Raw genomic sequence first — 55,447 nt, forward strand, 5'->3', positions numbered from 1 at the left:
GCATATTTATCAAGCAAAAACAGACGCAAGATCCGTCAGCTGGATTTTTGGGCGCGGCAGGGTCGGGGATGCGGGGCCGATGCATGTCCTGCGGCTACATCCTGGCGCAAGTGCTGGCATTATCAGCAGCCTTCATTCATGGATACCAACCGATGGCAGGATGGCGAGAAAAATGTGAGCAGGAAAGCCGAGCAGCTCCTGGCTGCCTCCTGTGTCCTTCGTTCACTTGCCGTCGGGTGCGCGACCCGAAAAGGTTTGAGAGCCACTGGAAGGGCAAACAGGGATAACTGCATTGGAAGGTCCCTAAGAGCTTAAAGCTCTGAGCCTAAGAGACAGCTGCCCACAAGTGTTTCGGCCCAAAGAGAACCGTGCAATTATGCTTTGCAGCATCTTTCTCTCACTTTCGCTCGCCTGGCATTTTCCATTTCGCTCTCATTTTCTCGCTCTGCGGGTGCCCTGTAGTTTTCGGTTTGTAAAAGCCATTTTTCATTCATACGAACTTACTTTAAATTAATTTTTTTGTGGGGTCATAAATCATTTTTGGCTCTGGACCTACGCATGCTGCGTCTGTATGGGTGCCCATCGCCCGTTTAGCGCGTTTGTGTGTCCGTGTAAACTGCTATTGGTATGGGTGTAAGCTCCAATAACGTGTATTTGGCATTGCGTGTATGAATGAATGTGTTCTCTGTATTCGCAGGACTTTCAAATTAGTTTCGATTGAATTGATGAAGGTGAAAATCGGCAGCAGTAGGTCAAGTTAGCTGGAGTGGCAGAATGTTAAAGCAATGGTATTTCGGGTGTGGGGGTGCAAATTATTGAAATTTATGTAAATAAATTTTAGGTATTTGGCTAACAGTAAATGAAACCTGTCGGAACTTTAAAAATTATATATTGTACATTTATTTATCCTCCTCACTTAATAATGTTACTTAATTTATTTATTTTTTAAAATACATAAAATATGTTTAATTTTTTATTAAGATTTTTGGTATTATACATATAAATTATATTTCCAGAATATTTCGAAACATCTTGAGTTGACCACGCACTACCACCAAAGCAATGGGCATCGACAGGAATGCCCTGCACCCTGTATAAATGAACCCGAGAGTGCCCATCTCCTGGCGCTCTCTTACAGCCTCCGAGAAAAGCTCGCCGGGAAGAGCTTGAAAGCTGCCGGAGTCGAACTCACTTGCACATAGCCAGCACTTTCCAGGCTCCGTGGAGTCACGAGTCCTGACGGCTGGCAAGGACTCGTGGCATATATGTGTGCGCCTAGGTACATGTTCCAGCCTTCACATCGGCAGCGCATCCCCAAGCAGCGCTCGGATTTCGAATTCCTGCACAAGGATGTGTCGTGGGATGCCGAGGGTCGAGCTCGTCGCTTTCGTGCTGGTTCTCGGCTCCAGCAAAGGACTCTGCTTCTGCAGCTAAAGGACTTCCAGCGCCGCCTCGCTGGCAATGCTGCACGGGCATCGGGCTCAGTTGGTGTTCCGGTTTCGGGTTGTGCTGTCAGTTGCCTTTTTGCACAGCGGCTGAGCGATTGAGCGATTGAACGATTGAACGGTTGAACGGTTGGACGGCTGAGCGCTGGAGCGGTTGAGAGTGTGCCATCGGAGCCGGAGAGTCCTAACGCGCTGCCCGTGGTCTGTGTCCGCATCCGTATCCGTATCTCGTATCTCCGTGCGTCTCTCTCCGGGTGTGTGCGTGTGTTTAAGTGTGTGCCTGTTGTCTGTCGCTAACGGTGCGCGCGCGTCTGTTTGTGTGAGTGTGTGACTCTGTGCGTGCCCCTGCCAGTGTGTGTGTGTGTGCGTGTGTGTGTGTGCACAACAATACTATATATCTTATATACTAATACCAGTGTGTGCCCACACTCGCACACGGCCTGCAAATAAAATATTAGAAACAGATATATACAACAATTCCAGCAGGTAAACCCATTGAACTATCCAGGACTTTCTATAGAATGCACTTGATATTCAGCAGCAAATGTAATTTGAAACATAACGTACTGTGAACGTCCTTTTTGCTCTCTTTGTCCGTCTCTATTTGGTCCGGAGCTCGTTTGTGCGTGTGTGCGTGTGTTTGTGAAAATTCCATCATCATCATCATCTCATCATCTGTGTATCGGTTTAACCATTATCATTCGGTTTATAGCCATACACAAATTTTCGTACATCCTTCCTGCCTCTATTTTATTTTTATGCCACCGATTTTGTCATTCCTATTACTTTCGAATTCTGGCAAGGAAGCGTAGGGGCGAATCGCTAATTGACCATCAAGCCATCAATATTCAAAAAGGAAAGTATCTTTCAGATACATGTCAAGTGCAACTCTCGCGCTCTCTTTCGTTCGCCCATGCTCGCTCTCTGTCTTTATTTTACATACCCGTATGTGTGTCTGCCTGTATAACAGGTGCCAAAAAATAAACGGCCATGGTTACTTTTATGTTCACATTGTGTGGGCGTCTGGCTGGGAAAAAGGGGTGGCACGAATGAATAAAACCGAATGATATGATATTCTGGGCCATTATCAACAAGTGAGAAACTCGTGATTATTGCTCACTGAATATTAAATGGTTAGTTTCATTAACTAAATTAAATGTTATTCCTCTCCACTTTATAGCCGTCGACACGCATGACACATGCAATGGATGCCAGAACTAATAGTGGATATCGGAATAAACAAATATAAAGCCACATACTCGTACATACAAATTTATAAGCTAAGCAATATTTAATTCGGTTGAGTGAAATTCGCAAGAAATAAATCAATTTTAAAGTTCTTCAAGCTGCGGAAACGAATACTAAACCGCGAAAACTATTCAATCGCTGAACTGAATAAACGCATAAGCCCACGACTAAAGCAATTTTGTAATTCAAACAAAGGGAAAACAAACTGAAAATATTAATTACTATTAATGGCGATGACTACTCAAAAGCAAACGACTTGAGCCAGTTGTAAATATTAAAACCGACATTAAACATAAAATGCATACACACCTAAAATTCCAAACTCACGTAAAGACAAGAGAATTATAATATCCATACACAAATTACCAACAAAGAATCCATTTAAATACGAAGTGTTCTATTATATAGAAAACTAAACTCGCAAATGATATATAAATTCTCGATAAGCAACTGAAACACGCACAAGATTGATACAAATTTTTAATAATAGTACATTAAAACATAAGGACAGTTCCACAACAGCTCAATTGGCTGATAAATCTAAGTGGGAATAATTCGGAAATTCCTTGAAAGTCTTCGATTGACGGAATTAAAAATTACGATTAACTCGATACATACATACATAATCGATTATACATAAATAATAATCATTATTGAATTAAAAATAAATTACATCAACTTCATTACTTATCAACCAAAAATTCCGGGAGACAAATTTGATAAAAAAGTTTAAAAAATATTAATACGCATACAACAAGTTTAATACACGAACCAGTAAAAGGAATAGTTCTACGAGTAATTATTCAACACAATCAACGCTATTCTTGAATGCCAATTGGAAAAAACTTTGATTGCATAACAAATGGAGAAGGGATAGTAGGTGAGTCCCTTAACAACAATCTCAATACTTGTATTTAAGTTAATTTAATGTTTCTGGTTCGTAATTTGCTGATACATTTTAACACAAGTTAGGGAAAACAACTTCAATGTCTTGTTTTGATTTAATATTGCGTACTGAATGCTTTGGAAACAGCCAAAGTATTTCAAAACCTGCCATAGCCACAGAGGGGTTCGTATACCCAACGCCATAACCGCAGGCATTATTTCAGTCTTCTCCATCGCTCCTGTGCAGGCGGTTGGAGTTGATTTGGTTTTTTGTTTCACTTCTCGGGCGAGCAATTTAAAATTGTTCCATTGACCTTTCGACGACCACAGAGCCACATTCAAATACCCAGCTCCCAGCTGGCGAGTAAGTGGGTGGGTGGGTGGCACTGCGTGGGTGGGTGTGCTGGTGGGTTGGGTGTTCCGGAGCAATGCCCAAAAGCAAACAGAGCAGCAGCCACTCGGAGGACAATAAAAAGCAGCGCACAATTGCCAAATAAATAACTTGACGCTCGCTCCGTCGTGGGTTTATTTGCTCTGGTGCCGTGGTTTTTGGGATCTGGCTTGATTTTCATTTTCATTTCGGGAGGCACACACACACACATACGCCGCTAAATACGCACACACACACACACGCTGAGGCACACAGTCAGCACGACTACTGTTGCATATTAAAATTGCTCCAGCTTCCTGTTTTGTTTTCATCTCTTGCACTCGCTGCTCATTTTGGCCAGGCTCTTTTTCATTAATAATATGACACAATTCGCGCTGCATTGTCCCGCACTGGCAGCGCCCAAGAGCACTTTCGGCTTTGCCGCCTCCTTACGCTCATTATGCCCATTTGAGGCATTGTCTTCGGCTACAGAGCTACAGCGGCACTGCCCAGACCCAGACCCATTCTTGCCGTGCTCAGGCCGCGTCTTTGGCCATTTCATTCATCATTCATTCATGCAGACTCCGTCACGCCCACCCATCGTTGCCACCCACAAAACACACTCACACTCGTCAGCAAATCCGAGGGCAAACAAGATAAAAATTGCACTATAACGCACTATGGATTATACCCTGTAAATTGTTCTAGATATAGTTCTAGAGTTAGAGTTCTATATGTTGCTATATGTTGTTATATGGAGCTAAAACAGTGCAGAGAATATGCCTGTCCAAAAGATACATGTCTCAACTCAACTTATTTGGTTATTCAAGTGTAACATTTAAATATGCAAATATAATTGTTTTGTATATTTAACATTAATTTCTGAAGTTGCATCCATAGATAACGTAGCATTTTTCCGACTTTAATACATACGTTTATTGCACAATTTAATGGGATTTCTTTGGTTTCGTACACTCGAGTATAATAATACACATTGTTTGAAAGTGAAAACCGCAGATCCATTGTCCTTGGACCAGTGCCATTTGGGTAGAGTATCCCCGAAAGTAATTCACTTCGCGCTGCCCGCCTCGCAGCCTCTCGCGTTTGCCGACGATGTCCTTAATTATGTGCCAGCAGCCCTGACTGACTGCCACACTGCCTCACTGCCACAGTGCCACAGTGACTGCTCAAAGGACATCCAAAGCCTCCAGCCTGCCTGCCCACTCGCCACCACACTAGCACGAAAACGAACACACACACACACACACACATACACTCGTGCATAGGACATAGGCGTTGTCAGGATCTCGGCTGTGGAAGTCGCAGTCGCGACTGTTACGTGGCGCTCGTGTATGATGACGATGTGTCATGTTGGACTCCGGGTCTCGGGTTTCAGAGTCCTTGTTGCGCTTGTTTTTATCGCCCTTGTTTGGCCGTTGTTGATGAGTGTCGTTGTTGTTGGCCGCTTTTGAAGAGCGCTCTTCTAGTGGGTGTCATGTCCGCTTAGTTGTTGCCCCTACTGCTCCACCTGCCCCTCCTCCAGCCCATGCTGCTGTTTGCCGCCGTTCTTTGAGGCGACGCCGCTTTGCCTACTGCTTATTTATGTATGAGGGACCTTAAACTTTGCAGCGGATGAAAATGGCCGCAGCCGAGTGAGAAGAGCAGCAGAGTAGCAGAGTAGCTGAGTTGCTGAGTAGCCCATGAAGCAAATTATATACATGCCTATCCCACCTACCACGGCATACATATACAAGTGTCACAAATGGCGTCGCTACTTTTTTAATCACAGCCGGCGACGCAGTTTTCAGTTTCACTTTTCCATTTGCAAAGTTTCCCACGTGTGTCTTCCCCAGCCTTTCCTCAGTGTCCTTTATTTTTTGTGTTTTTTGTAATAGTAGTCGGGCCAACTGGCAGCTGGCAAGTCCAACGCACAAAAGCTGACAAACAATGCTCACTTTTTGTTGGACTTCTCAGTCTCAGCTTTCTGCGCTTGTTCCATTAACCTTCGCTTCGCTTCGCGTATGAAAAAGGAATTTAAGGTTAACAATTCTCTCGCTTTTTCTTGGACCACTTAATATTAGTCGTAACTAGGCCAGTGCAGAGGTTGGTAAATATAGATATGGATAGTTGACGGAGGCAAAAGGTCAGCGCAATTCGCAGATGTTAGGTATATTTTCGCTAAGAGCAAGAAACTGATGTGGATCCTTGAACCAAACTGAAGTGGTCATAACTAGTTTACGCATGACCTGGAAAAATATTTTAAAATGGAAATAGACTTAATTAATTATTCTATTAAGTAAAGCTATTATACCGAAACACTAGAAAACTGTGTATGCAAGTTTATTTAATATATAGTTGCTTACATTTTTTGTTATAAAGCCCATTTACCTAATTGGAGCGATACAATTTTACAAAATATTTCAATCGAACTATCATTTGTGTGGCAATTTACGTAGCAGGCAGCTTTATAGGCAAAACTTCTTGGTCCTTCAAAATTTGTGAAATTTTAGTGCCCATTCGAGGATTTGTCTGCTAATCTATAATTAAAATTATTGTCGTATCATTCGGGAGCTGGAAACTTTCGTGCCACCAAAACTTTTGCCCGCAGGGAGCGGGTCGGAGAGCTGAGGTGCCGATGAAGGCCTAGCCATGAAATGCCCTAACAGACAGCCAGTTAAGCCTTCCATAGCCAGTGAATCTCGTACCTGCGAGCTCCAGGACCTTCTAGTTTAGCCCAAACTGATTCGGAGGCAGCTACGTGCCTGTGCATTTGAGCAGCAGATGTCACACGAGGTGGGCCAAAGTTTTTGGGTCCGCCAGCAACTTAGATAATTTAACAGTGCCAGGGAAGGGACGGGACGGGACTTGGACTTCCTTGAACGCTTTTCGGGAGTTTACCTCTACGTGAGATAATGCAAATTTATGGCTGGCAATTAGCAAGTCGCGAATCGCAGTCGAAACTCGGCAATAACTCAGTGGGCGGCCACGACTTTGACTAGTCCTCCGACCTAATTGCAGTCGCCGACGTGAGGAATCTCGGCGAGAAGTGAAGAGCTGGGTGGGTTCCGTTTCGCTTTTTTGGGTGCTGTGGATGTTGTGGGTGCTGTGGGATGATTCTGTGAAGACAATGAAAAACCAAAATCCAGTTAGCGAAACCCCGTAAACCATTAATTATCTCAGGCGGCGCCTCGCATATGTGATGTGGGCGGCTGGCGGCTGCAAAAGATACAAATATACGAGTACGCCGTATAGAGTAAGATACAGATACGTGCTGACTGTCAGTGGCAAGTGGCACATGCCGTTTATCTGTTATCCAACAGTTACACTTTGCACACCCAGTACAACTGGGATAACCAGCACAGCCACAGTCGCTCAAAAGAAGAACGTCGTGCCGTATCTGTATCTTTATCTGTGCGATACAGATACAGAAACAGATACAGATACATAGCCACGCACACACACAGACACACAGACACACAGACACACAAACAGGGAACAAGGCATCAGTTGCAATCTGACTTCAATTCAATTATTTTAGATTAGAATGTGACTGTGTCACACACACTTTTGTCTCTATGTCAGCTGTCATTCATCCGTTCATATGTTCCATAAAGTCAGCCCGTGGGGCGACCAAGTTGGAGCATTTTGCGGCACAGGATACGTGCCCTATACGCCGCCTGTTCCTGCATTGACACTCGCTCGCATATAGCCGCCACATCCATCTATGTATATGTGTACTCGTTTATATACACACATGCACATATGGATGTGGGTTTCGGGTTCACTGTGAATGTGCTCAACACAACATTGTCCCAGAGATCCCGACTCGAAACGAGCGTGACAAAAGTAACAAATGTGCGACTGCTACCAGCCCAATGACGTCAGGCTTCCTGGGGGCCAGAATTTATTCAAGTGCCTCAAACATTTATGAATTTCATCCTGCCAAATTGATTTGCGTTTCGGTAAAGCGCATTAAGCTCAGCTTGCCAATGAGTGACCTCTTAAATGCTTGGGGATCATGTTTCAATTGAGATAATTGCTTGACCGACCTCTCTGGAAACTCAATCAAAAAGCATATTAGGCATACTGGCTGTAAAATTTGATTTGAAAATGGACAAACAACAGAATCACATTTCACTACACCAGTGTTACATTATCATTTTTGATGCTTAATAACAGACTTTTCATTTTATTCTCCCCAGCATTTCAGTCAGAGAATTATAGTCTCAGTTTTCAAAACGTGGTCCAAAAACCTAATGGTCAAATCATGTTACCCAAAATTACCATACGGAAACTATTTCTGTCAATTAAATTGGATACAAAAACCTTGCCTGTAGGGAAAATGTATAATTTTTCGTTTCTACTAGAAGAAAACAGGTAAAATTCCGAAAAAGCAGGTACCGAAAAGGACCAGTTGATAAGAGTAAAGTGGAAAAAATCCTAGGATCAAACTGTTTGGACATGAGGTATACTTTTCACCCATAAAAAATCAGGCGCATTTTTAAAGAACGCAGTAGTGTAAAGTGATTATAATTTTCTATTAGATGCGGAGGAAGTCGTGAAGTAAAAATATATCAATGTAAGCCGATCAGTTCCGCTCTATGTGAGTCATATCGGCAACGATTCTCAATGGAAAACAATTGCATCTTTATGTTGTATGTTATTTTCAAACTTATCGCCGTCTTTATGCGGGCAATTTATAAAGCGGGTTTTATGATAATAACAGAAAGGGACATCCATAGATAGTACACTGTGATAAAGAGAGGGAGGTTCAAAGTCAGAGAGATCAGAAATCCGAGGGTGACCTTTGGCAGCGGCACAGATATGCTGCAACCCTCCGAGATCACAGCACTGCACGAAATTATGACGAGTTTTTTGAATTAAAAAGTGTAAATGAATGGTATTCATTTATGTTAAACATTCTAGTCTCTAATTATTCCAATGCTACATCCTAGGGCAGTTAGCTAAATATTTGCAACACTCGGCGTAGCGCTACATTCCCATCGATAGTTGTTTTCAGTGTAGAGAGCGATTGTATCTAGCTGCGGATGTTGTTGAGTCCTATCTGGTGGCCTGCCTGCGCTCTCCGCCGATCCTCCCCGCTGTCGACTGCCTGAGTGGCCAGCTTAGCTGTTGTCCGCACTTCTTGTTCTGGGAAAATTCAGTTGTGTACCGACTGCAGTTGCGAGCGGACAAGTCAAACTGCAAAATGAAATACATTTGGGCCCTGATTCTGGTGCTCGGATCCGTTGCAGCGAACGATAGGCGTGGTAATTACTGTGAAAGGAACGAGACGATTCGAGCCACAGTACCAGTGACCAAGCAGCGGGTCATCGTGAAGCAGCCCTCCAAGTGGAAGATCTGGAAGAAGACGGAGAAGATCACCGAGGACTACGTTTCCGAGGAGGAACAAGTCACCCACCGGCTGGTCAGGGAGTGCTGCCCCGGCTACTTGGAGGTGGAATCCGGCCTGTGTGAGCCCATCTGCACTAGGGGCTGTCCCGCTCACGCCAGTTGTGCCGCTCCAGATCGCTGTGAGTGCATTTCCGGCTACGTGTCGGCCAGAAATCACCAGGATGGCAGCCACTACTGCGAACCCATCTGCCAGACCCCGTGTCCTACGGGAGCTCAGTGCGTGGCTCCCAACACCTGCGCCTGCGGCGACGGGTACACCCAACTGCAGCCAACTGACGATGGGGTGAGCGGTGGATGTGCCCCAGTTTGCCGGGTGGGCGATGGCTGTGCCAATGGCAAGTGCATCGATGTGGACCGCTGTTCCTGCAACTCCGGATATCGGTGGGATAAGGCCGAGGAGCGGTGCACCGAGCTGAGTGCAGAGTCAATCTCTGAGGAACTGGACACCACCGAGGACAACACTGAGGTCCTGAGCACCAGTTCAACAGCCGCTTTCACGGCCACTCACTGTCCCGATGATTTCGTCCTTTTCCGCGGCGAATGCCGCGAGAAGCAATTCGACAGCAATGAAGTGGGATGCCTAAAATCCGGCTGTGGCCCTCATCAAACATGTGTGGACTCCGGCGTATGTCAATGCTCGGATGGTTATGTGCCGGAGGAGAGTGGGGATGCAACTGGGGTGCTCAGCTGCCGGCGCACTTTGCTCGACCAGATTCTTGGGCTGAACGAGGCCACCGACGATGAGGATGAGCTGAATCCCTGGACCATTCCCATCATTGGTGTTGCCAGTGGATTCCTTTTCGTTCTGCTCATTGTGGGTCTCCTGGGAGGTAGACGATATCGCCAGGAGCGGGCTGCGTTGGCCAACAAGGAGATGGAGTGCCAATACTCGCAGAAGACCGTGGATGTGGACGAATGGGTGCCATGATGGGGTCAGGTGCATCCCTTGGCTTTGGGCTGTGTTAGATCAACATTGATTGTTAATTTTAAACCATTTTTATTAGAGAATAAAGCGTATCAACATTATCATACCTTATAATGCTTATGTTTTAAATGGCAGATATTAAATTGGACATGTGGAAAGCAACCCATCAATATATAATATAAGCCCTACAAATATTATGTAGGGCATTTGGATCTCTTATCCTCTTTCCTCTTATCGAAAATTGTGCGGATTTAATCTTTATTCAAGCCATTGGCTGTTTCATCTATTTATCAGGATTTTAGAACCACGCTTAGATAAGAATAAAAATAATTTGGCCGTGTTCTATGTAGTGCTGGTTCCTAAGTTTTACAGAAAAGACAGATAGGATAAGCCATCGTCATTGTGACTAAAAATCAAATTTAGGAGATTAGGAGGACTAAGCTATCTGACAAACTATTAGATACTACCACCGTTCGCTTCATAGCTGGTAGCTGATAAATTTAAAACGTTTAATAAACATTTTACCCATCATATCTCGCTTACGGATTGTGAGTCCCTTAGCAGCAATATGGACTCATATGCTGATTACTGGCTTACGTAAATAAAATATTCATAAACATTCGAGGCAAGAGTGCTCATGCTCAGCACATCAGCAAACAAGCCAACTTGAAAATGGCTAAAAATACTCAGACGAATTAACAGACATACTTGAAATGTTATGTTTTCACTCAGAACTAAAGACTATTAAGTTATTGAGACTGAGTGTGAGTCTCATATTTAACGTTATCTGGATTGAAAATTCATTATTTAAGAAGTTAAAATCCGTCTAGATACGAGTATATGAACACATTGGTGGGCGCACTACCTTTGAACTTATTTCAAAAACATAAAAGTGCTATTATATAAGCGAATGGCTTGTAAAGTTATAAAAAAATTAATTCAATATAATCCAGAACAGCTAAACGCAATTACTTTCTAGGCTAAATGTTGATTCTGATTAAATGCTGATATTTTGAATTAGAATTAAAAGGCTTTATTTCTATGCCTAAGTAGAGGCATTATTTATGTTATATCTTAAGCCCAAGCATCTGCTTCAAAAGTCGAGCGCTTTTGTGTATCTGTATTTGTATCTTTGCGAAGTGTATAAGTGTATCTGGCAGCGGCACACGGATCTTTTTAGCCATAATCGCTGCACATTTATATGTGTTTTGCACAAAGGAGCGTGGAGCGTGGAGCAAAGCTTTGGGGTAAACAGGGAGAGCAGAGCCGGAAAAGAGCCGAGAAAATCCGCCGCAGAGAAAGTGCGAGCGAAGAGAGTGCGTGAGAGCGAATAAACATCGAAAGCGTGCAAATTCTAAGAAAAGGGGCGATTTGTTGCAAGTGGATGGAGCTCGCAACCACTATCTGCCCCCTCGGCAGCAAAAACAACGGGAATACTTAAAGCTTCTTTAATTTTTATGTTGTTTTCTTCTCTCTTTGCCGCTGTGTTGAGTATCTGTGTTTCGGCTCGTATCTGTTTCTGTTTCTGTGTATGTGTATGTGTGTTTATTTCCGCCATTCACTTTGATTGCTTTCACTCGTATCTGTGTGCGTGCGCGCACGTGTGTGTGTGTGTGTGTGTGTTTGCGTTGGGGTAACCTTTGCTGGTGAATATTTTTGCGTGGGAAGTCGCCCAAGGACATGGCCTGGCTCAACTCAACTTGACTCGACTGGACTCGGATGCCTTTGCCTTTGCCTTTGCCTTTGCCATTGCCTTTCGTTCCGCCTTATCTTTCGCCCGCTCTTGATTTTTACACGTACTTTTTGCCCTCACTTTTTGCACAGTCTGCTCTTTTGCTGCTTAGTTATTTATTTATTATATTTTGCTATCAAAAATTGTTTTAGCTTTGCAACTGGAGAGCGTTCTGCAACAGTTGAGCTAAAGCCTTGGGCAACTAGCGCACGGAAAATAAGCTTTTCAAATGCATAAACGAATTATATAAATAGTTACCTCAAAAATTCCACACGGAATCCACGGGGGAAAATGTTCAGTTTAAAGCAGAGCATTTTCATGGTTCGTTTGTTTTGGAATAGAGACTGTTAAAACTGTAAAAGGGCTAGGGAAAAGTGGTGCTGATGAAAAATGAGTGAAAACAGATTGTATTTTCCAAAGTTCCCAGATATGCAATTTAAAACGAAAACTATAAAATATTGGCTAGAGCTTCAGATACCATATTCTTCTAGTAATTGAATAAATAAGTGTTTTCGGAAGAATTTAACTTTTCCTTCGGCAATTGCAATTTTATGGCTTTCTGTAGGGGATAGTTTCATTTCCCTTGGCTGAAGACATTCGTCAAAACCAACAGCCAGAACTCTTACTCATTTCCCATCGCATCCTAGCGGGAGTCCTGCAAATTATTCAGTGTGTACTTGTTGATGCAGCCCTCGAACAACACTTACCACCCCAGATTCCTGCCCACCACCCCCAAAAAGCCAATCCACCCACAAATCCCCCTTCGCTCGGCATCTCCTCTGCAGAAATGCATTGTCGGAAAGTAGGTCGCTGCAGTTTAGCTCGGATGCAGTTCGCTGTTGCTGCAACTCGGGAAAACGCAAACAGCAGCCATCAAATATTAACCACTAGTTGATCCTCTGCAATTTATGTGTGCGGGTGTATGTCCCTGCCACGCCCACCGCCAGTCCAATTAGGAGTGGTGGGAGGGTGGGCGTTAGCGAATGAGAAATATGCGATACGTGGCTGAATTTTAGGGCTAGCTACTTTATGTTCCATAAGCTTTCGGGCGGAATATTCAGTTGGGGACGCAGCAGGAGCCATAGGGAGCCATAGGGATCCGAAGGGGCGTGGCGCATGCAACTTCAGCTCGCCACTTTTGCCGTCACGCCCAGTTTAACGGTAGCAACACTGTTGACCTATTTTTTCGGCGGTACGCAGGCTTTGAAATTATTTACAGCACCGAAGCACCGAAGTACCGAAGAGAGAGAGAGATGGCCAGAGAGCGAGCGAGAGAGACGGTGCGACCGGGGCAGAAAGAGAAAGAGAACGAGTGCATGTGAGTGACGAGGAGGGGGCCGTGTTTCAATAATCACAAAATGTTTGCCCCCGCAGCAGCTGCATTCCATGATTTGTGCTGGCGCTGCTTCACAATTTTTGCAAGCCAAGTTTGCAGGCTGCTTATTGTCAAGCCGTGGCAAGGCCACGTTTTTGTGGATGCAACATTTGTGGATGCTGCAATTAGAGAAACCAACGGTGGCAGCGCCACTCGCACTCCTAATGCACATCCTGAAGTACGTTAATAAGTTTCGCATTTGAGAAGCTGGCAACTTGCAAAGGGAAATTCCCATAAACCCCACTGCAAACTGGAGAGCGTCTGACTTCTACAAACTAAGGCCAAAGAAATAAGTTATGTGCACCTGGGCCACACACAATTTGATATTTGCCTGTACATTCGTATTTTTATTTTTTTATGATAAAATATTCGTGCGCTCTTGGCTGACCTAAAAAATCGTTAAATGTTTGAAAAAGCATTTTTATCCAGCTCCTTTTGCCTACTGCACAGCTCTCGCCACTGTGGACCGCCTTCTTCTGCTGCTTTTTACCAAGCTTTTTATTTTTTTTTTATTTTATTTCAGTTCTACCTTTTAGAACGCAAAGTGCCCATCCCGCAAAGCATTTAAGTTAATGCACATGGAATCACTTGCACCATGTTTAGTTGTAGCTACACAAACTGCAGGTGCGTACACGTGTGTATATGGGCGCTTGCAAGCATATTTTCCAAGAACTACAAGCATTTTTAGTTGCTGGTTTAAAAGGAGGAGAAAAAGCAATGGTTCAAGAGAGAGACCAACCTCGCAACAAAACATATCACTTACGAGGTTTTCAACCAGTTCTTGCAGCTACAAAGTTAAAAATCGGGTCAAATTCCCTTGAAAGATAGAAAAAGTCAGAAGCGTTTGAAAGGAAAATACTTAAATCTGAAAAAATATTTAGTTATACTCGTTATGAATGTAAGAAGTGAGTTTTGTTCCTTCCTTTCAGTTAACTGAACTTTGGCAGTGTCTCTACGATTAAAATTGAATTATGAGATGCTCATCCAATATACATAGTTTGTTAACGTTGCTTATTAATTTCAAGACACAATACTTACAGCTCTAAGGAAAATATATGCTTGCAGCAACATTTCATGGCAAGGGTTGACTTTGGCCAACAGCTGCGCTTCAAATAACTTTACTGCCAAAGCAAACTTTCATCCGAGGGGCATGTAAATGTTGGGTGGGTGGGTGGCTGACTTGGCTGTGGCTGCTCACTGGGCTGGGAGGTCAAGGAGGTGGGGTCGGTGGGTTGGTGGGTTGGTGGGTCGCCTGTCGTCGCACTCACTCCTCCACTGGCAGCGCAGCCCGCCTGCTTATTGGAGCAAAAATTAATTGAAAATGTTGGTCAATTGCCTCGCTGGCAGCTCAGCTCGAATGGAGCCTGGGGGACAGGAGGTGGGGTTTGCTGGTGGTACGCAATCTGCTTTGCCTGTGCGCTGAATTACCGCCCGTGGTGGTGTTGCTGTCGGTGGTGCAAGCCGTGGCCCAGACTATAATCACCGCCTGGCTGCATCCACGGTATTAGTAATTATTATTTACTTCTACTTTACTGGTAGAGCAGATATTGCAGCAGCCAAGCATCCGCGACCCACCTCAGCTCCCTATCCTGCAACTATTTCAAACGCCGCAACATTAATTATTTTTAATGGAGTTTCAGTCCGGACGAGCAGAAGGCAGCAGGAATATCGGCGAAAAATCAGCACACAAAAGGCCACATTTAAAATGCACTTAAGTCGCGGACGGTTCGATCAGAGCACAAAAGCCCAGCTGTAAAGTGTTTTTCGTTCTTTACACAATTAGTTGGTTAAGCGGAGTACAAAGAGTTGCTAATCAAATTGCCGAAACATTGACTTATTCAATTTTAAAGTGTTTGCATTAAGGACACAAAAAATCCCTATAGCTAAAAACGATATGTACTCGTCTTTCCTTTTATATATTACTATTTCTTGCCATCAACATTTGATAGATAAACAATATCACTGTGCAACAATTTTTATGCAACAATTTTTAGGCTTGATAACGTTTTAGTGGAAAATGCTAATATGTAATGTTAATAAATTTAACTTTGCGAGAAATGTGATTATGTGAAATAAAAATCCGAGAAATTGTTTCAGCTTCCGACACAAAAAGCTGTCGTTTAAAGTAACATCATTTTGGTACCTAATAACCGGATATACCACAACTTAAAAACCAAAATGAACTCTAGCATAATCGGAAAACACGAAATAAAGTGCTGTGGCAGACAGTAAACAATTTGCGAGTGTAATTGCCCCAAATTGATGTTGGCCACGATGTCGTTGCTGCATTTCAGCAGCCCGACATTATTGCAATGCAGCAGTAATAACATGCAATATAGTCGAGTTATCTTTGAAATGCCATGCTAATGCAGTTTGCCGCTCATCGTGCGACAAAGCAATGAAAATCAAAATTAAATTGCGTGCAGTATCGCTGGGATAGCTCCTTTCTTCGCCGTCGCCTCCTCGCTTTTCCGCAGGGCTTTTCCCATTTTTCTGCTGGCACGAGGCTAACATTAAAATTTCTATGCGTGCCCAAAAGACGGCAACAATATTCGGGGAGGCAGGCGAAGCAAGCAGGAACTTCCAGCAGCATCCAGGGCTAAAATTTCAGCAAAAGCGAGCTTTCACCCACCCACGCTTGGCACGCACTTTCTCCACACACACACACACACATTCAAACACACAGAGAGAAAGAGAGGGGGAGAGAGAGAGCTAGAGCGAGAGTGCCGAGCAGAAGAGAGAGATGCTCTCTTCGAGGAGAAAGTAGTGGTTGCGGGTTTTTCTTTTTCGGGTGGGGGAGTGGAACAGCAACGCGTAATTTGATTTTGAAACCGAAGCACCCTGTATACGCTCTTTAAGTGTTTGTTTATGCGTGGCCAAGTAGGACTAGTAGGACCAGAAGGAAAATTGGGAGTGCCGAAGGGAAATGGCAAGTGGGAAATGGGAAATAGGCAAGGATGTTCCAGCCAGCACATCTGCCTAATAAAATTCATTTCGAAAAGCCAAGGCTGCCGCTTTTCTTGCTCTGCTTGCCGTGCTCTGTTGTGTTGTGTTGTGACATTAATTTTTACTTAATTTATTTTTGCGCCGTCGCAAAAGCAGCCTCCTCGCAGCCCCCATCCCCCCTCCATCATCGTTGGCATGGGCATTTCAATGGTTTTCGGTTTTCGCTTTTGCGTTCGTTTTTCGTTACCAACAAACCTCTGTGTGTCCACCAACACACACCCACACACACACCGACACACCAACAAGTTTATATAGATTTACGTGTATATATATTTGTTTAGCAGGACCCCCAAAACACCAGCCCCATCCTCCATCACCCACCATCACCATCCAACTCCATCTTCCAGCTCATTTGCCGCTTCGACGACAAGAATTTCAGTTTTCAGTACGTTAATGTGCAGTGGGATAGGATATGAAGGGGTGGGGTGGGGTGGGGTGTTGTGGGGGCTTCCGTTTGGACAGGGGTGTGTGTGAGCTTTAAGTGCCACTGAGATGGTGTTGGTGAGCGGGTGTCAGCTCATTGGAAATATGGGTCAAGTTGTTGCCGTCTGCGCTAAAAATTAAGTTGGCATGCCAGCTGCAGTCGGCGTCGACGTCGGCGTCATCCGGTTGGCAATAATTGCCACAGCACATTTAGGGTTAATCCTATAGGGTTAATCCACCAACAATATATACAGACACACACGCACACACACGTACATACAAGGAAATGCTTTTCGCCCCCTTTATTCGCCAAGTTAATCGCCCCCAAAATGATTCTTATTTATTGTTGCAGTTGAATCGAATTTATATGCTTCCGCAACTGGAATACTGTTAAATATGGGGATATATTTATCAGTGGGAGTTTAGGGCTTTCAAAGGGGGGAGTTTTTCCTTAAAAGCACTGATGCACATATCAATACCCATTAATACCCAATTAAGTTATTATGCGATTCACTGTTTGTTAATAACTCGTTTGCTTATTTATATAATTGTTTCATAATTAAATTATCGCCTGAAATGAACACGAAATGAAGTTTGCGAAAATTTCATTAGATTTTAATGGCTTTAATGACTTAATAGGCTACATTATATATTTTTACACTAAAACGTATTCTAGATGTGCAGTTATTTGCTTTCATTATTATTTCGGAATTTCGTGTATACTCAATATACTCTACTCCTGTTGTATATTATTGATTTAGAGGAAATATAGGATTACCCTAAATCCTTAAATTAGCTTTTTTAGTCAAAATATTTCGCATTAAGCACACATAATGCCGCTGAGAGAATGGAACAAGTGTGAAACCCCTTTGTTGTTGTGTTCGGGCCTTCGAATGACTATTAAGGATTGTATTAGCCATATTTTATGTGATTTCGGTTACGGCCAGCGCCATTTTGACCTGCAGCAACACTAATTTGGTAAATCACGTTCTGGCCAAGTGTTGGCCATTCCGAAAGGGGTAGAAAAAAGTGCTCTCCATTCGGTTGGCCTGTGTGTTTGGTGTGTATCTACGAAAATCGGATTCTTGGCCATAATGGGCATGTAATTTATTTTTGGTCCTGGACATTCTATATTTGGTCTTATGGGCCGTGTTAAATGCCAAGCTGTGCTGTTGCTGAAGCAGTTTTCCAAGGCCGAGGGTTGATAAGGGGGGCTAGATGGAGGGGGTCGTACCTTTTGTGTGCTTTTCTTTTATTTTATTGTTAAAAAATCGCTTGCTTTATGATACTTTGTTCGCCTTTTCATGTTTCCCCTTGTCTGTGCGTCTGTCTGTTTGTGTTGGTCAGCAAAGTTTGCGTTTTATGATTTTTAGTTTCGCCAGAGATGCGTTGGTGCGTTGAAAGGGTTTGGATTCCCATCCCATTCGTAATGTGCCAAGAATAACGGGGATGTTGTCTTTCGGGGCGGGTTTCGTATGCTTCATATGGTCTGGCCCATTAAATTGGCCATATTTTTCGGTTATAAGCAGACGCTGAAATTGCATACTTTACGCCTTTCTCCGGTTTTGTTCGAAAAGTTCTGCTCAATGAGTTGGAAGCATATGGTTTCGAGAATAGGCCTTCTTGGGCCTATCATTTTGGGGTATTAATAGTTGAGTAACGCTGAGATATAGTGCTGAAATATCACTGCAAACATGTCACTGCTATCTTAAGGTTCCAATTTCTGGTCGAATTTATTATACCCGTTACTCGTAGAGTAAAAGGGTATACTAGATTCGTTGAACAGTATGTAACAGGTAGAAGGAAGAGTTTCCGACCATATAAAGTATATATATTCTTGATCAGGATCAATAGCCGAGTCGATCTGGCCATGTCCGTCCGTCTGTCTGTCCGTATGAACGTCGAGATCTCAGGAACTACAAAAGCTAGAAAGCATACAGACTCCCAAGACATAGAAACAGCGCAAGTTTGTCGATTCACGTTGCCACGCCCACTTTAACGCCCAAAAACCGCCAAAAATTGTCAGTGTTGAAGACTCTCCTTCGCACTTCCACTAGCTGAGTAACGGGTATCAGATAGTCGGGGAACTCGACTATAGCGTTCTCACTTGTTTTCACTTGGTCTCGTGTCCCCGGAATATCTGCGTTTTGGCTGCTTTTCCACCCATTCACGTCTACCATTCTGCCATTCCAATTCAATTTCCTTTCAGAGCAGGAAAACTTGGAGTGATGAATTGCATTTTCAACCTCATTGGCAGCTTTTGCCTCTAGTTCCATTCTGGCCTTAAGTCTATTGAACTTTGACTTCGGTCCATGACAATGTTGATGCCTTTGCCTGCGTCAGTACCCAAGATGATAATGATGATGATAGCATGGCCAGCAGCTCTGGCTCGCCGTGTAAGTGCAAATAAATTATTTTTTGAGCGGCAGGCAAGGGAAATATTTTACATTCGGGGCGGACAGGCCCCAGAATGGGCGTGGCCGAGGACTGGGTGCTCCGGGTTTGAACTCTTTTGCATGCCATTCAGATACATATACGAGTATATCCCCCGACAAGCTCGTGAATATTTCTGGCTGCCGTTGTCGCTGGGCTGCTGATTGTCTGGGCCACGTTTGCTTGTTGGTTGTTTGTTGTTTGTTGGCCATGTTCGGTCTTGCCTTCGGCTGATCATACCCTGTTCTGGCCGTTTCCATGCTTTCATGCTTTTGCTGCCATTGTTGTTTGCATATTTGCATTAAACACGGCAAACACTTTTAACCAAACACATGTAAAGTGGTGTTGTCTCTCTGCCTCTTTCAATGTGTCGCCTGTCGACAAATATAACCGAACATAAATCATCCGTAGCAGTCGCATAAATAATAAATACACACACACAGTTCAGCACACCAAAGGAAAAGGATATGTGTGGGCTTTCCATGGACGAGTGTAAATTGTTTCTGCATTATGGGCTTAAAAATTCGGTTGATTTTCGCTTTTAATTTTAGTCATGACATACGCGTTGGAAGACAGCAAATCATGTATTTTTAGAACCCCTAATATCAAATAATAAAGAGAAATATTATGAAATGCTTCTTACCAGCTACTCAAATTATTGGCGTATATATCGATAAATGCTTATATGACATTTAAGTCATTACAATACAGTGTTCTTCTAGCTGTGTTCATTTACTCCGCGAGTACGAACAAAGAAACACTTTTAAATGGACGCTTAATTCTTGTCACATTCCATAGAAACATCTTCAGCACACTTTCTCCTTATCCCCTCTAAAATTCCCGCAGTTTTTCATCAACTTTTCGCAGCTAGCTGGGAGCCAAAAACAGATAAATATAACTGAAAGTCCACTTGTACAAATATTAATTTTCCTGCATTGCAAAACTGTCGCCAGTTTTCGCCAACTCTAGAACAGCAAAAAGAAAATAAAGCCGCCAAGGAAAGTCTGGTCGTAACATGGCTAAGAACATTCAGCACATAATTCTTTTTGCTAGCCGCAAAATAAAAACCGGTCCAGGGAAAGAGTCGGCCTGGGAAAAATGAAAAAGAAAAACAATTTCCACTTTTTGCCAACCGAATTCATAATTCATTGAGCCAGCTGTGTGAGGGAAAAGCGGCGAGTGGCAAGTGGCAAGTAGCGACCACACCAAGGGTTGGCTATCATTTACACCATGCAGTTGCCCATTTCCATCTCTAGCCCCCCATTCCGTTCATCATGCAAAAACCATTTTTTGCTCTGTGCGCTGAAAATTAATTTGCTCACGCGCCAAACGGAAAAGTCTCTGGAGTCCGAAAAAATGGTTTCATCTGCAATGCGACGCCAACAGTTGCCATTCTTACCCATCCACATCGCCATGCCCATTCCGGACCTCCACAACCCATTGCCCACTGGCCAGGATTCGTGTCTGGTGAGCTGGTCGTTCATTTTATGCGACGACCATCGCATAAATTTTCCAAAATTTCATACATCAATACGGCTGGCTGAGTGAAGTGGGTAAATGCGAGAAAAGAGCAGAAAATTCTGCGGTCTGCCACTTCAGCTGATTAGACGACCGCAAACGCTTCGAATATTTCACAGCGATTGCAATAAAAGCAATACCTTCCCGCCGTTTGTCCACGGTACGTATGCGCAATATTTGCCGCTGGGCACGCGGCCAAAAAATAAAGTGCTGCCTGCTTCTCGGGGCAATTCCTGCACCTGCCATCGCACAGCTAAATATTTGAGTGGCATCGCCATCGCCATCGCCATCGCCGTTGTTATTGTGACGCCCCAAGCCAAGTGACCCATAAAATGCCACCACATCGCGCCGCCAACTGTTGCAAGTTGCAGCTCGGCTCTGCCGCAAGCAGCTGCCTCGTTTTGTGCTCGCCATTTTGGACGCTTCCCATCCGGACAGGTTCAATTGCAGTTTAAACGCTGTTTGGGGTGCTCACTGCGGGATATTTTCGCGAAAAGATTTCTTAGCCCGCGGAAGCAGTTCTTTCTGGCCTATTGGGATTTTATTAAATAAATGCACCGCGCAGGTGGGAAGAGAACGCCAAAATCTGAACGTGCAAAATCCGTTAGATATAGTAGTTTTTTTAAATTAGATGAAAATAACTAAACGTTTCCCATGTGTAACGATTTCAAAGAATTTCAGTAGGTTTCGCAATGACATTACGTTATTTTAGATTTCAACATTGTTTGTTTATTAGCAAAGACTGAAAGGCAGGAAGCTATATAAGAATCACACTGCCAGACTTCATAGCATTAATACTTGACACTCCTTTCAGGATGAAATATTTTTGTAACGAATATTCAGAGTGAATATTTAGAATGAAAGAGTGCTGTGATGTTTGTGTGTCGCTGACAGCGTTTTAGATGCAAAACAATGTTTCCCACTATATGTCAGAGCAGAAAATTCCCTTCGTTCCAAACGGAAGCTATTTCCATTTCTTTCAATTCAAATTCCACTGACAGTTGCAAAACTGAACTTTGACAGAAAAGAGACTGTTTGTTGACATTTCTATTTTATGCATTTATTGTTTTCCTACCCGACAGCCGGGCACATTTCTTTTTCAGTTTTTTTGTTTTCAAAGATGCTACCAAAAACTGGTGTGCATTCAAAAATTAAAAAACGAATTGACATTCAGAATGCTGGGCGGAGGGAGTCCAACCGGATTCCTCGGATTATGCCAGAGATCTGCTCAAAGTAATTGTGAGGTCCAAGTTTGATTGTCTTTTCGTATTCCAAAACTTTCGGATGCAAACTATCGGGAGAATGTAACAACTTGTGGCATAAATATGCATAAGCTCCATGGTCCGTTCCCAGCAAATCCGCTCTGATCTGCAGGAGTCCTGCTTAACAGGACATGCCATAAATGTCCCGCACACGTCCATCAACGTCAGGAATGGTTATGTTCTGTTCTCGATTCCGTTCCCCATTGCGTTCCCGCCCGAAGGCCTTCCGTTGTCGCATTTGCATTTCGCATCCTGCAGTTCCTCCTATTCCTACTCGACCATTGATTGCCCAGGACACCGGGACCCTTGTGTGCTTATCGTTTTGCATACGCATTATTTATTGAGGCTGCCAGTGCGAGTTGGCCAGGAATTGCAAGTCCTTCGGGAGTGCGGAAGGGCGGTAGTGTGGGAGCCACTGCAACTTAGTGCTCGAATTTGGTATCAAGTAGGCCTTTTGGCCATCCAGGATCTTCTTGCCACATTCTGACATCCCAGCTGACAGATGCGCAAATTCTTAGGAGTGATTAGCATGCAAAATGCTTGGGGTTTATTGTTTTAGCAAAACTAATTAGTTTGAGTAATTGAAACTAAAATTTGGGCAATTGCTTAGAGAGCTCTCAGCCTTCTATTGAAATTTGTGCATGTCGTAGTTTCCTTTTGCTTTGTGGTCAACTGCAACGTCGTAGGTTATTGCCTGAGGTTACTGAATGGGTCATTGGTTCGGAATCCGAGAAGCTTTATTTAGGCAAATTGGAATGGCAGATGCCACAGGGCAAATTCTTAATGCAAGTACTTGAAACAGCAACGATAATTCAGATTGAGGTTGTTTCGGTAATAGCGATTGCCTTTGGATTATCGTAATCAAATGTGTGTTAAATGTTAAGCTGGATTTTAAGAACACACATTTTCTGAATTTGCAATACAATTAACTGAGCAATGTTTTCTTTTCCTTGCAGACGCCACTTTTGCATTCACAAATAAGGAAGAAGTCAAGTAAATCAATAGAAACCAAATGCTACAAAGCACTGCCATATACAACTGCAAAGGATTGCATTATGAGAACTAACAATTGAGTAGCTCAACATTTATAGCAAAACAATACGAAATCTAGAATAATATAGCAACTACTATACAAAATTGGAGCTAACGAACAAATGAGGGAGAAAAGGCGAACAGGAGGAACATCAACAGCAAAATAAAGAAATTAGTAAAAATGGATGCAGAATGAAGGAAGCCCAAAAACGAGAAAGAAGAAGTTGTGGTCTAAACTCTTATTGTAAGAAAACGCATAAAACTAATAGAAAAACGCTCTTTGGGTTGTAAAGAAAATAAGAAGACAAAAGAAAGACATGAAAACGTTGCAAACAATAAAGCATATACTTGCCATATTGATATAAAAGGAAATCGTGAAAAGGCGGTGAAAATTTCATAAGATTAGCAGGTCTTAAGGCACACAGCAAAAGAGGGAACTCAACCCCCTTGCAGAACAATGAAAGCCGCAGCAGCTGGATAAGGCCGACTAAACCGAAAATTATATTATTGTAATCTAGTAGAGAGCAGAGCAACATATCCGCTGGCAACAACCAACACCGAAAGAGACTATGAAAAATGCACAACTGAAACTGACTGAAGTTGACGATGATGAGCTGTGGCTGGCAGTAAGATTAGCGCACTGCAGCAGCAGCATCAGCAGCAGCACAAAAACCACCAGCAGCCCGTGCAACAGCAGCCACCAGCGGCACAACCAGCAACTCACAACACTGCAACCAAGGAGCTTAAGTACAAAACACCACAGCAACATTGCGAGCGAGCAGCACAATAGCCAGCAGGAGGATGTAGCCACCCACAGGAGCAGCAATGACCAGCAGCAACAGCAGCAGCAGCAGCAACAGCAGCAGCAGCTAGACAGCAGCAGCAACATGTTGTCGCCAAAGACAGCCGCAGCAAGTACTGCCGGCGATGAAGCAACAACCCAACAACCAACAAACATAAGACTGTGTGCACGCAAGCGACAACGATTGCGTCGCCGACGAAAAAGAAAACCAGCAACCCCAACCGAAGCAGATATCAAGGTACACATTGAAAACATTCAAATATATATTTATATGTAGAAAAGACCCATTTAAATATCGCCTCCTTTCAATTGCAGAAACAACAGCCACTTAGCATGCCTCCCTTCAAAACGCGCAAATCCACGGACACCTACAGCTCACCAGCAGCCACCACTAGCTGTCCGACAGCCACCTACATGCAATGCCGCACCAGCGAGAACGAGTTCAGTAATCCGATATCGAGTCATGACCTCACCCCGGCCGCCTGGGTGTTGCATGTGCTGCAGGTGCTGCTGGTGTCGCTGCAACAGTGGCAACTCCACGTGCAACAGCGATCGGTGCTCCTGCTCAGAGGCATTGCGGTGGCCACCAGCGCCTTCGTTTCCTATTTAGGCAGCTTTGCGGCGCAACTGAGGATCAGCAGCAGCAACAGCAGCAGTGGCAACAGCAGCAACAGCGGCAACGGCAGCAGCACGCAAATTATAAACGGACTTAATAAGCACTCATGGATATTTTTACTGATATATTTGAATTTATCTGCTAAAGGTGAGTGCCATTTAAATTATCTCGAGTGCTGCATGCAACATCACGAACAACATCAACATCGACAGCAAGCAACAGTTGCCGCACACGGCGCATGGCTTGCCCCATTGTGGCGGTGCCAGCAACAGCAACAGCAACGTCAACGGCAACATAATGCACGCCGGCAACATATTGTCACTTTGACACATAAAACCACTCACGGGTGGGATATTTTGTGGGCCGGAGTTGTCGTTGTCGTTGTGTTGCCCCTTGTTGATGTCATTGTTGTTTGCCAGTTGTGACATTTACGACAGCCTCAAGTGAGGCAACAACAGCCATCTCAGACCGGTCTATGCCACTTGAAGGCGTCTGCGCCTAAGGTTATTTTCTTTCTTTTCTTCCGTCGCCCCCACTTGAGAAGTCCTTAGTCCTTGTTCGTGGCTAACGCGTGGCAGGCCGCAGTTGAGGCCCTTCAAAGGGCATGTTGCATAAACGCTCTTGACTCGGATGCACCTGAACGAGCCCTATTGAAGGATAAACCATTTTATGTCTGTAATTGAGAAGCTTTCAGTTTTTAGCTTTTAATTGGCACTTCCTTGAAACTTAAACGCTTGCGTCTATTTTCGACCATGCATCATCGTTAGGAACTACCGCACAGTGCGGACTCTATTGGTTAATTATATTAAATTCCCTGCTTCAGTTGACCCACATTTTCCGGCACAAAAACTATTCGCCAGAAACTAAGCAAAGTTATGTCGAACAATGTGCGGCTGATGGTGTGCCGAAAAGTTGCAATGCCATAAATACTTTCAACAAATGCTTGTTGAAACGCTTGCTGCACTGAAATTTCCCATTTCAAGCGGTTGCGGCAAAGGGGCTTCGAAAATCTTGTGTAATGGCATTTTTTCTGTCCTTGCTGCGCTGCACTAAAAGCTTAAAAATTCTTTGCTACAACAAGACAAGGACTAAGTTTGGCTAGCAGCTCAAATGCCTGACATTCCATTAGCGGCATAAAATGCAAAAAAATAAAAATCCCCACCTGAAGATGGTGGCAAGGAGATGGCTCCACTGCCACTTACACATATTGGGCTTATTAATGGCCGCCCATTTGGGCTGGAGCAGCAAAAACACCAGATGGAAAGTGTTGCCAATGTTTCAGGCTGCCGCGAAGTGAGTCGCATTCGCGTGTCGTGGTTGGCGTGCCAGGCAGTGAAAGCTCAACTAAGTACACACGTTGAACGGTGGTGCAGGTGGTAAAAAGGAGATGTATGACTAGATTCCTGTGTTTTAACCATGCAAGGGTAGTTGAATTCTATTTAAAAATTATATTATGTGCTGTTAATTCATTTTATTTTGCAACAGCAACTATTTCACTTGATTTGAGATTTATTTTGACTGTGTAATTTGTTTTACGAGTATTTTGTTAAATGAATTTTCCATTTATTGCACTGTATTAAAGTGAAGTAAAAAAGGGAGTTAAATTAAAACCACTGTCCGTTGCCTGTGTTCATAAATTCAAACCATATGTGTGCACTGGGGCAACTTCTGTGTCTGCAGTCGAAGTCGTTACTCCGCTTTCCGTTTTCGTTTTTTGTGTCTGTCCTGTCGCTTTGGCTTTGGCTTTGGCTTTGAGTTCATGTTTCATGTTTCATGCAACACCAACAGCAGCAGCAGCAGCAGTTTCAACAACAATTGCCGTTTGCCCACATGCGTGTGCATGTTTATGATTTTATGGCAGCACTTCCGTTTCCGCCCGGGCATATTGTACAGCCCCTCCCACACCCTACTCCTCCCCGCCTTTCCGCCGTTCCCACCGCCTTTCTTCTGGCTGCCATCGCTAATCAGATTTAAACTTTGCACAACGTCAACGTTGCTTACACCAGCTGTAAGTGTGTGCGGCTTTACTTGTTACTGTATTCATAAGTGTGTCGAGTATGCGCTTGCCCTATGACATCGTTCATACGCCCCGTCGGCCAGCCAAGTGCCCTTTCTACGTGCGCCTGGTCATGTCCTGTAAGTATGACATTTATTGCTACCGAAAGGCTTTTGGCATGCTTCAGGACTTCAGGACTTCAGGTCTCTTCGCATCTGACAGCCCCCTATTGTTTAATTCCTTGTCTTTTGCCGCTAACATGCGATGATGGCATTAATTTGTATTTATGGCAGAAGCATGGAGAGCTTACACATCTTGCCAGAAATTTAAGTTCGCACTTGAAGGAAAAGTGGTGTTCTATCTTTTTCGAATCTACTATTCCTTTCTACTAAGAAAGGCATGCATTATTCAGGAATTTCCGCCAAATGTCAACTACCACCTCTCAGCTCTATCAATCTATACGATAAATGTCACAAGTTCCATTCCATCATTAGCTAAAGGGTTGTACAAGAAAGAAAAACACACTGTCATGCCTGCCATTTGCATTATAGAGCCCATCCAGACAACCCAGAGCATCGCACACATGGGGCTGAGACAGATGATGAGCCCATCAGCCAGGCTCGGATAATCCCCTGCCCATCTCCATCCAGCATCACAAAGGATCAAACGTGAGCAGGATCGAGGGTGTGGAGATGGCAGGTCTAAAATCAATCATTAAATGTGATAGCATTCATAATTTTCAATAGTGGACACAAGGCATCTTGATTGATGGCCCTGTCAGGGGAGTTCTGTTTCTACTGAGAAAAAGTATCTTTTAAGATGTTGTATTTTAGTAAAAAAATCATAATAGTTACCCCAAACCTAAATATAATAAAACCTAAATATTATGTGGTCTCCTACATTTCTCCATTTTTGTTCCCTTCCAAAGCAATCTATCGATTTGTTTCCATTTTTAAGACTACTCTTGTCTCAGGTTACTTTTTCTGCCCCATCCGTGCCCGTAAAAAAAGAAACAGGAAAAAGGAAAACAAGAAAGTCATAAGCAATTAAATGCTTTCCCAGCTCCCAAGCTCCATCCAATTAAGGGCAACTGTGTGTGTGGCTGTGTGTGGGTGTGTGTCTGGTTGTGGGGAGGAATGAATCGAGGGTGCTTCCGAAGGGGCGGGTGTTAGTGCTGGAATTTTTATTGCATAAATTAAGCTTTGAATGGTTAAGCGTCACCTTGGCGCTATTAAAATGCTCGCTTCTGAGCTCTTTCTTGTTTTCCAAAGCCCTTCATCGTCCTGCGCAAATCCTTGTCCACCTCCTCCCCCGCAGCCATTAGCAGGTGCCCTGTCCTGGGACTGCCTGTACAGTGTTCACCCTTCTGAACAGACAGCCATCAAGCCTCATCACTTTCGTCCCCATGCTCCTCTTCACCATCCCCAGCCCGTTCTGTATCGGTTTTGGAAGCTTAAGTGGTTTGGCGCCCCGTCAGTTTTCATTTTGCTTTCAATTTTTAATATCGGCGAATAGCGCGAGTCAAAATATCCCAGACATCTCTCTACTCTTAGCCCAGGTCCTGGGGCCGAGCCAGGGTAAATGTATGAACCAAAGGGATTTTTGCAATAACGATAAGCTTCGTTAGCTGAGCTACAAGAATAGGGTTTTGATTGTTAAATAAAATAATACTATGTATAAATTACCTATTTAATTACTATATATTTCTTAGTTCTTTCTTTCTTTCAAACATTATGCCAGGGTATGAAAATGTTATTGTTGGAAATCAACCCACAGGCACGTCGTTTTAGAGGGACTTCCTATTTTTCGGTCCTACTTTCGATTCTGAGGAGCATCGGCCCATTCGCTGTCGTCATTGTGGCTGTTGTTGCGGCCTGTGTTCCGTAGGCAGCTGCATTTTCTAACCAATTTCGGTTGCTTTTTATTTGGCACATTAAATTGGCCCGCTCGAGTGTGTGCCTCATTCTGGAGGTCCTTGCAGCCCGCGATCCTTGCAGCTGTTGCCGCACTTCCTCGCGCTCTTCTTCCTGTCTGCTCTCCCCGTCTGGCCAACGACTTGGTTGGGCTTTGTGAAATAGCAATTACTTTTTCATGCTCCACTGCAATAAAATTGCAATTTTATGCGGCCTGCCAACGGACAATAACAACAGCAACGGTGGCATCAACCAAAAAATAGGGAAAATAGGGAAAATAACGAAACGGAAGTGCAGCCATTGAAAAGGCATTTCGAAATGGCCGCAGACTGCTGGCAAAATAGAGGAAGATGAAGAAAGCCAAATTTAAAGATGACTGCGAAAAGTTAACGACTTAAAAATGTATAGTTAATGACTCTATGCAATCCATTCAGAGTTGTTAATTTCCGAGTGCTTAAGCTTTCAATTTACTAAAGTTATTTCCATTTTGTTATTTCTAATCGAAAAAGTGTTAAATTATTAAGGTTTCCAGCTTACTATTTGTACTTCAAGCTTACATTTTAGGCACATAACTTACATTCCGCACGTTGTATCTATGTTTCTGATGGCTTGGCAACAAAAGCAAATAGAAACAAAAGTCTCGGCTCGTGATGTCGCAGTCAAAAGTCGCAAAAGTCGGCAAAATCGCCTTTGTGACCGCCCACAATAGCTGGCCGATACTCAGGATCGCTGGCAGGCCCTCATATTTGCTTTATTATCACATTCATTTTGACACTTCATCAGACGTTGGCCTCTTTTTTTCGTTGTTGTCCTGCTGTTTTTGTGCCCTGTTCTGAGCCCTGAGTCGCTTTGTTCTAGGCCCACTTCTCCACTCGGCTGGTGTCAATGCTTTGCCTTAAAGGCCTTACTGCTGCTGTCCTATCCAACTTTCCAACCTACCAACCTACCAACCAACCAAACAACCCACTCATTGTTGGCCTGGCCCGTGGTGTGCTCGTTAGCTGCAGTTCTTCCTTCATTGGGCTGCTCTCGGCCTTTTTCTTGCCCTGCAGGCTCGTCATTTTGTTTTAATATTAAATGAACAAGGAAGAGAGAGCGCGTGAAAGCGAGTGAAATATGCAAAAACGGCCGAGAAAGTGGCAGGGCCAGGAGAAAGCCAGCTGAAACACTGGAGCAGGACTAAAGACAAATTAAAACTAAAAAATTCACGTGCATAATTTCTAAACGCTGTTCATTTCGTATGCAAATCTTCTGGGTTAAGCGCACTAAGCTCGGTGGAAAGTGAAAAGTTTTTTGCGTACAACAGTATCTCAACTATCGTTGCAAAACCAAAAAAACAGAGAACTGCACACAAAGCAGCAGATTGAATAATTCGAGAATTTAATTACCGAACACTTCGCATTCAGGGCAATTGCTGCAACGCTCATCAATCTGGGATTAATGCACTTTTCAAGAACCTAATCAATGGCAATTTGCCCAGATTACTTTCGCCGTGCCACACGAGCTGCATTTCCAATCAACTCGATAAATCCGCAACTTATCGCTACTTACTGTCTGCTTATAGAGATGCTGCAAGGGAAAAAGCCGTGTGGTGGGAAAAGCTAGAGGAAAACTCTTAAGAAATTATCAAATTGAGAGGCAAAGAGCAGGCGGGCGGCCAGGATCCCTCCTTCCACATCAACTAGCTTCTTTTGTAGTTTCTCCTGCTGCCCACATTCATGCATAAATAATTCCACGATAACGATGCGAATATGTTCGTCCCTGCATTTGTTCCACTGTGTGTGTGTCTGGTGTGTGTGTGTGTGTGTGTAGATGAGGCAATCTATTATCGCTGGGGAAAAAACGTAACAAGAAAATTTGTATGTGAAAAACTTTTGCTCAATAAAAGTTTCCTTTTGTTATTCGCCTGCCAGAGAACAATGGTCTCGTCCCCGCACACAAACACACTGTTTGCGACTGCGAAAGACATATGTGTGTTGGCAGAGCGGAGCACAAAAACTTTGCTTCTGCCATCCTTTCGAACTCCTTCCTCTGTTGCCTTTCCAATCCGACGCCGACTGCAGGACCCGCATCCCAAAACGGGTCCAAGTCCAAGAAGCAGGCGAATCCAACTTGCAGAAGCCAGCAACTCGTAAACTTTTGCATATCAATAAATTTTGGTTGTTGTCTCACTCGCAAACCCCCAGCAAACCCATTTGCCGAATTATTGATGTTGATTTGCGGTGCTGCTGCGAAAGAGCAAGCAGTTGCAGCAGCACTTACTCTTAGCCAACTTTCTCCACCGACTTGTATGCACTAACTCGAACTTTGTCTACTTGCAGTTTGCCTAGCAGGATATCATGAAAAGAGACTGTTACACGATCTTTTGGATCCTTATAATACACTAGAACGTCCCGTTCTCAATGAATCGGACCCGTTACAATTAAGCTTTGGTTTAACTTTAATGCAAATTATCGATGTGGTAAGTAGAGACATACGTTTTATATATCATATTGTTACGAATTTAAGGAAATATGTATATATAATTTATAGTTACATATATTTAGATGGGTAAACGATACAGGATATCTATTTGCAATTGACTTTATCAAAAGAGCTCAAAGTTCAAGAACCACACTGCATTTCGCTTGCCTGAACCACTGAACCGCTGTGACTAAGAACACGAAATTAAAAGCACTCCTTTAAGGTCCTGTTTTAATTACCGCCAGAGTTGTGTCAGCAAGGAACTTTCGGTTTCACCAGTTTTTTCAGCTCATCCTTTTGAATAGGTGCCTTAAAGTAGGCGGGTGGAAAAAGAATCCCTGATGACACAATTTGGTGCTTGGGTAAAAAGTGAATTGCCAAGAAAGTGAAATTTTAATTATTTGCCAGAGAGCAGTTCACACACATGTGTGTGTGTGTGTGTGTCCTGCTGCCTGTTGGCTGTTCCTTGAATGGCAGCTGCCCCCGCAACTCCTTCCCACGCTCCTGTGGCCTATTTGCAGACAGGACACACACATATCCTGGCTGACTGGCAGTGTCGAGCAAATTACATGCAACGTCATGTGGCATGTGCGCCGTTTGACTCATTTTCACCTTTCGAAAGGGCGGTTGGGCGGTCCGTCTGTCTGTCTTTTGGTCGTTTGGTCGCTTGCTCGTTCTGCATTCATCAGTTGCGAAAACTTTGCCCCAACTTACAATTGCGTATGGGGGTGAAAAGTCAGGCAGGAATCTAGAGAAAGAACTGGTGAGCGAATAAGGTGCAAATTGTCGGAAAAGGCGACGCGAGGCGTTTGCCTTTGTTAGTGAGACAACCTCAATTCATATTAGATTTGCATTGCATTTGTCCGTATGTGCGGCTTGTTTGTTTGCCCATCCCCACGGTGCCAGGACCCAAGCCAGGACCCAGCTAGGACCAAGCCAGGACCAGATCCTGGGCCGCATAAAGTTGGGATTCAGCAAAATGGAGCGCACAAACAAAAGGCACTCACACATGAGGCATGAAAAGCAAAAACAGCAACGCAGAAAAGTTGCTGCTGGCATATATGGCTGGGGCACAAAAAAAATGGAAAATGGAAAAGTAAAAGCGAAAACGAAAACGATTCCAGACGCTAGAAAACTGCGCATTCAGTGACGCGCTAAAAGTCGCACATACAAACAAATACACTCACACGAAGGCAAACAGTGAAAAGCGATGCAGAGTACACCGAAAGAAACAGGGGTGGTCCATAAAATATTCAGAATCAAAAAAAAAACCTGCAATAAAGTGCAATTCAAATTTATAACATATTTGTATTAAGCATTGGGCAGCCTATCATAAAAGGGTTATACTTTTTGATAACTTAAACTGCATAGTAAGAAAGTTTTGAATACCTCTGCTCAGTTTTGTGCGGTGCATTTACAATAAAATACACACGTACACACTTGGCATGCAAATAAAATGAATAAATAAAATTTGCACATGTGCTTTTCACACCTTGTGCCAAAACATATAAGCCCGCGGGCAGGCGAGGGGTGTTTCTGAAGTTCTGAAGTTCCTGCTGAATGGTGGGGCGTGGGCGGGAGTGGGCAAAGCAATGAAGTGCGAGTTGCTGCTGCTGCTGGTGCAAATGAAGTCGAAAGAACAGAACGAATGGGCACAATGCGCTGGCGGTCGTTGTTTGTAGCCGTTTCTGTTTCTGGGTGGCAGTAAAAACTGCAGCACGCACACTCGAAACGCAGCAGGAATCCAGCGAATACAGCGAATCCAGCGAAACCAGCAGAAAAGCGGCAATTACTGGGGGGAACTGGGAGCGGGCATAAAAACCAAAATCGGGTCATTCGGGTAAAATGAGAGGGAATGACGGCCGTTACCACCTTTGGATGCCAAACTAGGGTTTATGAGCCCAGTGGTGTACTCAAACTTTTATTGCGCACTGTTAGTGCCCCGCTTAGATGTCACGGCAATCAAAAGTTGTTAATGCTTAACTCTTAATGCTTCACGGGAAATCGTAATCGTAAGGAAATTAGTTGCATATGCTGCGATAATAAAGGATATTACTCTCCTGCCACTCTCCGTTTCAATTGGCAAGCTCGTTACGCTGCCAGCAATGAAAAAAGCGTGGAAAGTTCCTGTTCACTCTGACTTCAAGTAATTCTTCATTTAAATATATATATAATATATAAGATCATCTAAAGCAGCTTCATTCGTCGCGAAGAATAATATTAAATTGTAGGAGGTATTTTAGGAATGAAAATTGCCATCTGTTCAATCAATCGTACCAAAAAGAATGGCGTGGAGTTGTGAAAATAAATTTTCGCCATAAGTAGAGCAGTTTTTGTGTCAAGTAAACGATTTTTCTGCCACTTGCAGGTCGGCAGGGCCATTAGTTGTCCGCTGAGGATACGCCAGCGTTCGTCGGTGGCAATATTTTAACTGTTAAATGCAGTGGCTGCACCGGCATTTGCATATTTTTTGCCCTATCCAACTGGGCATCCGAGCAATTTAAAGATTAAGCACCTGGCAGGGATTTTGCAGCCAGATTGCAATCGAAAGAACAAAGGCACACCTTTCATCAATTTCACTTATCAGGCAATGTCAACAGTTCCTGCGTCGGAAAACCAACTCCGAAGGACTCCAATCACACGGCCGTGTATGCAATGGCAGTCCTTTCAGTGTAATACGGCTCCTATGCGCATTTGAGTTATGTAAAGCACAGGTCATAATTGCCTTTGCCGGAGGTCACCTGTCCTCGGGCAAAGGACAATGGCATTTACCTCAGCGTCTTACCTGCTCACTTCCTGTTGGCAGTTTTGACGCTGGAAATTGCATTTCCACCACTCATGAGTTTCTATAAGTGTGCGGAAGAGCTTTTCCTTTGTTGTGCGCTCCGCTGTGGCAACGAAATTAGAATAGCTTCGTGCAACACTTGCCAGCGGTTTTCTATTCCTGGCCATCAATGGTTGGGTCTGCGGGGTATACATCGGCATAAACAGCATTAACACTTTTGCCATGTGCAGAGATGGGCATGGACATGCTTGGCATACTTTCGCAAATGCTTTCAATGCATTTTCGGCAGGGATGGGGATTTTTAGGGGGCTGGGTATGGGGCACTCCACTCACTTTCACTTTGATTGATGTTGTTGCCTGTGCAAATGACTGAGACGTAGACGGAGATCCATGTGCCTGTGTGTCCTGCGAGTCCTTCGCCAAGCCGTTCCCGTTTCCGTTCGTCTGTGCAGATACGATTTTGTCAACTGAGCACAACGTCACTGGCACACATAAATAGATGTAAAGGATGGCAGGATAGCAGGATGGCAGGAAGGCAGGATGGCTGTCCCGTCCAGAGGATTGCTCAATGGCTTGTGGCTGGGAAAGTGTTTAGCAGGAATTGGGACAGCACTTTGACCCCCTGCTAACGCAACTGTACTTGAGCTGTGCTTTTCAATTTAATTGTTATAAATTAAGGGTTTGTGGGCTCAGTAGCTTGAGTTTAGAGAAGCTGTACAAAAATTATATCCTGATGAAAAGGCACTTCAAAGCGACTCGCACATATGTCGGTACTCCCCTTTTAATAAATAAATACATTTCACTACGAACTTTCGAGTGTGTTTTCTCAGGGGAGACCAGTGAACTCCGCGGAATTATACAAACATTGCAATTTAATTGCATTTTGGAAGGCCACGGATCGCTCTTGTCACCCCAAATGAAATAAAAGAGCGCTGTTAAAATCAGTTCCAATTATTTTCCCAGCGGAGCAAATGAATATTGAAGTGTTTTTTAATTAAATGAGCCGGGTGAAAGGAATCGGCATGCCGAAGGGTATTGAATGGTGGGTGGGTATTAAAGTAAATATTGAGAACCATAAACCACGAAACCACTTAACGATTTTAAAATGAAGCAGTCAATGGAAGAAAAGAAACTTTCAGCGGTCAAGAGCGTAAGATGTGAAATTAAATTAAACGAGTTACTTCTCATCGATCTTGAGGAACTCGACTTTTATTGAGAGTCCTATAGATTCGAATGGAGTAACGAATAGTTGCAAAAAATCTAATCCGTTCGAAAGTAAGTCGAATTGGAAACAAGGCTGCTAGTAAGCCAATAAGCATGCTTTCGCCGTTCAGCACAATCAGCCAGCTTGACAAATGGAAAGGGGATTATTGAGAACTATGCTGGGCAAAGACAAATGAAAAAAGAAAGTGAAAAACAGGCCAGGCCAAAACAGGATACAAAAAGAAGTTGACTTTCAGGGCAAGGCAACTGAGCAGGCAGAGCCAGCCGAGCAAGAAGGTGAAATTAAGGGCTGGCGAAAGGCGGTGAAAGTACAAATAAAACAACTCCCAGGCGCATTAATTAAAAAGGAGCAGACAAAGCGGGGCGCAGATTAATTGGCATCAGTGGGAGAAAGACGGTAGGGAGAAAGCGGTAAGGAGAAAGCGGTAAGGAGGGCCTAGATAAGGACCAAGACGCAGGCCAAGGATCTGCCGGCGTGTCGGGCGGTGCGGAGGAAGTGATTAAGTAGACGCGGGACGACGGAAAGAGGGGGGTGCATATCAACGGATATCAGCGGAAAATGAGTAATGAAGTCGAGATGGGCCAGCCATTTTTTATGCATACAGGACAATGAGAAACTAGGCCTCCGCCTGTACATACGAGTATACGTGTATGTGTGTGTGCACATGCATGGTGGTGTGCGTGGGGAGCGAGCGCCGCGCTTTATGCTACAGTTTCAGTTCCAGGCTTCGAGTTGGCTTTCTGTTTTTTAAATTCCCCGAACGTTGTTGTTGGCCTGCCATGTCAATGAACCGCCGACATACACGTCTGCGTGTGTATGTGTGCTTTGCGAGAATACATATGTATGTATTTGCGGCGCACATATGCAAATTTCCGCATTCCAAAACTTGTCTTTGGCCCGGCCGAAGGCTGTGCAAAAAGCATGGCGGAGTGGAGTAGGGGGGGAATAAAAACTGTGGGCTGTAATAATTTTGCCGTTTGCTTTTTTGCTCATTTAAAATTCAACAACTGCCGCCCGTAGCCGCCATTTATTTATATATTTTTGCTCGCCTCCTTTAGTAGACATGCAAAAGCCCATACACATTCATATATACGCACACTATTTGAATGCGAATAAGCTTCATTTATACATGGGGTTTCTTGTGAGGCTGCTGCACTGAGAACCGCACAAAAAACTGCACACAGGCCTCAAAAACATGTCCTTTTCCCTTAAGGAAGCATCAAAAGCAATTGAGAGCAGCAGCCAAAGATACACAGTGCATTATTACTTACGATTATTATATTACACTTCTAAACCAACTTTGTTGAGTTAATGAGATATGTTCAAGAAGTTTGTTTTCCTTTTAAATTGGCGTTAGTTTCAGTGCTTTAAGCCCAGTCGAAACATAATTTAAATCTGTTTTACGGTTCTGACCAGCAAAACTCTATTTAAGATATATATGTTTTCAGTTTTCCCATTTCACCGCCCGTTTTGTTTGCGTTTTTAATTATATTTTCCGCGCTCTCACGTTTTGCGGCTGTTAGTTTTATAATTGTGTGCACCGCTTTTACTCCAAATGAACATGCGCATTCAAAATTTAAATTGGATGGCTTGCAAATAGGAGTTGCTCCGCCAACTGCAGTTTGAATGTATGGCAATGTTCTGTCAAAAGCAGGTAGTTCCTCCTAAATTAAGTGAATGAATGAATTTAAGCAAGGACAGGTCCGCGAAATCCTGTAAATAAAAGTACCTAGGATGGATATTCCATTACGTTTCAGCGACCAGCTAAGTGAATTATCCTAGTGGCGTCAAACCAAATTCGCACTCAATGTGTAAGCCGTGAAAATAATGTAGCGTCATCAGAAACTCAATTTGGAAAACGGAATTTTATTAGGTCGCAGTCGAGCCCTAATCCCCCCGTATGTCCCCCTGCTTTCCAAACACTTTCGTCCTCGCAAAAACCATGGCATACTTTTTAGCGCCGGGCATTTGTTTGTCTGCTGCGGTCGCAGTCGCAAAGTACACTGCAAAACACAAGTATGCAGAAGGGAGGGGATTTGTTTGCCCATGGGAATGGGGGATAGGGATAGGATTGCTGGCCGAAATGGACTCTGCTGCAGTCAAGTGCAATAATGTAATTGCTATATTTAGACAGGCTCTCTCACACACACACACATGCAAGCACACAGGGACACGTTGCATGTTTGCTTTTGGACTGCGTTATGCCCTAATATTGCGGGCATTGCCAAGTCCTGCCACGTCGCTCCCTTACAACGTTATATTTGCCGAAAGCTTCGATTTTGCTGGTCTGTTGGCTTTCATCCCACCACCTCAGCACCTCACCACCCCCTCGCCATCAACCATCAACCATCAACCATACACCATACACCATACACCATACACCATACACCATACACTACACCATCCCCGTCATCCAATCCGATTTGGGCGGAAAACATATTGGCAGCATGCTGGTTGGAAACCGCTTGCGGGCTGGGTATTGGGATCTCCGCTGGGGCGGGCGGCTCCATTTCATCTGCGCCGCATCTGCACCGCATTCCTGTCGCATATTTGAGCCCATTTTGCGATTGCACTTGCACACTGAGTAAGGCAAATTGCTCGGACAATCCGTGCTCATCCCGAATCCTTTGTCCTCCACCCGATCCACACAATGTCTATCCCGATCCCTGTGGTCCTTGGCCCTCGCCCTGTTGGTTAGGCGCCTGAGATTCGGGTTTCGCCAGTTGTTTTCTTCCCTTTTTTTGTTGTTTCCTGTGAGCAACAGTGCCCAGCGAGTGTACCATGAATATTTCAGGCATTTAATTGTAAATTACACATACGCCCTGTGCGCAGCAGTTGCATTTTTTAGGAGCAGCTGCCGTTGCGGCGGATTCGGTGTCTGGTTTCTCTGTAAAGCGCGGATTCGGTTATTGGGCCACATCCCTTGGGAAAGTGGGCTACAATGCATTGAAAAATGCAACTATCTTGTTTAAGGCACGCTTAAAATATACATCCAATTTTTGCTGATTTTTGGGCTTAATTATTTATAGCTTTATACCACGGGTGACCTGAAAATGTGATGATGCTTAACATTCACTTCCATAATTTATAATGAGACAATTTTAGATTGCCTTTAAAATACTTTAAAATAGTTAAATATACAAGTATAAAACATAGCTTATCATGGATAAGAAACGGCATACTGTCCGATGATTTAATTATAGAAAAGGCGGAATTACATCAACATTTACCAAGCATGGATTAATGTTTTAATCTCTTAAGTGAAATGAAAGGAATACAGCTCGCAGCTGGTTGTGCAAGCATCTCGCTGCGAATATATGTATGTATATGTATATCCGCTGTTTCAATTGCCATTTTTGCCGCACGTGAGTGAGCTGCCGACCAAATCCCACCGCAGCTGGCATCCGTTGCGGCAGGAAATACTTTATAAAAAACAGGCAGTGCGAGTTGTCGGTGAAACTTTGTGCTCTATGAATACATCATACGTAGCCGCGATTTTTACGCGTTAATTAATAAAACATGATTCCGTGCGACGTGTGTAATTAACTTCCTGTTCCTGGGCATTCCATCCTTTTTTTTTCTTCTTCCCGCAGGACGAGAAAAATCAATTGCTAGTCACTAATGTGTGGTTGAAACTGGAGTGGAACGACATGAATCTCCGCTGGAACACCTCCGACTACGGCGGAGTCAAGGATCTGCGAATCCCGCCGCACCGCATCTGGAAGCCAGACGTCCTCATGTACAACAGTGCGGATGAGGGATTCGATGGCACCTACCAGACGAACGTGGTGGTGCGGAACAACGGGTCGTGCCTGTACGTGCCGCCGGGGATCTTCAAGTCGACGTGCAAGATCGACATCACGTGGTTTCCCTTCGACGACCAGCGGTGCGAGATGAAGTTCGGCAGTTGGACCTACGACGGATTCCAGGTTTGGTTCAGTCTCCCATGCAAGCAGGGCAACCAGGAAGTACTTAACTTACTGAAAACTAACTACTCGTAGTTGTTATGCTTGACCAATTCGAGTCTTCGAATCGAGTGTATTTATGCCTTATGATTTCGCCTTGGTTCGTTTTTCTGCATTGATCTGATAATGCGAGTGAGATATTTACATTATTCTACCCTCTCCCCGAATATCGTATAAAAAGCTGGATTTACAATTACAAGATGAAACTGGCGGTGATATCAGCAGTTACGTGCTCAACGGCGAGTGGGAACTACTGGGTGAGTAAGCCAACGTCGTCCTGGAGCGACCACCTTCCTCTCTCTCTCTACATACTTCGACACCCAAACTCAGACTCTGAGCGGGCGGTCTCTACCCCGTTCTTCAGGCAGAATGAATCACATAACAATTGAGATACAATGTTACTCCGCAATGCTCCCGATTCCAGTGTGTGTGTGTGTGTGTGGAGGTGGAAGTGGAGGTGGAAGTTAACACTCCCAGCCAGCGAAAGGACATTGGCCAAGTGCTAAGGACTCGCTGCTGCTGCTGCTCCCTCGCGGAGTTTTGGCCTTTTGGCGGCTGATTTATAGCATATAGCATATAGCATATAGCAAATAGCACTTTCGTGTGCCAAACACACAGAGATATACACACACACCAGTATACCAGTACCAGTATAGCATTATACCAGTATACTTCAGTACTCGCTCTCCATCTATCTCTTACTTACTCTCTTTCACTCTTGAGCAGGGTTCAAGCTGCGAACTAAAGTTCCGAACTCGTTCCGTTCGAAACTACGACTGTGTTGCTCATCGATACGTGATTGAAAGCAGCTTTCAATCATTTAGAGATGAGAAGGTTTACATCACTGCTTTTTTGATACTTTTCCTCATATGGTTAATTCATCATAATTCAATTTCGAGGTCAATGAATACGGAATTAAGTAAGGCACTCGATGAACCCTGTTGTTATCCCACCCAATTACTCGTACTCAAATACTTTCGTACTCCACCCAAATCACACGCTTATCCAGTGTTCTCCCACTCACTCTACTTTCAAAACAAAACTCCGACAAACAAAACTATCGCATAAATTCTTTGGGCGCTTTAACTTCTAAGACCGAAATAGCCGCGTAAACATTTCGTTTACTCTCAGTGTAAGAAGCCTGCCTGGAGGAGCATAATTCGGGCTCATAACAGTCTAACTATGCTACTCCAAGTGCAGGCCCCAATAAGTTATAAACCTAATAAAGAGGTAAGGCCCGACCCTGTATGCATTTACTTAGACTACTTTTCCCGGAATATTTACATCTTATTCTTGATGGCTGATAAAGGCATGCCGATAGCGTAACGATAAGAAACTAACTGAATGCTGAATAGAATCGCTAACTTATACCTTATACCAACTGTTTTTAAAATACTAAGACAGCTGTGAAGATGGCTGGACACGTTTTGCATTTTGCCTAACAACTATATATATTATATATACGAGGAGATCCTAAAGAAAAAACTGTACATATTATTGCATACAAGTAATCGATATTTATACGAAATATGTAACGTAAATTCTGTTTGTTATTATTTAATCCAAGATGGACTCACTTCGGATGAAACGCTTGTCTAAGACGTTCAAATATTACACGAAGCCAAAAACAATTACCTTCTTATTTATACCCTATTTATTTCTAGTAAGTTCATGTAGGCAGCGATTTCCAACTATTAAAACACAGCTTAATAGTGAAGGTAGATTTAGTCAAACTCTAATTCAAAAACAACAAAATGGACTATTGGAGGAAAGACTCAACTAGGAAGCTAAATGGAGTAAATTATTTAGAGCACAAAACCTAGAGATTTTAGTGAAGGAAAGTCAAAATACATTTGCAGTCAATGGGCAAATGGCAGCATACAATTGAAAACCATGAGAGCTGAAAATCCAGCCACACCCTCATGTTTCCAGCTTTCCGCAGTCCGGGAAAACTTGGAGCCAGCTGAATGGATAAGTAGAGGGATGGAGCCAAGCTCTTTAGCCGTGCAGCAGAACCAATTAAGAAATTAAAAGACAAATACTTCTGCATCCCGCACATACATGCACTGCGAATTAGTGCCTTTTGCAGACGCAGAAAGTTTTCAACTCAACACTGGCCACAAAAGTGCAGAAGAAAAATGTTTGCAACAAATTTGGGTTTCATTTGCCAACTCCGCTCTCTTTTATTTCCTGTCTTCGGTTCTTTATTTTTCCGTGCGTAATTTTTCGGGAGTTTTCAAAAGTTTTTCGCCGGCTTTTTGTTTTTGGTTTTTTGGTTTTTTGTTTCCTTTCACCCTTTCCCCCTTTCGGCCATTCGTTATTTTCTATCCGCATTTGCGGGTTTTTTCTCCACCAGCTTATGCAAATTATTTTGAGTTGGCCAAGTGCTCCCAGACATAAGAGGTAAACTGTTTGTGGGAAGGAGTTTGGGAACTTCGGGTGGGAGCCCAAAGTAGCTGGGTCATTTTTAAATACGCTGCCAAGGCATTTTGTTCGCAGTCTGTGTCGCTGGTAATCCCTTTGGTAATCTTGGAGTAAGTTGAGCATATAATTTTGCTCGAAGTTTTGTTGTCTACCACTACCACTATTACCGTACTTTGTGCACTTCTTTTGGGCATATGGCAAATGCTTTTGCCAAAAGTTTTTATTGCAAATATGTTTGCGAACATGTCGCGGAGTGGGCGGGTACGAAAGCAATTAAGAAGGGACCGGAGTTGTCATGGAAAGAGGTTCCATGGTTTTTGAATGGATGTGCTTTAGAATGCTAGGAGAAAGTTTCTTACAAAAAGCAGATTAGCAGAAGTTCTAGAAATCTTTCAATCAGCAAGGACAACTATTTTGCTTTGCGGTGGCTTAAGTTTCCTTGGCCACAGTTGGCCAATCATTTTAGAAGATCGATACCATGACAAAGGGGTAATAGTTAGCCGAGTAAATATGGTTGTGTTCGTGACCAAAGGGAAAATAAGTATAAATTGCACAATACCATGGACACATTGAGGACCTTCCATTTACAGCCAATAAACTCAGCTCACACAACTTCACTCTCAACTTTGATTTTGTACATGTATATGCATACTTGAACTACCCACAAACGATTTCTTATCTCTACATACTTTTCTACTACGTATTTACATTTTGGAAAGCAAAGTGCATACCAACTTTTACCCCATAGTAAATTGCTCGGCTTTACTCCACTCTGCTCTGCTCTTACGTAACTTTACTTACAATTAGTTGCCTAGACAAATAAAACTCTTTCCGAAACTAAGTTTACACTCAACCAAACCCAGGAACCCAGAAACCATGAAACCCAGACCCAAGATCCAAACATCAGCCCTGCATGAACACCCACACTGCACTCGTTTCCCAGCCTCTCAGCCACTCAGCCACTCATATCTGTAAAACATTCAAGAACTAACTGAATGGCAATAATGCTTCAATTACACTCAACCAGCCACTCTAGTCTTTGATCTGCTCTGCTCTGCTCTGTTCCAAACACGCTTTTACCCACTTTCTACAATGCTCTACTACTACTACTACATACTCCTACTACCCTACTTTACTCCTATCTCGAAATATGCTCAGAACAAGGTGCTCAGCCCGAGTGACAAGTAAAAACTGCCACAGATGCAACATATCTGAACAGAAACCGACATATATACCGCCTAATCGCGCCGAGAACTTATCATAATCACACTATCCCTACCATTGAACCACCGCAGGTGTGCCCGGCAAACGTAACGAGATCTATTACAACTGCTGCCCGGAACCCTATATAGACATCACCTTCGCCATCATCATCCGCCGCCGAACACTGTACTACTTCTTCAACCTGATCATACCTTGTGTACTGATTGCCTCCATGGCCCTGCTCGGATTCACCCTGCCGCCGGATTCGGGTGAAAAATTATCACTGGGTAAGTTTGCCTGGAAATTTGGATTCTAGGGATCCTGGAAGGGGAAAGCAAGCCACATTAATTTCAAAGCACTTACGCAACGCAAATACTGGGGAATAACAAGCTGGGTTGGGGTGGGGAAAGTCCCAACACACATGCAAACAGCTTAAGAGCCACTCGAAAAGTATTTGCCAAGTACTTTTTAAATAATGACAGCCTAGTTGGCGGCGAAAGCAGCGAATTTCAAATTAGAAGCCCCTCATAATCGTGTCGATAGGAATGAGCTACAGCTCCCCAGCCAGCTGCCTCACTATGAAACTGACTGACTAACCGACTAACCGACTAACTGACTGACATCGCACATTATCCATTATGGCCATCGCTACCCACTCCGCCAGCTTGGGCCTGCTGATGACGCCACAGTCTCAACGATGGTAAGCAAACTATTGAACTTTTAATGCTGCCATCGGAGCTGAGAGCAGTGTAAAGTGTTCAACGAGTCGGGGAATGCTCCTTAAAGTGTGCTGTCTGTCGACAGGACGTGGCATTAGTGGCTCGGAAAATCAGTTGGGACTCTGGGACTCTGGGACTCGACCTAGCTCCTTGAGTACACAAAAATGAATGGCTAGCCAGGGCGAGTTGGAAAGTGCATGGTACTAAAGGCTGTGGGGAGGTTGCAATGCCTCAGGAAGTGTTAATGATGGGGCATGACATTCCAAATGCTTTGGAAAACAATTAGTGAAGTGTAAGAAAATTTCGGGCAGCGGTGAGAAATGGCTTTGCTAGAAACACTGAACTTAGGACTTTATTTCTCATTAGAGCTAACACAGTATAGCTACATACAAACTATTTAAACGAAAACCACAATGGACTCTGAAAATGTAATGCCATACTTAATGACGACAAGTATTTTCCATGCAAATCCACTTCACTTAATCGGAACTTTCCATCTGATATCTAGGTGTTACCATCCTGCTCTCGCTGACCGTGTTTCTCAATATGGTTGCCGAGACAATGCCGGCTACTTCCGATGCGGTGCCACTGCTGGGTAAGATCATTTTGTTTACCAATAGTAGTCGATGGTAGAGCTTTCGTATTGTCGTACTTATATGTAACCTGAATCATGTTATCGCTGTTCCTACTTATGCTTTTGATTCATTAACTTAACATTTATACCGTAATACTTTCATACTCGTATATCTATAAAGTTGCAGTTGCATACTCATTTTATATATCCATGCATTTCTAAAATGATTTTAAAATCCGAATAAAATCCGATGATCTTATAATATTAAAACTTTGACACACAATTAAAAACCCAAGCGAATTTGGAGCACAGCTCACTACTTGACATATTTACTTTGGCAGCAAAGTCAAATGTTGTGCATAAATATTTGGCTTTGAAGTCTAAAAGGAATATAAGTGCTGATGCAACAAAGATAAATGTTTCCAAAACGAAATAGCGATCGAAAACTAATTAACCATAACTAGAGGGGCTTATAATTAGATTATAAAGCCTTAACGAATTTGCGAAGAACCAATTAATAACAATGTAACCCACTATATTATATGAACCTTAAAGACCAAAAGCTGATCAAAACCTATATATAAATTAAACCACGAGTTAGTTTGAACAATGCACACATATTTGACAACGAGTTTCTTGCACGTTATAACTATTTTTAGTTTCGGTTGTCAAGGTATCGGAATTTTACATAAAGTTGGGATGTTCCAAATAGTGCTGATATAATCATAAAAAAACAATAGAATGAAAATGATTGTAAAGTGGAGATAGGGAAGACAGATCGATTTCCAAGAGATAAATAGCTTGGTAATTGCTTAGATTTCTTTTTGCATTGGGTTAAATATTATTAGGAAAGCCAATTGGGCTTTTATACATTTTTCAAAATTCTTAAAGACAAGACTACAACAACTTGGTTGGTAATCCTCTTCAAGAAATCATAAACAGGTCTAAAAATGGTAAATTGAATAGATAAATTTATTTTTTTTACAGTAAGGGAAGAATAAAAAGGAACCACTCCACTTTATAAGAAGTGGCACATATAAGCTGCTTCAAAAATAGTAAAATAGTATAAAAAATAACTATCATTTTCACAGTGAAAAGCAAAAAGAAACAACCCCACTTTATAAATTAAACCAAATTTGAGTCAACCGAACTAAATTTTTTTCACTTTTTCATAATTTTGTATTTCAAAATTAAGCAATCTTTAAATTCGAATACTTATCTTCCAAAAAGCGCTAAAAAAAATTCAAATTGAAATTATATTGTTGAATTTCTCTAATTCCGTTCTTGGCGTACACTTTTTGGTGTCTAACTTCTATATATACATACCTAACCTATGTCTAAAGTATACAAGCTAAAGTTAACCTCGTGTGTGTGTGAATAAAAACAGAAAATAAATCTATACATATGTATTTTTCCTGAAAGTAACATTTGCTATGCCTTTTAAAAACAGAACGATTAAGAAGCTAACAAACCGAAAATTTTTGCATTTAATGTACTAACTAAAATATTTTGTACATATTTCTTGCCGTTTTCTTTCTTTCAAACAACTGTGTACCCTCCGCAAAAATGATATGATATGATATGCACACAAAATGCATATAAACGAATCGAAACCATACACTATGAATAAAATCTGAACTTTGAAATATGCGTTACCCCAAAACGAACTAACAAAACACAACAACAACTTCCAATCCAACATAATAATAATAACAATGAAACAAACCAAATCCACGTGCACCACTACAACAATTACAATATATTCCCACACTAAACATAATAAATATATATAATATTTACATATATATATATATATTGACAACACGCCCAACCAACCAACAGGTACATATTTCAATTGCATAATGTTTATGGTAGCTTCATCCGTTGTGTCAACGATTTTAATATTAAATTATCATCATCGAAATGCTGATACGCACGAAATGTCCGAATGGGTAAGTTGCAAATAGGTCAACCCACCAAAAAAAAAAAAATAAGTAAAAACAAGCATCCCAAACCACCACAGCAACCAAAAACTATCTCCAACCAACCAACCAACAACAAAAATATCAAAATAAGAAACAACTGCAAATGCGACCATCACTCATCATTTATAGCTTCAGCTAGTTTTCAGTGGCCTCAGAACGCCAGCTCCAGAGGAACCTCCCATATCCCCCAAATATCCTGCCCCATATATCCTTTACTCCTGCCAACGGGGGGCGGAATGTCCTCGAGTTGAGGTCCTCCGTGCTGTCGGGTTTGAGGCCACTGTCGCATAGAATTAGCATTTTTCATATGATTTATCTCTGCGAAGAGAAAAAAGAGCCGTGCTAAGATAATTTATGTGTTAGCTAGCGAAATGTTTTTGTGTTAGCTATTTTACACTGTTTAGTTACTCGTTGTGATTGTGTTGTGTTCCTTGATTGTAAAAACGAAGCCTAACAAATGAACATTAATCTCTAAAACATGATTCTTAAAACAATATTTTTTTCCCATTTTTTATTCAGCAATGTGCATTTAAAATTTGGCTATTTAATCAGAACCAAATACTTTAACGCAAAAGAAGTAATTCAGTCCAATCTCTCAATGTCGATATAGACACTATTCAGATCTCTAAAAAATAAATTCTGGAATTATTTTCGCTCTTGGGAATATACAAACAGACAAATAACTATTCAAAAACCAAATCCAAATTCTAGTTTAAAAGAGAAAAGTCAGTCTATGTATTAACTCATTCCAGTGAAAACCATATTCATTTCGAACCAAAAACGAAGAACATGCTCATGTTTTATATCACAGCTCACATCCTTAAAGAGCATCAAGCTATAAAAACATTTAAAATACCTAAAATGCCTAAAACGTATTTGCAAATAGTTGCACAAATAAATGTTGTTCGATATCCTTTGATTGTTATTATTGTTGATGTTGTCGTGCATTTTAGTTTCAAACACACAAAAAACCCATTTCGTTGTTCGGTTTTTCAATTGGCTCTTTGTTAGTTTTTGATGCCTACTTAGAGGCCGTTATGCAAGCTGCAATTTTGTGTTGCCCCTTTGATTTTGTTAGTATGCATAACTGTATCTGCAATTTAGCTGAGAACCAAAGCCAGCCGAGAACCAAGAGAAATGTCAGTTGAGTCGAGGTTTAGCCCGAGTAGCCCAGTGTAACCCCGTGTAACCCCGTGTAACCCCGTGTGTGTGACCCCAAAACGTAAATCAAAAGAACCCAAAAGAACCCAAAAGGAACGTAATATAACGAAGCGAAGGGAATGCCGAGCCGAAATGTGACGGACGGATGTACAGAGTACGAAATGAATGTTGTAACCATCCAACATGTCTAGCTACTATACGTGTCTACTATAAAATAATTTATGTAATGAAAAATATCGTAATGTTGATGTTGGGCCCATATTTTGAACTTACGTGTATGCCAGCCTCTCCCTCGATCCCCGCAAGAATCCAGATACCAACCGACTAACCAGCAAGCCCCGCCCACTTCCCCGCCCACTCCCAAACCCCTTTTTATCTCGTAACTTTGTCACCAGTTGCACACACGCTTTTGTATCTGCATCATTATACCCGTACCAATGCGAATAGGTTTAACATATGAAAATATAAACAACAAATAATGCAACGAATGCAAAAAATGCAAAATATAACCAAAGCAGATGGCAACGTCAAAACTGCTGTCCAATTATCCATTATGCAATATGCTGTGCTGGTGTACGAAGTTCTGTAAATGGTAATCTAGCCTCTATTTGCCTCCCAATATCTTTTTTCCTCTAAGTACATATTTAATCCATGTATCTCTGTACATAGTCTCTTTGTGTGTGGTGCCGAGTGTGTTTGAGTGCGATGTAGTTTATAATGCCTTTGGTGCAGGCATAATTATAACTGAATAGAAAATGCTGGGAGTCTGCACATTGAAGAGTTTCATTCAAATTATAGTAAAGTTAGCAATAAAGTACTTATGTATAAATGCAAAGAACTCGCAGGAATAATATTTTGTGTTTCAATTTGCAAACAAAACCTTTTTTCCTGCTCTTGAACATTCCTAGTGATTACTGTACAAGCACACGTAGTTTAAAATGGTTTAAAGTGAAAATTACTTAGAGAGTAAAAGCAATAGCCACAAAAGTAAATATTTGTCCAAGCTCAATAGTGTTTCGTTTCCCATTCACCTTAGAAAGTATCGAAAAATATCTTTATTTTCCTTTTAACTTGCAACACTGATATCAGTGGTGAAAACATCAGACATCTCATGACAATATTTTCACAAGACAGCCAAGTGGAAAGCAATTTCTGCACATTATTGCAATGGCCTCCAAGTGCATAATGAAAAGTTTCGCTAGACGAGAGCCAGAGAAGTAGGGAAAAATCAAGAATAAGGGCAGCTCAGGCGAAGTCGATTGGCTTTTAAGGAGTCACTCACATGACAAGTTTTGTATGGCTTTCGCGCAAGAATGTGCGGTGTCTCCGCCCCTCGACACACAATTGAATTTGGAACACATGGAGCACATGGGGGAAAAACCAAAGCCAGCAATCGAGTGCAAGTACGGAGCAAGTTTCGGGGCTTGACAGTTGGCCCAGTTGTGAGTGGTGCTTACACGGCACCGAAAATTGAGCCAATTTTTGACGGCGGGCCGGGGCCAGGTGCATTAGAAATGTGCATGCCCAAGAAGTCCTTTGGCAAGTCCTTGCCGCCGATTGCCGACTGCCGACTGCTGACTGTCGCCTGCCACTTGAATTGGCCCCAGAGAATGGCTGCCACCAAACAGCCCGCTTGGCCCGCGCTTTTGTGTGATAACAACAAATCAATTTGCGCAAAATTTGCACAAAAGGCGGTGGAAAGTGTGGGTGGACCGCATTGATATGGATACGGGCAAAAATGCCAGTTGCTCGATGGCAATGGTTAACTTTGCATTTGGTTTGCATGCCACGTCCTGAAGCGCATTTCCATGTAAGCTTCCCGCTTGTTGGCAAAGAAAAAAGAACAAAAAAACAGGGAAAAAGCGTGGAAACCGCCAGCAAGGAGGAGTCGACATGATGGAGGAGGCAGAAAGCCTGGCCGAAAGGACGCAGGACGAAGGACGAAAAACAACGATAGTTTCAGACAAACTGCAAGCGAGCTTGTCAGCTATGAGCGTCGGTTTTCAGCTCCTCAACTGCATTACGGATTTCGAGCATGGATTTCGGTGGACATGGAGTCGGAGTAGTGAGGGGCCTGAACACCTGGGGATAAGCTGCATCGAGGGGGGAGGGGAGCGCAACATGTCCTGACTATCCAATCGATTTGCGTTTTTGCGACAATGGCGCTCCTTTTTGTGGTCGTACTCGAAGGCTCCTCGACTACACGTCCAGTTAACCAGTTTAGCCGCTCACAAAGTTGCCATGTTACCATGTTTACTTCCCGCCATTTAACCAGCTGGCAATCGTTGATGAATGAGATTATGGGGCACAACTGAGATACGCAATCGTTTTTTGTTACTGGATTTATTGATTATCGCTCAAAAAAGGCGGGATAGGAAATTAGAAATGCGTTCGAAAGTCCTGCCGTTTTAGAGAGGGAAATTGATATTTCGAAATGATACTTTAATGATATATTTAACTGACCAATTATAATCAGATGTTTGTATAAGTTATACAGATAGAAAGCAGAATCTATTGATCGGTGTGAATGTCTTATGGGGGAGTTGTTTGCAGCTTAGCAGCTTTGGACTAACTACCATCATCTCAGTTGTTTGTTATAACTCTTGTTGTGTATGTGTGTTTCTGCCTCGTGCTATACACGTGTTTATCTGTATCTGTATTTGTACTTGTATCTGTATCTGTATCTGTTTCTGTATCTGTATCTGTATCCGTGTTTGTGTTGTAGATAATAAATTTTGCATGCACCGTAGCTATAAATAAGCAGAGACCATGGCGAAATGCGAACACAGTCCATTTCTCGCAAGCGAAAACCCAACAGCCCACATAAATATTATTATAAGTGTAATAACAAATCATCCAGCAAACTGACAAACACCAAACAGCATACAGCAAACAACGAACACCCACATGTTGCTCCTCATATCTCCGGGCAGCAAGTTGAAAACAGTGTTGCTTTAGTTGTAATCAAAATCAAATATAAATCATACTTGTGGTCATCATCTGTCTGGGTGTGAGTGCCGGTTTCATGCAAAATACCCATAAATCGTGGAAAGCCCGCCTGAGTTTTCCACACATTTTTCGCTCCCAGTCCAAAATAACACTTTCTCACACACTCACACACAAACTAGCACACACACCCAGGCAGAGGGAGGCAATCATCATCCACAGACACGAACTTTTCGCACACGCAATTCGAGCATAAATACATCAAATTTGATTTTTGATCGGATTATTCCCGAGCCCGTCCCACTAAACGTTTCCATTTCGCCACCTGCCGCTTAGATACGCATCGTGTTTTTGTGCTGGCTGCCATGGATACTGCGAATGAGTCGCCCAGGACGCCCGCTGATCCTGGAGTTCCCGACCACGCCCTGTTCGGACACCTCCTCCGAGCGGAAGCACCAGATACTCTCCGACGTTGAGCTGAAAGAGCGGTACTTAATCTAATTATTGGTGTTATTGGTGCTGCCACTGCAGACTACTCTATATACGCATATAGAAACGTATCAATTAAATATATTCTGAGTCGCGGAACATCAGCATTTCCCATTTGAGAATGTTCTATACGAAAATATAGATATTTTGCTGAGCTTAGATATAAATTTAGATATGAGTTCAGATCTAAATTTTAGTTTTCTGACTTTAAATGAAACCAAAGTATGTAATCATCAACCTATCGATGTTCCAATTTTTGCACTTTCCGAGTTTCGCTGTTCCTGCTTCCGCTTTCTTCGAGTGTAAAGCGAAAGCAGGAACATACTGCATTAGACATTTCTTCGAAAGATACTAAAGCTGACCTTATTCCCCGCAATGAAGCTCGTCGAAATCGCTGCTGGCCAACGTACTAGACATCGATGATGACTTCCGGCACAATTGTCGCCCCATGACGCCCGGCGGAACACTGCCACACAACCCGGCCTTCTACCGCACGGTCTATGGGTAACGAGTCACATTTGGGATTGGGTCAAGTGAGTCCAGCCACTCAAGTGCCAACTTTCTCTCTCGTTTTCGGCCCGGTCCAAATGAACCAAGCAGACAAGGCGACGATGGCAGCATTGGGCCCATTGGCAGCACCCGAATGCCGGACGCGGTCACACATCACACGTGCATCAAATCATCAACTGAATATGAATTAGGTTTAATCTTAAAGGAAATCCGCTTTATAACTGATCAGGTAAGCTGGCGAGTGCCGCAGATCGCTTTGCGCAGATCACGCCTTCACTTGTACTAACCACTGTTTTAGCTCTTGAATTGCGTTCCGAATACGATTACAATTACTTTGCATGCGCAGCCTAGTTTTAGCACTCGAAAAAATGACTTGAACCAAGTTTAACTCTTCGCTTCATCTCTTTCTCTCCAACCTAACCCACTCTTTCTCTGTGATAACTCTGATTACTGTGATAACTCTGATCACTGTGATAACTGACATAAATAATCAATCGAATGTACAGCTACGTAAAGATGACGAGTGCAATGACATTGCCAATGATTGGAAATTTGCAGCTATGGTCGTTGACAGACTGTGCCTTATCATATTCACAATGTTCACAATATTAGCCACAATAGCTGTACTACTATCAGCACCACATATTATTGTCTCGTAGCCATATGGGCGAGGTGGTTATTGTTATTGGTTTTATTATAAAATCAATTTGTTAATTATTAAATTAATAACGAAACTTTTTAAGTAAATTAAACTAAAAAAGACACTAAAAAGCACAAAAAAATAGGAAAATACATGATAAAAACCATCAACTAAATAATACATCCAAAAATCCAAAAAAAAAAATTCACAAAAAAAAACAATTAAAAATCGTCTCTGAAAACACAATAATTTAATTATAAAATTCTCGTTTAAAAGTCTTTCATTAAAATCAAACAGACACTAAACAAATAAGAGACTAAACCAACATCATATACTAAAACGTTAAAAATTAACTAATTCCAATTTTCCTAATTCTATACAAAAATCTATATAATGGTAAACCAAGAAATCCCCTCACTTCCCGCAAGCCCCCACAAGCCAGTATCTAGATTTCTTCCATTGAATATATATATATACATATATGTTTGACAAGCAAGCAAAACGGGTATATTTTCTTTTTAGATTTTATATGTTATATTTTATAGGATAAGCGAGGCGTTTTCATACAAATAGTCACATGGGTTTTCGAAACTTTTTTTTTGACAGACTTCAATGGAAAGTGCAGCACTTCAATGCAGAACAAAAGCCCCCAAACCTCCAAACCTTTAGGAAGACTTCGATTTGTGAGCTTTATAGTAGGAACTTTGGGAACTTTGCGACGCGTTTACCAGATGAAAACCCAACGTATTAGGAGTACAGAATACAGAATACAGACAGCTAAATTTGTATCTTCTTCTTCAGCACTGAAGTCAGTCCAGAGATTTGTTCCGAGCAACTTTTTGCTACCAATTAGTACCTAGGCCAATTAGGTGATTACGCCACTTTCCCCCCTCTAAGCGAAACTGCATTTCCGAAACAGAACCAATTAACCCTACATATCCAGTACTGTGTATCTAGTGCCCTCTCCCCTCTCCTCTTCTTACCAGTCTTATTTTAAACTCAATGTCTAAACCAATTGATAAATCGTAAACCAAACCGAATCAAAGCAAACCCCTAAGAGTAAAACCCAAACATTCCCCGTAAACCTTACCAAAACCAATAGAATAACCAATCTGAATTGGAATTAAGAAAATTTACTGGAATATAAAAGAGAAAATGAAAAATGAAACACGAAAAAGAAAAATCAAAAAGATGCGAGTGAAATGGGCGAGTGAATATGAGTAATTGACGAGCGGCACAGCAGGTGAATTTGAGCCCAGAAAGGCGCTCAGCATGTGAAATGCATCCGATGGATTGCATTTCATGTTGACTGGCGCTGCCGAGGAAATGAATTTATAAATTAAATGGTTGCGAGCAATAATATCTGCGTGTTGATGAATTGCATGATTTTTGGTGATGCAAACGATGATCGATCGAACTATTGCGCGAGGTCCACGACGAGGGCAAGAGTTCGCTCCTTCAGCGCATTGAGAACAGCAAACAGTCGTAACTTTCGGTATTGATCTCACACATTCTTTATTTTGTTATCATTTGAACTTTAATTCTTCGGCTTAAAGTACTTAAATACTCAACGGGTACAAAACCAGAAAGCAATTCAACACAGAACACTGAAAGTGAGCAGTGAAGAGGCCACATAGTTTGATTGCAAATGAAAGGCAAGGCAGACCAAGAAGTAGAGCATTCGAGATATAGCAATATACCAAAATACCAATAACAATGAACCCAACAGACGCCAGAACACGTAACATGCCGGTGCATGGGTAATTATGTGCTTGCTTTAGTGTCGAGCGCACCGAAAACATACTGATCACAGACCACAACAACCAAAACATATAAACCAAGGAGCTTTATACAGATATATGTATATATACGATGGAGTTTAGCGTGGGCCAGTCTGACCCGACTTTTCATATATTTGTACCACAAAACACAACAAAACACAAAACACAACACACACAGGACACACACTCGGTTGTTCGATGGCCAGTTTATGGCAATTTGTATGTTTCTGTCCGCCAACTAGCCAAGCACACAATTTCAAGATGACCAGACAAGGAATACAAGAAACAAAAATCTTAAAAATTACCAAGGTCCGGGTGATCGGTTGGGAAATGCGAAGGATTAGCCGGGGAAAGTCCAAGCAGGACGATCCCTGGGCATTCTGCGTATTTCCCGAAGGAGAGGATCCCATGGCCGAGAATAGAAGAAAAAGCAAAGCTGCGTTGGTCGAAATTTCACACAGACTTTTCTTTCCACACATGAGCAAAGAAAAAAGTTCGAAATGGAATAGCTTTTTAATTTTTAAGTTACAGTTATTCTGCTTCTAATTGTAAATCTTGTGCAATGTAAACAATCAGAATTTTTCTTTGAATATAAACAATACGAACACACCGAAACCAAAAGCAAAAGCAAAAGCAAACAAACGCGTAAGGGTCACAGTAAAGACATAAAGTCACGAAACAAAAACATATAAGATTTCAAAATCAATAATGGAAATATGATTAGCAACTAAACGATGTCATTCAACTTAGACTAGGCTACACAGAAAACCATAAATTGTTAAGACTCTATCCAAAGAGCTGAGAAAGGCGAACTCAACAAACATACTAGAAATAGATTTACAAGCAACAATAAGTGTAATTCGAGTAACGAACAGAACGAAGAAATAGTTAAGCAAATATGAATATTGAGGAAATTCGTTTTTATGTGATTCGGTTAAAGGAGATTTTCAACATCACTTTGTATGCGGATTTTGTATGCCCAACTATACAGATTTCTGATCCACTCTTTTTCGCTTGTATTATTTTACTAACGATTGAACCACATTTACAGATAAGGTTTAGCTTTTGATAAAAGATTGCAAATGTAAAATAATATGAGAACTTGGAAGTTGGTATATTTTGATGAAAGGTGAAATTATTTGTACATTTTGTTGTATACCCACCCACAGGAATAGCTTGAAAACCAATGGATGGGAAATTTGATGGTTGAAATTTGTGGGGACTTTTCTTCATGTTTTTGATAACAAGTATTTGGTTTTGTATGCTTTTCCAATGCGATTGTCAGTGAGAACGATTAACGATAGATTTCAATCCTAACGCTTAAGAATATTAAAGAAATAATAATAGAAAACATAGCAAACAAGCTGCCAGCATGAAAAATAAAAACAATAACTAATTTTAAATCTTTTATACATTTCCATCAAATGTGCTTATTTAAACACAAGAAGAGAAAGCAACCCGGAAACCGGAAACCGGAAACCGAAAACCAGAAATGCCCAACTGAAATATCTGATGGCCGTTTTCAAATAGCAATCAATAACTGGATTATGTTCAACATCCAATTAGCTGAAGTTGAACGAAAGTTTTCATATAAGCAATTTTTAAAGAAAAACGTCACCCCAGTAAATAAATACATAGAAATAGTAAGGCTATCCGGCTATCGAGGCCATAGAATGGAGCAGGATGATGGAGATTATAACTAATAAAGTTCTAGTGCATAAAGAGGACAGTTTGGAAAATAGTTCTTCATCAACCATTAATACACAGTTCATACATATATGTGTATATTTACATGGATATATATGTGCATACGTATATACTTCTTTTTACACAGACAAACAAGTATATATATAAATATATATATAGTATACTATGTAATAAATTATAAAAGAAAATATTTGAAACAAATGAAACTTTTTCCTACAACTAGTTGCATTTAAAAGAATTTTAAAAAATATACATAAAAAGTATAAATTTCTTAAAAAACATAAAAAGCAAAAACCAAACTCCTTTCTCTATTAAAAAAAAATAAAATGAAAAACACACAAAACTTTAAATTAATATTTAATTAGTCATTTAAAAAGGGTTTAGTAAAAACCAAATCAAGCGGGATGAAATCGTAACCTAGTAAATATTTAAATTAAATTAATTTTAAAACGTGAAAAGAAACAAAGAACACAG

At 42.3% G+C, this 55,447-nt stretch overlaps 2 protein-coding genes across 5 annotated transcripts; both read left to right on the top strand.

The window, feature by feature from the left end:
- Positions 1-1,429: 1,429 nt before the first annotated feature.
- On the top strand, positions 1,430-55,122 carry LOC120445878 (neuronal acetylcholine receptor subunit alpha-7). 4 transcript variants are annotated; one of them, XM_039626817.2, is made up of 14 exons: positions 1,437-1,931; positions 2,626-3,573; positions 22,994-24,109; positions 24,187-24,634; positions 30,718-30,857; positions 38,463-38,798; positions 39,016-39,091; positions 42,554-42,748; positions 43,689-43,775; positions 45,597-45,706; positions 50,183-50,334; positions 50,717-50,839; positions 50,936-51,074; positions 51,352-55,122. In XM_039626817.2, the coding sequence occupies exons 3-14, from the start codon at positions 23,639-23,641 to the stop codon at positions 51,502-51,504; spliced, it is 2,430 nt and encodes an 809-aa protein (XP_039482751.1). In that variant the 5' UTR covers positions 1,437-1,931; positions 2,626-3,573; positions 22,994-23,638; the 3' UTR covers positions 51,505-55,122. The 4 variants fall into 4 exon arrangements, with proteins under 4 accessions (XP_039482496.1, XP_039482577.1, XP_039482665.1 ...); XM_039626562.2 differs by lacking the exons at positions 45,597-45,706; positions 50,183-50,334; positions 50,717-50,839; positions 50,936-51,074; positions 51,352-55,122 and having other exon boundaries at positions 1,430-1,764; positions 43,689-43,834; XM_039626643.2 differs by lacking the exons at positions 45,597-45,706; positions 50,183-50,334; positions 50,717-50,839; positions 50,936-51,074; positions 51,352-55,122 and having other exon boundaries at positions 1,430-1,699; positions 43,689-43,834.
- On the top strand, positions 9,090-10,399 carry LOC120446098 (cell death abnormality protein 1). Its single transcript, XM_039626937.2, has one exon. It carries the CDS (start codon positions 9,158-9,160, stop codon positions 10,289-10,291), a length of 1,134 nt encoding a protein of 377 aa, XP_039482871.1. The 5' UTR covers positions 9,090-9,157; the 3' UTR covers positions 10,292-10,399.
- Positions 55,123-55,447: the final 325 nt, after the last annotated feature.

Source organism: Drosophila santomea, chromosome 2L, assembly GCF_016746245.2.
Source record: "Drosophila santomea strain STO CAGO 1482 chromosome 2L, Prin_Dsan_1.1, whole genome shotgun sequence".
NCBI lineage: Eukaryota > Metazoa > Arthropoda > Insecta > Diptera > Drosophilidae > Drosophila > Drosophila santomea.

Bases quoted from the DNA above. Each gene is read 5' to 3' on its own strand.
- LOC120446098 (XM_039626937.2), top strand. From the start codon at position 9,158: ATGAAATACATTTGGGCCCTGATTCTGGTGCTCGGATCCGTTGCAGCG.
- LOC120445878 (XM_039626817.2), top strand. From the start codon at position 23,639: ATGAAAAATGCACAACTGAAACTGACTGAAGTTGACGATGATGAGCTG. The intron at 30,858-38,462 runs GTAAGTAGAGAC...TTCTTCCCGCAG, and splicing joins TAATGCAAATTATCGATGTG to GACGAGAAAAATCAATTGCT. The intron at 45,707-50,182 runs GTAAGTTGCAAA...CCTGCCGCTTAG, and splicing joins CGCACGAAATGTCCGAATGG to ATACGCATCGTGTTTTTGTG.